The sequence below is a fragment of the Peromyscus leucopus genome, chromosome 4 (assembly GCF_004664715.2).
Source record: "Peromyscus leucopus breed LL Stock chromosome 4, UCI_PerLeu_2.1, whole genome shotgun sequence".
Lineage (NCBI taxonomy): Eukaryota > Metazoa > Chordata > Mammalia > Rodentia > Cricetidae > Peromyscus > Peromyscus leucopus.
The window spans coordinates 65,099,799-65,160,746 of record NC_051066.1 but is presented as its reverse complement, the minus strand read 5'-3'; the positions used below and the strand labels follow the sequence as shown (position 1 = coordinate 65,160,746).

Below are 60,948 nucleotides of genomic sequence, written 5' to 3'. Positions count from 1 at the left end.
GCTGACCAAGGCACTGACCTATAAGTATAGTGCAGAATGTCATTAGAAGTCATTTTATGGCTATGTTATCTTAGTAGAACAGTAGTATCTGGTTTTATACAAATTCCCTGGGCTATAGAGTCTCAGGGTTCTTAGTCACCCAAACCGCATCGAGTATGGGTTTAATCATGTGGAGTGGGCTTTAAATCAAATCAGATATTGGTTGTTACTCTCACAAATTTGTGCCATCATTGAACTAGCATATCATGCACGCAGGACACCATTGTAGATTGGAGGGCTTATGGCTATGCTGGAGAAGACATTCTCATTTTGTGTGTAAGCAATTTTTAAAGAATTATATCTTTGCCAGAGACCACTATAGAAAACCACAACCAATCAGAATACAGAGATGTGGAAACTTGTCCCAGTAGATGAATCTACAAAAACACCTCTACATTGAAAGCTCATGGTACACTGCAGAAGATGGAATAGAAAGACTCTGAGAGTCAGAGGAGTATGCTGTGAAGTGTCTCTCCTATTAATGCTAGAAGCTACACATAGTCTCACCAAAGTGATTGACCAAATGGGAGCTGAACAATGACAACATCAATGCATATGCCAAAATTGACAGGGAAAAATCTATGAGGCCTCACCCCTACACAAAGAACTATAAGGAACAGATGAAAGCTGGTAACTGAAGAGGTTATCTTCCCCAAGGAAGACCACACCAATTGGTTGTCTAGTGCCACATGATCAGCCCTAAAAACATAAATATAAGTCACATTATACAGAGTGAACAGGTTATACTTAGGAATATACATGTATATACATATAAATACATGAATTAAGTAACATTTATGAATTAAGAGGCCATGAATTTGAAGTAGAATTGAGGGGGTTTATTGAAGGATCTGGAGGAAGGAAGAGGAATGAAGAGATATGATTATAATCTCAAAAATGAAATAAAAAAAACACACAAATAGGTACACACAAAGAATCATATCTTTGAATGATAAGCTTAATATACCTTTCCTTCAGTTTCAATTTTGTTAATTTCTGAACAGATATTCATTATATATTGTCATATACTGATTTGAGGTCTGGAAAATACTTATTTTAGTAAGAGGTTAAGATGTTTTATTAGAAGAATTCTTAAGGGAGGTGGAAAACAGAGATTACAATGGACTTTGTGTAATAAAAGCAAAGAGATGAATAATGGGAGAAAAGAAGGGAACCATTTGGAGAAGAATGGCACACAGGAAATGTCAGCGTGAGGAAGGAACAATAAAACAAAATATAAAGGAACATGTATATAAGGATGCACGATCAAAGCCTTTACTCTGATGGTGCCCTAAAGCTTAATTATAAATAACTTTAAAGGAAAATCTCAATGTATCACAGTCACTAATACACTCAAACTTCTTATTTAAAATGTGTTACACTTTAGTACAGTTGTTAAGAATGAAATTCAGTGAAGGGTCTTCTTTTCCAGAAATCTATTCTCTGGAAAGTCAATCAACCCTCCACATGTCAGTTAACAGAGCATCATTCTTGTATTTAAAGTGCTTGTACTTAGAAGGCTTACATTTGAAATATAACCTTAACCTTAAGAGCATCCACCCCATTGTTCTAATATGTACTATTTGATGTGAAATTGCATGCTTCATATGACTTCAGTGTTCATAAGGGTCTCTCAATGACTCTTAAAACTACTGACTTTAGACTGCATTGAGTTACTATAAAGTAGCTAACATGTTTAAATCTATAGCAGTTACTTCATCTGACCCTCACTTTGAGGCTTTTCAACAGCTTTAAATCTGTTCATTACTAGATTCATTATAAATTGGCATTGTGTCTTGATTTTCTAAGGCTTCTGAATTTATGTGTACATATGTGAGCCTGATCAAATATATGTGTGCCATGTGCATTCAAGTGCCCACAGAAGTCAGAGGCATCAGATTCCCGGTACTACATTTAGTCAGTTGTAAGCCACCTGCTGTAGGTGCTAGGAACAAAAACTTGGGTCTTCTGAAAAAGCAATTAGCATACTCTTAACTGATGAGTCCTCCTCCAAAGTCCTATATTTAGCAAATATTAAGCTTAGCAGTCCTAGCATACTCATTCACACAAGTAATTTATCAGAATACATGGTATCATTATCTCTTAGAAAGAAGGAGGTTGTGAAGTATGAGCAAATTGGTACAGAAAATGGCAGTAGAGAACCACTGATCGTGTTGGTAAATATAGTTCTTCCTGGGAAGGAAGGCTACAATACATATTCTGTTCCCTGGTCATCAAGATCAGGATACTAAAGGGAAGAGTCCATATTCAGAATAAAAATGCATGGATCTGGATCACTTTCTAAATAAAATTACAAATATGCCTCACAGTGTACATCAAAAATGTCTGAGTTAAAACCATGTGCTTCCAGAATGTAGTGTAGGGAAACTATAGACACAACCTTCTTGACAACCCTACTTATTTCTGTTTTACTAAAAATCTCTTTTCCCTTTTCTTATTTCTTGAGTCATACAAACATTTTCAGCCTGTTACAGTCTCACATAAGCATCAACTAGCATAAAAAAATTAATGACTACTGTAACCAAATAGTGACTCCAATTTTCCCACTAAATAATAAATGCCTAGAGAGGGTGGAGGACATACTTGGAGAAAGCCTAAGGAACAGTAAATATGTGGACTCTGGAGTCATATTGTTTGTTACAAAATGATTTGTGTGTCATGAATGTATTTTTTATTTAAAAAATTAATAAAGATATCAAAATATACTTAAGGATACACAAATATGATGTTAAAATGATTAAATTTGTTCGGGAAGACACAGGAATGGTATCAGGAAGGCACAAAAAACCACTTTCAGTAATTTTCACAATTGGTAAGATCCTACAACATTTAAAAATAAGGTACACATACTTCAGGACATAGTTAATTAATACAAGTATGAAAGTTGTAAGAACACTTTAATTTGTAGGTCCAGACTTGTTCTTCTTACATATATGAATGTAAAATTTGTATGCTCTAGTGAATGCATATGAAACTGAGTGCTACTGGAAGTCGTGTGAAGTTAGTGAATTTTGACTAGGCTTGCAACGAAGCAAACACTCTGAAAAGCTATATGTGATATGCTGAAAAAAGTTACTATCTTCACTGGAACAATCTCTTTATTATAGATACATTTATCACAGCATCACACTGTAGACTTTGAATATAACAATAATATTTATTTAAAAACAAAGATACATCAAAACCACATCAAAGCATAGATACAACTGTATACAACGTTTCATATTGCAATTTAAAATAATATTATCCTTTTTTTGGTTTGTGATGTCCCAAACGGGGTGAAAACTGAGAACAAACTTAGTAGTGTTTTTTTTTAACAGAAATTACAAAAGAAAATTTTGATTATACCAAAATAAATTGCTTTTAAGCCTAAGTGAAATGTTGAAGTTGAATGTATTTTTTTGTAAATATGGTATTTATACATAAGTTCTTTGATAAATTCTTCACCAACATGAAGACAACATGAGAAACAACTATTGTTTGAAATATAAATGTAATTGTGTTCCTTGGTAATGAATATTATAGAAATATTTCTCCACTAGGGCTTAGAATGGTATGCAAGAATTAGAATCCTGCTGCAGCAGCAGCGGCATTAGCAGCAGAAGATCAGTTGAAATTGTTGTCTGCTGGTGTCATCAGCTAAGTACAGCTTCAGCCTGCTATCTAAGCACTCAAAATAAAACAGCAGAGGCCCTGACATAAGGAAGGGGAACACTCTTGAGGCAATGCATATGACACAGCCACCATCTCCACTATGCTGATGGGTTAGTGAACGATTGCCATCACAAAAACTTCCCTTTAGTCCCTGAAATTTGATATCACTCTTGTTCTTTTTTCATGAATGTGGATGATTTGAAATTCCCCATGTTGATATTTTTCTAGTCTTACTTCAATACTACCTGAGGAAAAAAATGTTCTAGGTGTCTTTGTTTATTGTTACTTGTAATATGAAAGAGTACCATAACCATTTTCACCTTCTAAACATTCTCTTGCCTTCAGCATTAAGGGCTAAGGCTCACACCTACCTTTGTCACAATCTCAGCTGAAAATTTTTTCTTCATTCTTCATTTCAGTGGTTTTTGTATAATTCAAAACATGCCTACATGAGCAGAAGGCAGGATCCCTTGTTAGAATTCATCTCTGGTTTTCAATTTAGTTATAACAAATTAATGAGGAAACAGCCTTATTTTATGTTGTTAGTGTTTTACACCAGAGCTTTTTTATAGAATTTTTCATCTCTGAATTTCTCAAGGTATATATCAATGGATTCAGCATGGGACTCACAACTGTATAAAACACGGCAATATATTTATCAATAGGAAAATTGGATACAGGCCTGGCATATATGAAAATACAGGGAGCAAAAAAGCAGACAACTACCATGATGTGTGAGCTGCAAGTGGACAGGGCTTTGCGTCTCCCTTCCTGACTATGAGTCTGAAGAGAGTTTAGGATGATCCCATAGGAGACTAAGAGAAAGGTGAAAATTCCCACACAGATTACTCCACCATTGGCAATAACAGTAATGCCCAGATAGTAGGTGTCAATGCATGCAAGTTCCAGCAACGGATTCATATCACACATGAAGTGATCAATGACATTGGGACCACAAAAAGGAAGTCTATACACAGACAGAACTTGAATCAGAGAGTGTGTTATGCCTCCAACCCCAGCTACCAGCAACAGGAGGATGCAAGCCTGTCGGTTCATAATCGTCAAATAGTGCAGTGGCTTACAGATGGCCACATAGCGATCATAGGCCATGAATACCAGAAGGAAGACCTCAACGCCACCAAATAAATGCTCTACGAAGAGCTGGACCATGCAAGCTTTGAAGGAGATAGTCTTCTTATTATATAATAAATCTATAATCAAATTTGGAGAGATGGTATTGCAATAAAAAGCATCCAGGAGTGACAGACAGGCAAGAAAGAAGTACATTGGGGAGTCTAAAGAAGGGCTGGCGATCACTGTCACTGCAATGAGCAGGTTTCCCAGCATTGTCACAATGTAAATGAGTGAAAACAAGACAAATAAGGCTTTTTGTCCAGCAGGATCTTGAGTAAGGCCCACGAAAATAAATTCTGTGACATTGTTACTCTGTCCCATTGACCTCTTTATGAGGAGGTTTGTTTCAGAGATGAAAAGTCAAAACAAGACCTGTCCTGAAGTATGTATATGGCCATGAATCTTTTTCAACATGAAATCTTTGTCTCCTTATTTTTTACAATGGTGAACTTGATAGAAATTTGTTAATAAGCAGTCCTGAATTCCTCTTCCAATAATCACAGTGGCCCTCCTGTTGATGATTCTTTTCCTCCTCGGGTATCTTAGTTATTTCTGCAAGTACAAGGGTCTATTTTAAGTCTCAGTATATCTCTATACTACAGTCAATGTACACACACTTATTTTAAAACAATGTTAATTTTGGCAAATATTTTATAAATGTTAGAAAAAGGCACCGGCTTTTCAGAAATCTACATGATGTAAATACCCTTCAATATGGGACTGGAGAGATGGCTCAGTGATTAAGAGTGCAATATTCCCTTACAGAGGACACTAGATCAATTCACAGCAAACACACAGTAGTTCACAATTATCTGGAACTTGTTCTGATTTACATAGGCACCAGGCATATATATGGTGCACATACATCATGTAGGCAGACATATAAAATATATTTGTTCTCTTATACTCTAATATACTTGGTATATGTAACTTTAAATTTTCTTGTATAAATATTACTTAAAAACTACATTTCTTTGTTAACGTGTCATACAAAATGTAACACACATGATTCAATGTAATAAATAAATAAATTGAATTTGTATGGCTACCCATGTAACAGATATGTGCTACCTTCCCGTGTGGAAAACAGTCAGGCTATAAAACTAAAGCAGACTTTAAACACTCTTTGTTCTTATTTATTTATCTGTTCTAACCTTTTTTCCAGTTCAGATAGCTCTGTGAGGACTACCTAATATTCAATATACTAGCTGTACATCAGATATTACAAAAATACTTGCCTTGTGTGTCTACTCTGTTAGCTCAAGAATTCCCATATTGGAGTTCCTTCATGGCGAAAGTAATGGTCGCTTTTACTGAGGATGAATGTAGTAGACAGAGTAGTTAGTATACTTATAAAAACATACATAAGGACATTTAAATATAGTATCAATACTTACTGGACAAAGCTAATTGAATATTCTTACCTGCTCTGAAATATTTTTGTAGAAATATAAAGACCCTATGATTTGTACAACTATGCATGAAATTGACCTAATTTGTGCAAATAAAAGTTTCCAAACCAATTTTTATGACAATAGTAAAGACAAAACAAAAATGCTACCAACACTTCCATGAACTTTTCTCCTTGTATTAAATTAGGGAGAAGCAAAAAAGATATGTGAAGGATTTACAGTAACCTCTACCTGTCTACTGTAGTTCTGTGTAATGAAGGGCTGTCTGAGATTCATCCCGTAGATACAACAGTGATGCACTTTTCTCCTAAGCAGGTGAAGATGTCTTCAGTCCCTCACTCAGTAAAAATGAATCTTTACAATACCTTTCTCACCTTTCTTAAATCACACCCCCATATATATCCATAGCTTCATATTGAAGAAACTGAGATTATCCATGAATGTAGAAGAATATATAAGAGACTCTAAGGTCATTATAAATTATTTTTTTAAAATGTTGGATCAAATTCAAATGAAGAAATCTCTCCTGGAAAGGTTTCTTCCCATGAATACTCTCTAGGGAGAAAAGACTTGGCTGGTACAACAACAAATGTAGTCAATTGCCAAATGCCATGGACTTTACTATGAAAAAACAATTCCAAAGTAAGACAATTACTACTAACAGTTATTGTTTAAAAATACTTAGATAAGGCAAGTCATGTGAACCAGTGTAAAGATGGCAGCATCCCTATTACCTAACCACAGCCCAGCGGAGAACTGCTTTACTCTAACAGTGAAAGAGACACTATCCAAACATTTCTGAGGCTCTAAAGAAATTTTAACCTACAGAATCTGTTGACATCAAAATTCTTTTTTTTTTTTTGGATTTTAAAAAGGAAATGTTTATTGTTATGTTACAAGTTGATTATAAACTCCTCTAAAAAAAGCAAAGATGGATTTAAAATATCAATATACATATTCATCTAAAAAGCAAAAGAGGAAAAAAAACGAAATCTTGCAAAATGCAGGGTCATCGTCATTAAACATCAATACACAGAGCTTGTATACTGCAAGACAGGTCACACACCAAGGAACCTTCAAACATGAACGCTCCTCCCCCTTGTTGGTTGGTTTTAGGGTTTTTTTTTTTTTGTGTGTGTGTGTGTGTGTGTGTGTGTGTGTGTGTGTGTGTGCATTTTTTTTTTTTTTTTTTTTTTTTTTTTTTCTTGATGACCGACATTTTCTAAGAGAATCATGTTCTCAGCTTTCTCTTGTGTAATACAGATCACAATGTAAAAAAAAAAAAAAAAAAGACCATCCATTTTAAGCAAATAATAACAAGATGCTCTTTCCTTCAGAGAACATGCCAGAACATGCCAGTAATGACACCACCACCACCCCTCTACCCTCCCAAAGAACATGGAAAAAGCAGCTTCCTGTGAAGACCCAACTACTGGGAGGTCAGGGTGCCACTACCATGGCTGACAGCATTCCAGCCCTGCTCCTCTGGATGGGGTAATGCTCTAGACAGTCTAAAGAGGCACTGATCCTGGTTCCTTTCTCCAAGATGCAGACACAAGCCAGGAAGGCTCTTTAGAGTAGGCCCTTCACAGCCCACTCAATCCCGAGACCCCTGTCCCCATGGACACTGTAAATACCTCTGTGTGCACATCCTTCCTTCATCAAGTCCAAAACCACACACAAAACAAAACTTAGATACCTCAAGATGGAGAGGGGTGCCCCGGAAAGCAGACATCAAAATTCTTAAAAAAAAAAAAAAAAAAAAAAAAAAAAGCTAAGTATAGTTCTGCACATTTGAATGGAGTTGAGACATTTGAATAATGACAAAAATCTCTGTGGAGCTATAGTGAATGAAATTCATTTATTTGATCCCTTATTCTAATTCATTGTTAGTGAAATAATTGTTTCTGTCTACAAGAAATCAATCATGTTTGTCCTTCTGAGTCCATCTTACTTCAATTAGGATGATATTTTCTAGTTCTATCCATTTGCCTGCAAACCTCATGATGTCATTGTTTTTCTCTGCTGAGTAGTACTCCATTCTGTATATGTACCACATTTTCTTTACCCATTCATTCTTCAGTTGAGGGGCATATAGGTTGTTTCCAGGTTCTGGCTATTACAAATAATGCTGTTATGAACATAGTTTAGCAAGTGCCCTTGTGGTATTATTGAGTATTCCTTGGGTATATGCCGAAGAGTTGTATAGCTGGGTCTTGAGGAAGATTGATTCTCCATTTTCTGAGAAACTGCCACAAGGATGACTCAACCATAGACTACTGGCAATAGTCGAGAGGGTGTCTGAGCTGGCCTACTCTGATGATCAGATGGCTAAATACCCTAACTTTCATCATAGAACCCTCATCCAGTGACTGATGGAAGAAGATACAGAGATCCATGGCCAGGTCCTAGGCCAAGCTCCAGGAGTCCAATCAATGAGAGAGAGGAGGTATTCTATGAGCAAGGGATATCAAGACCATGATTGGAAAAAGTACAGAGACAACTAGCCAAACTAGTTGAAATGCATGAACTGTGGACCAATAGCTGAGGAGCCCCCCATGGAACTGGACCAGGCCCTCTGGATAAGTGAGACAGTTGTTTAGTCTGACCTGTTTAGGTAGCTCCGAGGCAATGGGATCAGGACCTGTTCCTAGTGCATGGGCTGACTTTTTGGAGCCTAGTGCCTATGCTGAGCCACTTTGAGCAACCTTGGTGCAGGGAGGAGGGTCTTAGACCCACCTCAACTGAATGTACAAGGCTCTGTTGACTTCCCATCAGAGACTTTGCCTTGGAGGAGGTGGGAATGAGGGGTGGGCTGGGGGAGAAGACTGGGGGGCAGGAAGAGGGAGGATGGGGAATCTGTGGTTGGTGTGTAAAATGAATAGAAAATCTCTTAAGAAAAAGAAATCAATCACTACAGTGTCTAGAGCTCCATCGTTGCCCCTTTTAATATTCTTGTCATGCACTGCACTGGGTACATTAGTTGCAAATGGATCTTCCATGTCACACAAGCCTCATAGGTTCCACTAAAAATTAACTCTTTCAGCTTAATTAACGTACAGATAAATTTAATAACCTCCAAGATGTATAACTGTGCTTATGACTGTGCCTCTCTCTCTGGTAAGTTTAAAAAGATTCAAACGTGTATATTTAAATTAGGTTAATAATCTAACATGATCAAACTTCTGAGAGCTCAATTATTACTTAAAAATAACAAAATACACATTTCCATGTTATTCTCTTCCTTCTATCTGAAATCAATGAATTACTTACCAAAGGAAAAATCCACTAAGATGAAGTCTGAACTCTGAACAACCATTGCCCCAAATTCAAAGGTACCCCATTTGTAAAAGAAATATTAATAAAGCTTAAATCACACCATGAACCTTGCACATTAATAGTGAGAGATTTCAATACCCCATTCTCACAAATGCAAAAGTCATACAGACAAAAACTAAACACAGAAATAAAATAATGGAACTAACAGATATTATGAATCAAATTAAACTAACAGATATCTACAGAACATTTCATCCAAACACTAAAGAATACAGCTTCTTCTCAGCATTGCATGGAACCTTTTCTAAAATTGACCACATACTTGCTCACAAAGCAAGTCTCAACAGATACAATAAAAATGTAAATAATCCCCTGTATCTTATCAGACCACCACAGATTAAAGCTGTATTTCAACAACAGAAACTACAGAAAGCCTACAAACTCATGGAAAGTGAACAACTCTCTATTGAATTACCACTGGGTCAAGGAAAAAATAAAGACAGAGATTAATGCACAACACATGGAACACAATGAAAGCAGTGCTAAATGAGAAGTTCAAGTCACTCAGTGTCTGCATAAAAAATCTAGAGAAATCTCATATTGTCTAGTTAACAATTCATCTGAAAGAGCCAGGACAAAAGAAGCACACACATCCAAGAAGTGTAGAAAGTAGGAAATAATCAAACTTAGGGCTGAAATCAATAAAATAAAACCAAAAAGAATAATACTAAGAATCAGTGAAACAGAGTTGATTCATTGAGAAAATCAACAAGATAGAGACAAACCCTTATCCAAACTAGCTAAAAGGCAGAGAGAGAATTTCCAAATTAACAAAATCAGAAATGAAAAGGACATAATAACAGACACTGAGGATTGTCAAAGAATTATTAGGTCTTACTTCACAAACCTATACTCTACAAAATCTAAAAGAAATGGACAATTTTCTTGATGGATACCACTTACCAAAGTAAAATCACATTCATATAATTTATATAAGGAAATAGAAACAATAAATAGAAGTCATTAAATTTTTAGAACCAAAAATGCCCTGGGCCAGAGGTGTTTAGCTCAAAATTCTACAAGACTTTAAGAAAGGAGTGAATAACAATACTCAATGTATTCCACAAAATGAAACAGAAGGAACATTGCCAAATTCATTTTATGAGCCTACAGTCATCCCGAAACCCAAACCACACAAAGACTCAAGAAAGAAAGAGAATTACAGATAAATTTCCCTCATGAACATTGATGCAAAAATACTCATTAAAGTACAAACCAAAATAAAGACCATGTCAAAAAGATAATTTAACATGATCAAATAGACTTCATTCCAGATATTCAGTCCTGGTTCAAAATACAAATTTCTTTCAAGGTAATCTACTAGATAAATGAGCTGAAAAAAAGAAAAAACTCTACATGATCATCATTCTAATCATTTTTCCAGTTCAGATAGTCCTGTGAGGACTACCTAATATTCAATATATTAGCTGTATGTCAGGTATTACAAAAATACTTGCCTTGTGTGTCTACTCCATTAGCTCAAGAATTCCAATTTTGGAGTTCCTTGTTGGAGAAAGTAATGGTCGTTTTTACTGAGGATGAATATAGTATTAGAGTTGTTAGTATACTTATAAAAACATATATAAGGACCTTTAAATATAATATCAATACTTACTGGACAAAGCTAATTGAATATTCTTACCTGCTCTGAAATATTTTTGTATAAAAATAAAGATGCTATGATTTGTACAACTATGTATGAAATTGACCTAATTTGTGCAAATAAAAGTTTCCAAGCCAATTTTTATGGCACTAGTAAGTAAAAGACCAAACAAAAATGCTACCAACAGTTCCATGAGGGGGAAGAGGAATAGGAGGAGGAATACATTCTTGAGATCTCAAGAGTGCACACCATAAGAATTAAAAAAAGGAGAAAGAAAACAGTCAGGCAGTTTTTAAACAGAACTTTAAAATTTAGTCATTCTGCCTCTAGTCCTTAACAATCTCACCCTTGGCCAGAAGCCATTAATGTCCAATCATCTAAAGGCAGTTTGGCCCTAGCCAGAAGTGCCAGAAAAGTCTAGAGGCATTAATTAGTGTTCCTCTTTTGCACAACAATGTATATAGTTGCCTGTGAAAGTGTATGTGTGTGAATGTTCCTTAAACCCCAATCTAGACCCCTGGATGGAGAGACACATGAACACTTCATAGTTTAAAAACAACTAAGTTGTCAATGTACTTGCCAGGAGAGGGAAAATTAGTGTCCTCCAATGGAGTGACACTGGATATATGAACAATTCTAGGGAAGACCTCTTGTTTAGGGGTAGTTTATTCATATAGTGAACTCTAAAGTTTTTTAAATGGGCTCTTATTTGGCTATAATTTGGTGTTTGTTTGGGGATGTGGTTTGCTGGTTGGTTGGTTGGTTGGTTGGTTGGATTAGGAAGATTTTGTGGTTGTATTGGATTTTTGTTTGTTTTCCAGAAATAACTTAAAGTAGAGTGGGTAGGCTGGGAGAGAGGATCAGAAAGGACTTGGAGAGGAGAAGAACATGTTCAAAATATATCTAAACTTAAAAATATCTTTAAATAATAAAAAATGTCCTGGAAAGACAAGGGATACAAGGAACATACCTCAGCATAATAAAGCTACAGCAAGCCCAGAGCCAACATCAACCTACATGGGGATAGAAACAAAGTATTTACACTAAAATTTAAAACAAGACAAGTCTAGTCTCTTCATACCTATTCAGCATGGTACTGGAAGTGTCATCTAGAGTAATAGGACAACTGGAGGAGATCAAAGAGATACCAATAGGAAGGGAAGCAGTCAAAATATTGTGCACAAAAGGAACCCTAAAATTCCTACCAAGAACCTCCTACAGCTGATAAATATTTTCAGCAAACTCTATACTAAATTAATACACAAAAATCAGAAGACTTCTTGTATACAAATGACACGTAGACTGAGAAAGAAATCATGGAAACAACACCTTTCACAATAACCTCATAAAACATAAGATATTTTGAGGTAACTCTAACCAAGCAAGTGCAGGACTTGTATATTAAAACTTTAAGACACTGAAGAAAGAAATTGAAGATGATACCAGAAATGGAAGTATATTCCATGCTCATGGATTACTTGGATTGATTTGGTAAAAATTTCATTCTATCAAAAGTAATTTACATATTAAAAGTAAATACCATCAAATACCCCTCACAATTATTCATACAAATTAAAAGGAAAGTTTTCAGCTTCATATGAAAACACACACACATGCTCCATTTAACAAACAAACGAAAACACAGAATACCTAAAATAACCCTTAATAATTAAAGATTTGCTGAATTTATAACCATTACCAACCTCAAATTGTACTCCAAAGCTATAGTAACAGAAACAGCATGGAATTGGCAAAAAGTATGCATGTTTATCAATAGAATTGAAAATTCAGTCATAAATCCACACACATATAAACACTTGGGATTTTTTTTTATAAAGAAGCTAGAAATACACACTGGAAACAGGACAGCATCTTCAACAGCAGTGCTGGTCAGACTGGACCACTACATGTAGAAGAGTCAAAAATCAGCAATCCAGATCCATACTTACAACCTGCACACAACTGACCTCCAAATGGATCAGAAACCTCAACATAAAATCAGATGCCTTAAACCTGATAGAAGAGAAAGGGAGGAATAGACTAGGGCTCATTGGCACAGGAAATGACTTTCTGAACAGAACACTCAGCACAGTTGGGAAGAAAACAATTAATAAATGAGACCTCATGAAATTCAAAAGTTTCTGGACAAACAAAAGGACACCATCATTTAGGCAAAGCAGTGGGTACAGAATGGGAAAGATCTTTACCAACTACACATCCATTTGAGAACTAATTTCTAAAATATTCAAAGAACTCAAAGAACTGGACATCAAGAACAAATGGCCCAATTTAAAAATGGGTTATAGATCTAAAAGGAGAATTTTCAAAAGAGGAAATACAAATGGCTAAGAAACCCTTAAAAATTATTCAAAATCTTTAGTCATCAGGGAAATACAAATCAAAATCACTTTGAGATTTCATCTTACACTAGGCAGAGTTGTCAAGATCAATAAAACAAATGGGAGCTGATGCTGGTTAGGGTATAGAATAATGGGAAAACTCATTCATTGATGGTTGGAGTACAAAATTGTACAACCACTGTGGAAATCACTGTGGTGCTTCCTCAGAGAGCTGGTAATGAATCTAACTCCAGATCCAGCTATAACACTCTTGAGCTTGTATCCAAAGGACTCTGCATCTTACTACAGAGGCACTTGCTCAGTCATGGTCATGATTGCTCATTTCAAAATACCCAGCAATTTAAAACAAATTATATGTCCTTCCACAAATGAATGGGTAAAAATGTTGTACATTTACAAAATGGGATTTTACTCCGTTGCTTTTCTTTTTTTCATTTTTTTATAATTTTATTTTACAATATAATTTAATTCTACATATCAACCACTGTTTCCTTTTTTCTCCCCCCTCCCACCACTCTCCCTTCCCCCCAGCCAATCCCCCATTCCCATCTCCTCCAGGGCAAAGCCTCCCCCAGGATTGAGATCAACCTGGTAGACTCAGTCCAGGCAGGTCCAGTCCCCTTCTCCCAGGCTGAGCCAAGCATCCCTGCATAAGCCCCAGGTTTCAAACAGCCAAACCATGCACTGAGCACAGGACCTGGTCCCACTGCCTAGATGCCTCCCAAACAGATCAAGTCAATCAACTATCTCACCTATTCAGAGGGCCTGATCCAGTTGGGTGCCCCTCAGCCATTGGTTCACTGTTCATGTGTTTCCATTCCTTTGGCTTGTTGTTCCTGTGCTTTATCCAACCTTGGTCTCAACAATTCTCACTCATATAAACCCTCCTCTTTCTTGCCAACTGGACTCCCGGAGCTCCAACTGGTGCCTGGCTGTAGGTCTCTGCATCCAGATCCCTCAGTCATTGGATGGGGTTTCTAGCACGACAATTAGGGTGTTTGGCCATCCTATCACAAGCGTAGGTCAGTTCGGGCTGTCTCTCGACCATTGCCAGAAGTCTATTGTGGGGGCATCATTGTAGATTTCTGTGGGCCTCTCTAGAATTTTGCTTCTTCCTATTCTCATGTGGTCTTCATTTACCATGGTCTCCTATTCCTTGTTCTCCCTCTCTGTTCTTGATCCAGTTGGGATTTTCAGCTACCCCAAGCTCTTTTTCCCTCGACCCTCGCCCTTCATCCACTCATCTCCAGGCTGTTCATGTAGATCTTATAAATTTCTGTGTCATTGGGCGATCCACATGTCTTTCTTGGGGTCCTCATTTGCAGTTAGCCCCCTGGTGATGTGAGTAGCAGTCCAGTCTTCCTTGTTCCACATCTAGTATCCTCCTGTGAGTGAGTACATACCATGTATGTCTTTCTGAGTCTTGGTTACCTCACTCAGGATGATTTTTTCTAGATCAATCCATTTGCCTGCAAAACTCAGTATATCATTGTTTTCTCTGCTGAGTAGTATTCTATATTGTATATATACCGCATTTTATTTATCCATTCTTCAGTTGAAGAGCATATAGGTTGTTTCCAGTTTCTGGCTATTACAAACAATGCTGATATTAACATAGCTGAGCAAGTGCCCTTGTGGTATGATTGAGCATTCCTTGTGTATATGCCCAAGAGTGGTATAGCTGGATCTTGGAAGAGATTATTTCCCAATTTTCTAAGAAAGCACCATATTGATTTCCAAAGTGGTTGTACAAGCTTGCATTCCAACCAGCAGAGGAGGAGAGTTCCCCTAGCTCTACATCCTCCCCAGCATAAGGTGTCTTCAGTGTTTTTGATCTGATCCATTCTGACAGACATAAGGTGGTATCTCAGAGTTGTTTTGATTTGGATTTCCCTGATGATTAGCGAAATTCCTTAAATGTGTCTCAGCCATTTGAGCTTCCTCTGTTGAGAATTCTCTGTTTAGTTCTATAGCCCATTTCTTAGTTGGACTGTTGGGCATTTTGATGTCTAATTTCTTGAGTTCCTTATATATTCTGGATATCAGTCCTCTGTCAGACGTGGGGTTGGGGAAGACCTTTTCCTGTTCTGTAGGAACAATTTAGAGAGTATTGGTATTAACTCTTCTTTGAAGATCTGGTAGAATTCTGCTCTGAAACCATCTGGTCCTGGGCTTTTTTTGCTTGGGAGACTTTCAATGACTGATTCTATTTCCTTAGGGGTTATTGGACTATTTAAATAGTTTATCTGGTCTTGATTTAACTTAGGTATGTGGTACCTATCCAGAAAATTATCCATTTCTTTTAGATTTTCCAGTTTTGTGGAGTAGATGTTTTTGAAGTATGATGTGATGATTCTCTGGATTTCCTCAATGTCTGTTGTTATGTCCCCCTTTTCATTTCTGATTTTGTTAATTTGGATGTTCTCTCTCTGTCTTTTGGTTAGTTTGGATAGGGGCTTTTCTATCTTGTTGATTTCCTCAAAGAACAAAATCTTTGTTTCATTATTTTTTTGTATTGTTCTCTTTGTTTCTATTATATTGATTTCAGCTCTCATTTTGATAATTACCTGGTGTCTATTCTTCCTGGGAGACTTTGCTTCTTCTTGTTCTAGAGCTTTCAGGTCTGCTGTTAAGTCACTAGTGTGAGATTTCTCCAACTTCTTTATATGGGCATTTAGTGCTATGAATTTCCATCTTAGCAATGCTTTCATACTGTCCCATAAGTTTGGGTATGTTTTGTCTTCATTTTCGTTAATCTCTTGGAAGTCTTTAATTTCTTTCTTTATTTCTTCCTTAACTCATTGGTGATTCAGTTGAACATTGTTCAGTTTCCTTGAGATTGTAGGTTTTCTGTAGTTTTTGTTGTTGAAATCTAACTTTAAACGATGGTGGTCTGATAGAACACAAGAGGTTATTCCAATTGTTTTGTCTCTGTTGAGATTTGCTTTGTGGCCAAGTATGTGGTCGATTTTAGAGAAGGTTCCATGGGGTGCTGAGAAGAAGGTATATTCTTTTTTGTTAGGTTGGAATGTTCTGTAGATATCAATTAAGTCCATTTGAGTCATAACATCAGCTAAGTCCTTTATTTCTCTGTTAAGTTTCAATTTGGGAGATTTGTCCAGTGGTGAAAGTGGGTTGTTGAAGTCTCCCACTATTAATGTGTGGGGTTTTATATGTGGCTTAACCTTTCATAATATTTCTTTTACATATGTGGGTGCCCTTGTGTTTAGAGCAAAAATGTTCAGAATTGAAATTTCATCTTGTTGGATTGTTGCTGGAGGGCTTCTCTCCAGGTTCCCCAAGCCCCGCAGTCCCACAATCCACTTATAAAATAATCACTCAGATGCTTATATCACTTATAAACTGTATGGCCGTGACAGGCTTCTTGCTAACTGTTCTTATATCTTAAATTAACCCATTTTTATAAATCTATACCTTGCCACGTGGCTGGTGGTTTACCAGAGTCTTTACATGCTGCTTCTCCTGGCGGTGGCTGCAGTGTCTCCCTCCTCAGCCTTCCACTACCCAGAATTCTCCTCTCTCCTTGTCCCACCTACTTCCTGTCTGGCAACCTACTTCCTGCCTGGTCACTGGCCATCAGTGTTTTATTTATATAGAGCAATATCCACAGCAGTGGATCTTTCCTGTGATGAGTATGTAATGCCCTTCTTGATCTCTTTTGACTGATTTTAGTTTGAAGTCTATTTTGCTGGATATCAGGATGGCTATACCTGCTTGTTTCTTAAGACCATTTGATTGGAAAGTCTATTCCCAGCCTTTTATTCTTAGGTAGTGTTTGTCTTTGAATTTGAGGTGTGTTTCTTGTATGCAGCAGAAAGATGGGTCCTGCTTTTGTATCCATTCTGTTAGCCTGTGTCTTTTTATAGGTGAATTAAGTCAATTGATATTAAGGGATATTAATGACCAGTGATTGTTCATTCCTGTTATTTTTGGTGGTAGTGTGTGTGTACTTCTCTTCTTTGGGGTTTACTGTTGTGGCTTTATCTATTGCCTGTGTTTTGAGGGTGTATCTGACTTCCTTAGGTTCGAATTTTCCTTCTAGTGCTTTCTGTAGGGCTAGGTTTGTGGATAAGTATTGTTTAAATCTAGCTTTGTCTTGGAATGTCTTGTTCACTCCGTTTATGATGATTGAAAATTTTGCTGGGTATATTAGTCTAGGCTGGCATCCATTGTCTCTTAGTGTCTACATTACATCTGTCCAGGTCCTTCTGGCTTTCAAAGTCTCCATTGAGAAATTGGGTGTTATTCTGATGGGTTTGCCTTTATATGTCACCAGGCCTTTTTCCTTAGCTGCTCTTAATATTCTTTCTTTATTCTGTACATTTAGTTGTTTAATTATTATGTGGCAAGGGGACTTTTAGGGGTTCTAGTCTATTTGATGTTCTATAAGCTTCTTGTATCTTCATAGGCATTTCCTTCTTTAAGTTAGGAAAGTTTTCTTTTTTTTTTCTTTTCTTTTATTTAACAGTACCATTCAGTTCAATCACGGATTCCCTTGTTCTACCCTCTCCTGCCCCGCTCCCCTTCCCCACATTCCCACCTCCTCCAAGCAAAGCCTACCCCGAGGACTGAGATCAACCTGGCAGACTCAGTCCAGCCAGGTCCAGTCTCCTCCTCCCAGACATAGCCAAGCATCCCTGCATAAGCCCCAGGGTTCAAAGAGCCAACTCATGCAATGAGCACAGGACCTGGTACCACTGCCTAGATGCCTCCCAAACAGATCAAGCCAATCAACTGTCTCACCTATTCAGAGGGCCTGATCCAGTTGGGGGCCCCTCAGCCATTGGTTCATAATTCATGTGTTTCAATTCATTTGGCTTGTTGTCCCTGTGCTTTATCCAACTTTGGTTTGAATATATTTTCTGTGCCTTTGAGTTGGTATTCTTCTCCTTCTTCTATCCTTATTATTCATAGGTTTGGTCTTTTTATGGTGTCCCAAATTTCTTGGACATTTTGGGTCATGACTATATTGGCTTTAGTGTTTCCTTTGACTGCTGAATCTATTTCTTCTACTGTATCTTCAACACCAGAGATCCTCTCTTCCATCTCTTGCATTCTGTTGGCTATACTTGCATCTGAAGCTCCCATTAATTTACTCAGATTTTCTATTTCCAGCATTCCCTCTGTTTGTGTCTTCTTCATTTTTTCTATTTCCCTTTTCGGGTCTTGGACTATTTCCTTCATCTGTTTCATTGCTTTCTCATGATTTTCTTCCAGGGCTTTATAGTTTTCTTCTGCTTTATTTGTCTTTTCCTCTACTTTTTTTATAGCATTCTTCCCATTTTTTGATTGTCTTTTCTTCTATATAAGCCTCTACCTTCTTCATGATGTTATTCATAGGCTGTTTTCTTCTGCTTTTTCCAATTTTTGATGTTCAAGTCTAGATGTTGGAGGAGGGCTATGTTCTGGTGATGCTGTATTGCTCTTCATTTTGTTGTATGTACTTCTGTCTTGATATCTGCCCATCTCCATGTGGTTCGTTCTTGGTCTTATCAGGGCACTTGGTCCAGACAGAGCTGACAGATTTAGGAATTCTCTCTCTCTTATACAGATGGGAGCTCATTGACCAGATGGCAAGTCTGGGGCAGGATAGAAGCTCTTGTCAAGAAGAGGAGTCTGGGGCAGGATGGGAGCTAGGGGCCAGTCTCTAAGTCTCAGGAAGTGCCTGGGGTCTCGGGCCATGATGGGCATGGGGGCAGGGCATGGAGATTGCTGGGTCTGTCGGGGTCTTGGATAAGGGGAGCCTTCCTGGTGTGGGTGTGGGTGGGGGTAGAAGGGATACTGGCTGATGACCAGAACCTGGGGCGAAGTTGGGCAAGTCTTCCCCAGAGTGGCTGGTGCCCAGGGATGGGATCTAGCCTGAGCCAAGGCACTACATCTTGTCAAGAAGGGAAATCCATACTCAGTTGCTTTTAAAAATGAAATTTGCAGGTAAATCTGGATCTAGAGAAAATATCATCCTTAGTGAGGTAACCCAGACAATAAATGACAATATGGTATGTATTCACTTATATATGGAGGTTAACTTTTAAATTTTCTATAAGCAAGCTACAATCCATATAACCAAATAGGTTAGGAATAGATTAAGGGACTGGAGGGGAGGATTGGATCTTCTTGGGAAGACAATATAGAGTAGATAGTTAAGGACTGATGAGGAGAACACTGGAATGGGAAGAGTCAAGTAAGGAGAGGGAGGGAACAAGGAATTTAGAAAAGGAATATGTGGAGGGACAGCTAAAACTAAGGGCCACATGAGGGAGTTGTATGAAAATCTAATACAGTAAAGACTTCCTCTAATATATACATACAGGAAGGTGAACTAAATGAAATAATCAAGCAGGAGACAGAGCCACATCTAGTCCACTCTTTTCACCAAATGAAGCTTCTAGTTCCAGGAATGGATTGCATCTGTTTTTGTTGGTGGTGAAAGGCGTTCTATGGAAACCCCGAGAACCAGACTATTGACAAGGCTATTAGAAGCTCTCCACAAACTGACAGTAAGGTTCTATTGCTGAAGACAATGCCTACACAACTTCTTGGACACCTAGATGTCAAACTGGTACCTACCTAGAGCCTCACCCTTACCGACTAGTGTTCATGGTTCTCAAAGTACTCTCCATGTTACAAAAAGAGAAAGGTAAATACCAACCAAGATTCAAAACCTTTGATCTACAATGGTGACCTGCATGCAAAATGAGCTAGTGCAATAGTGGCACAAAGCTTGTGGGATTTACCAAGCATTATTTGATTGGATTTAAGCCCCACTCAATGAGATGGAACCCATTACCAACACTGCCCAGATACCCAAGATCCTTAGTCTTGTTGTTCTAGGAACCTAGGGCAAAACCAAATTCTCCTGTTCTATAAAAGGAACTTAGCAACAAAATGACTTCTAAGGACATTCTGCTATACTCATAGATCAGTGCCTTGTTCTTCCATCATCAGAGAAACTTCCTCTGACAGTAGATGGGAATAAATACCAGATGGACAAGGTGTCACTTGTGTGAGAGACCTTGAAACACTCAGGTCTAAATGAGATGTCTCCATCAAATCCTTTACCTGAGGGTTAGGGTACCCCACTGAATAGGAGTGGCAAACATTATAAAAGCCAGAGGAATTAGAACATCAAGTAAACAAGGCCTTCTAAACACAGCAGGACTGATGAACATAGGAACTCACAGAATATGGCAGCATGCAAAAGGGCCTGAGCAGGTTTGTACCAGATAGGGTCACAACACTGAGAATGGAAGTAAACACAAGCCCACATCCCTAAACTGAAACCATCTCCAACTGATAATCAATCATGAAGAAAAATTAATATTCTCCAAGGGAGTCTCACTGGTATACAAACCACTCTCAAGGCCAAACCCCATCACTAGCAGTAGATAGTCAACCTAAAAGTAACTCGTTGGTGTTTTTTGAAGTTTTTTGGTTTGGGTTGCCTTGTTTGTTTTTTGTTTTGGCTTTGTTTGTTGTGTAGTTTTGCTGTTTTGTTTTATTTGTATTTTTGTTTTTGTCTCATAACACTTTGTCCAGGCACATTTTTCTTTATTTCATCCTTTCTTCTTTTCTCTCTTTCTTTTTTCTTTCCCCATAGGCAGTTTACTTAAATTTTATGTTATTCTATTTTGTATTTTTAGGAAATTTCTATGCATGCCAGTGTGTGTGTGTGCGTGTGTGTGTGTGTGTGTGTGTGTGTTTCTTCAGTTTTTTCTTTGGCTCTGTGATTTTCTGTTTGTTCATTTTTTTTTTTTGATTTTCCAGTTTATGGTTTGTATGGCTTTTATAGATATGATAGGATGAAAGGATAGATTATTGAACCTACTTTTAAAAAGCAACAACTTAAAAATTTTTTACATTGCTATAGATTTGTGTTTATTGATACAAAATAAAGTTAATTTTGTTGTACTATATGTATATTTCTACTCTTGCTTAAAGTATTTTGTTTATGTAACTAATGTGAAAAAGTAGTGTATATTAAGAAATACAGACTAATAATTAGTCTTCTATGATAGTCACACTTATAGTCATGTTATTTAAGTTTTCTAGGTATATATAGCTATATTTCAATTAGGTAGGCAATCTCCAAACACTCAAAGATGTACAAAATATGGCATTTAAAATGTTTTTAAAAACTTAAGACTTTCCTGGATGACAAGACACATGTGCTCCTGGCAGCACTGATTTACTTCAAAGAAGAAGATGGGTGTCAAAGACACTCCATATGGAGTTTATGTTCTTCTGGGCAAAAATAGCCATTTGGGCAAGAACCTGCTCATACCTGGACTGTTTGACAATATGTTGTATAAAGTGAACATGCAATACCCTTAGGAAGGTGACCACTGAACTTTGCAAGGCAAGATGGTCTTTCAAGTTCCTGCTTCACAGAAGAAACTGCCAGATATTCTGCAGGACACAGAGAGAAGTGACTGAGAAACTCTAGGCCTATAGGCTGAAGATGGATGCCTCAAAGGTGCAGTGTTGCTGGAGGGCTTCTCTCCAGGTTCCCCAAGCCCCGCAGTCCCACAATCCACTTATAAAATAATCACTCAGACGCTTATATCACTTATAAACTATATGGCCGTGGCAGGCTTCTTGCTAACTGCTCTTTTATCTTAAATTAACCCATTTCTATAAATCTATACCTTGCCACGTGGCTGGTGGCTTACCAGAGTCTCTACATGCTGCTTCTCCTCGCGGTGGCTGCAGTCTCTCTCTCAGCCTTCCGCTTCCCAGAATTCTCCTCTCTCCTTGTCCCACCTACCTCCTGCCTGGTCATTGGCCATTAGTGTTTTATTTACATAGAGTGATATCCACAGCACTTCCCCTTTCTTCGTTTTTTAAAAAGGAAGGTTTTAACTTTAACATGGTAAAATTACATATAACAAAACAATTACCGAGCAAGAATTATAGTTACAATATTAAAGAAGATGTCCTATCTATCTTATATTTGTGAGTTTAAGGTTTTATAGCTAACTTATCTTTTATCATAACTGAGGAAATTACGACTATCTAGCCTTCAACCACATCAAAGACCTGAGAAGGAACATAATGGTACCTGAGAAATGGTAGACGGATGCAAGCAACTTCGGGAATCTTGCGAGAGTAGACCAAGACAGCTGGCAGCCTGGACAGTCACCTAATGTTTTTTAGCATTGTTGGTGCATTCAAATTGGCTACAGGCCTAGAGTATCTGACAGGCCATTTTTAGAAGCAGGAATTTTAAGAGACCATCTTACCCTGTCTTGGCAGAGTACAGTGGTCGCTTTCCTTGTGTCCCGTTTGTCCAGAAAGGACAGCATTGCATTTGTACTGTCAGCCATCAAGGCAAGGGCAGTTCTTTGCCCAGTAGGCCATTTTGTGCCAAAAAGACAAACTTCCAAATGGAAATGTCTTAGAAGCCCAACATTCTCTTGGGATCAATTGGTACAGCCAGGAGCAATTGTGTCTCACGTCAACAGAATTCTAAGTTATTTAAATGCCATATTCTCCAGGTCTATGAAGTGTTTGAAGATTACCTATCTATCTGAAATATATCTATGTATACCTAGAAGACTTAACTAACATGGCTACAGATATGATTATCATAGATGACTAATTATTAATCTATTTTTTAATTATCCATTACAATTTTAAATGAGTTATATAAACATAATACCTCAAACAAGAATAGAAATATATACATATATAGAGAGAGTATAACAAAATTAACTTCAAGTTTGTATCAATGAACCAAAATTTATACCAATGTAAAACATTTTAAACATAAACTAAAATCTATACCAATGTAAAACATTTTAAACAAGTTATTCTTTAAAAGTAGGTTCATTAATCTACCCTTTAATCTTATCATCTCCATATCCTATATATCCATATCATATCCCCTTTTCTTTTTTAGAAAGAGATCACATTTATAATCAACCTGTTTTAAATAAAAATATTGGTTTTTCTCTGTCCCACACCAGAGGGCTCTTCTGATTTGGGACACAAGAATCACTTAACCATTTTTTTTTTTTTTAAAGCAATATGTCTGGGTTTAGAGGTGGAGTGAGCCAATTCCACCTCTAAAGCCAGCTTGGTATATTTGGGAATTTGGGCGTAGCATCTCTTACTACTTCCTGCTGGAGGGGGGCGCTGTATCTTATGGGGATGCAAAGAAAATTTTAGACCTATGGGGTAGTCCGTGAGGCTGTATTGTGTGAACCAGTTGCCTTGAAACCGGTCTGGATGTTGGATCATCTGGGCCATGGTGTCATCGGAGTCCTTTCAGGGGGTCTTGGCTGGTGAAACCTGATGTATCTTAATCTGGAACAAGTCCACAGCCTCTGGCTTTCTGTGGAAACAAAAGCAGAACCTCTTTTCCAAAGTAACATATCCTTATATCCAAATTTTGAAGTCAAGGTACCTTTAAAATATACATTTTGGCATAACTCAACAGGTTTTGTAATCAAATGTTTTTCTTTAGTTATGAATATCAAAGAGAACATAATCCAGATTCTCTGTGTGGTAGCCATCTTTATGTGGCTTATGTTTTATATTACCTTGAGCCTTGAGTCTATTGCTTTAAACTGTACCATTGTAAGCCTGAAACGGCCCTGTGGCTGCTGGCTCCGCCCACTTCAGCGTCCCAACATGGCAGTGGTACGTTTTGCGCCAGCTCTGGGAGTCATCAAGTCTCAGAAATAGTGGGTCTAAGCTTTTATCAAAGCAGCGTGTAGCCCAGAAACCTCTTTTTTTTTTTTTTTTTAAATACTAGTAAAGACTAAATCTACCACACAGCTTAATTTGCCGCTGGCAGATGCCTCATTTCCGCCATACTGCCGGTCAAACGCACCCGCCAGGAACCCGCCAGTGTTCAAACCTGCGTTTTGCCGCATCTAGCTGCCGTATAAGACAAGAAGCAGGAACCTGGTTTTGGCTCTGTTTAGAATTGGTTATTAAATATTCTCAGGTTTAAGGTGGAAACTCGAGCCGTTGGGCGCCATTTGTTGCTGGAGGGCTTCTCTCCAGGTTCCCCAAGCCCCGCAGTCCCACAATCCACTTATAAAATAATCACTCAGACGCTTATATCACTTATAAACTATATGGCCGTGGCAGGCTTCTTGCTAACTGCTCTTTTATCTTAAATTAACCCATTTCTATAAATCTATACCTTGCCACGTGGCTGGTGGCTTACCAGAGTCTCTACATGCTGCTTCTCCTCGCGGTGGCTGCAGTCTCTCTCTCAGCCTTCCGCTTCCCAGAATTCTCCTCTCTCCTTGTCCCACCTACCTCCTGCCTGGTCATTGGCCATTAGTGTTTTATTTACATAGAGTGATATCCACAGCAGTGCAGAGGAACTTTGGATGACTTTCCAGGCAGGCAGCTATCTCTGTCATTTCTGGAATTTTGGAAGTTGCTTACAATGCACTTCCTGTTTATTTAGGTAATACTATGTCATTCTGAGGTCTTTGATGTAGTTGAAGACTAGACAGTTATAATTTTCCTTGGTTATGATAAATGATAAATTATATATGAAACTTTAGACTCGCAAATATAGGGTAGATAGAATATTTTCTTTAATTCTGCCAAATACAAATAGACTAGAATTGTAACTATACTTCTTGCTTGATAACTTTTCTATTATATGTAATTTTACTATGTTAAAGTTAAAACCTTCCTTTTTGTTTAGATTGAAAAGAGGAAGTGCTCCGGAATGTTGTTCTATATGTTGTGAATATGTGTTGCTCTGATTGGTTGATAAATAAAATGCTGATTTGTCAGTAGCCAGGCAGGAAATATAGGCTGTATACAGAAGTGTCTGCAAGCTGCACAGTATGGTGTGTGGTAGATATAGTTTTTGTAGTACGGACAAATAAAAGGTTTTTGGGATACACGCTGCTTTAGTGGAGGCATAGACCCACTGCTTCTGAGACTTGGATATGGACACTAAACCAGCCATCTTTTCTAACTAGGCAAAGCTTCCAATGGTGGAACTGGGACAAAACCCAGCCACAAAACCTGCAACCTCCAATGTGTCCGTTCTCCAATATGTACTGATGGAATAGTGGCATAGAATATTGGGAGTAGCCAACCAATGACTGGTCTAAATTGAGGCCCACTCATTGAGAGAGAGCCCATGCCTACGACCAATTGGATGGCCAGAAACCAGAGGCTGGATAGCCCAGAGACCTAAGATAGAACTAAATAGGACTGGCAAAAAAATCAATGAAATTATTTCTAATGATATTCCACTCTACTTATAGACTGATGCATAGCAAAATCATCATCAGAGAAGCTTCATTCAGCAACTGACAGGAGCTGATGTAGAGACTCACAGCCACTTAGGTAGAGCTCAGGGAACCCCATGGAAGGGGAGAGGAGGAAGTGTAGGAACTGGGGGTAGCAAGATACCAGAAGACATGGTCCACATAATCAACTAAGCAGGGCTCATAGAAGTTCACTGAGACTAAATCAACAATCACAGAGTCTGTATGGGTATGAGCTAGATTCTCTGCATGTATGCTATGGTTGTGTATTTTAGTGTTCTTGTGAAACTCCTAACAGTAGGTATGGGGGTTATCTCTGACTCTTTTGCCTGTTTGGGGGAACCTTTTCCTCCTACTGGATTGCCTTGTCCAGCTTGATATGAGAGTTTGTGCCTAATTTATTGTAACTTGTTATGCCATCTTCAGTTGATATCTCCAGTAATATCCCTTAGTCTTTTCTGAAGGGAAATGAAGGAAGAGTGGATCTAGGGGAGAGGGGAGGTGGGAAGGAACAGGGAGGAGAGAAGGGAAGGAAAACTGCAGTTGGGATTGTATGAGAGAAGAATAAATAAAATATTATAACTTTTTAAAATAGTAAAAGTTCTAAGATACACTATAATTAAGGAATTAAGTGTATTATTATACATTAGGCTTCTTCATCCTATATTTCTGTACTTGTTACTTCATGTCATCTGACTAAGAGTTATGGGTGTCTAGGTAATATGTGTGTGTGTGTGTGTGTGTATATATATATATATATATATATATATATATATATATATATATGTGTGTGTGTGTGTATGTATTTGTGATATATCTAAGTATAATATATGTGTATATTATGATGTGTAATACACACACACACACACACACACACACACACACACATATATATATATATATATATATATATATATATATATATATATATAAAACCTATCTGTGAGACTGATGCTGAGGTTTAAGATGCTGTTATACAACAGCAGAAGATATGGGTAACTACATGAGATGGTGAGAATTAATTCATTCAAGGATCCTAATTACATTTATTTATCCATCAAGATATATATTTATGCTACTTTTTATTTCAAAATAAGATCCAATACAGGTAAAACTCCTGCGAAGCATAAGTAAAGCTTCTATAGCATTATGAAAGAGAATTAGTATGTGGCTTTTTTTCTGATTCTCCAAGATGACTTCAGACTGAGAAACTTGTTTTTATATAAATTGAAAACCAAAATATTGATATACCGAAATAAATTATTTCAAAATCTGTTAGAAATTTATTACAACTTTTAGAAAATATTATGTTAATGGAAATCATTTCTTTACTATTTCTTCAGTATCATGCCTAAAACAATGAACAATACTTGTTCCTTACATGGAAAGATTAAATGCATTAGCTACTAAGAATAACTAAAAATATATTTACGATTTGGCTTTGCATATTTTTCTGTAGTTAGGATATGTTGTTATGAACAATAGACCAGCAAACAACACTGTCCATTGGTTGTGATATTAAACCAATTACATCTGTTAACAAAGTACCATAAACTAGAAAGACAAAGATACTGATGTAAGCAGCAATAGTAGCCTAAAACAATTTCTTAATGATTTCTTTAAAGAAAATAATCTATATAGATACATTGAATTAGTTCCATCATCCATGTTTAAGACTTATTATTGCCTGTTAATTACTTTACAATTACTAGCACATTCAGTTACTGGAAATTCTTATTCTATCTGTAGATAAAACTTTACAGAATAGGTTTTCCATAGACTTTTTAATCTCTGAATTTCTCAAGGTTTATATCAAAGGATTCAAAATGGGAGTAATAATTATATAAAAAACAGTAATGGATTTATCCATAGAGAAGTTGTAAACAGGTCTAACATACATGAAAATACAAGGAACAAAAAAGAGGACAACCACCATGATGTGGGAACTGCAGGTAGATAGGGCTTTGTGCCTCCCTTTCTGACTGTGAGTCTTAAGAGATCTTAGGATGATTCCATAGGAGATTATGAGAATGATAAAGACTAAAATACATATTGCTCCACCATTAGCAACTACAGTGAGGCCAATAAAGTATGTGTCAGTGCATGCAAGTCCTAATAAGGGGTACATGTCACAGATAAAATGATCAATGACATTAGGACCACAGAAGGGAAGGTTGTATACAAAGAGAAGTTGAGCCACAGAATGTGCAAGGCCTCCAGCCCAGGACACCACTGATAAGAGGAAGCAAGCCCGCCGACTCATGATGATCAAATAATGCAGTGGTTTGCAGATTGCCACATAACGATCATAGGCCATCACCACCAAAAGGAAGACCTCAGCACCACCAAGTAGGTGCTCTAAAAAGAGTTGAGTCATACAAGCAGGAAAGGAAATGGTCTTTCTATCACACAGCAAGTCTACCATCAACTTGGGTGAAATAGTAGTGGAATAAACAACATCCAGGAGTGACAGATAGGCAAGGAAGAAGTACATTGGGATTCCTTAAGAGGGGCTGACAATGATTGTCCCCACAATGAGCAAGTTACCCACTATGGTCACAATGTAGATGAGTAAAAATATAACAAATAATGCTCTTTGCCCAGCAGGGTCCTGAGTGAGGCCCAGGAGAACAAACTCTGTGACATTGGTTCTCTGTCCCATTGACTCTTTTTTAAAAGTCTTGTTTTGCTGATTACAGGTCTTGAACAGATCCTGCTGTGAGGTTTTGACCAATGGCCATCAGTTCACTATGACATAAACCACATCATCATTATCTGTTCCACAGGTGAACCGGCTGTTTTTATTTAATAATCATTTCTAGTTCCTCTTCCAATGAGCCCAACAAGATAATTTAAGGACAAACGTCACAAACACATCCACCCCAAGGAAACTATGTTAATCAATGCATTGATGGCCTATTCATATTCTAGAGGGAAGAATTCTCAAAATCAGGAGCCTTGTCATTGCTTTTTCCTGCGGACAACTGTGCTAAAAAGTAACATTTTAAACAAGAAGAATGTGGTAACTCCTTCCCCTAAGAGGATGTGGTTGAGCCTACAAATACAATGTCATATGTCAAGATACAGTGGGCCATTTAGCTAGGGTTTTATCCATCTTGTCCTTATTTTTCCTGCAACCACCTGTTTGATCAACTCTATGTATTGTTCTCTCCATTTCATTCATTCCTGACATTTACTCATTATTTTTTTTTGTCCTCTACTGCTTTGAGGTTGAATTGTTCTTATTTTACTAGATCATAAGATGCATTATTAAGAGAGATCTTATGTAAAGTGACTAATATAGAGATTACTGGACTGTTTATGATAAGGAAACAGAACATGTGGGAACAAATGGGAGAAACAAAAGAAGCAGTTGAAGTGGGAAAGGGCAAAAAAGGATAGCAATGTTGAATAGAAACAAATGCAAGCAAATTATAGAGGTTCCTGTGTCTGAAGATGACATGATGAAATCTATCACTTTGGCTTTTAATCTAAATTTTAATTATAAGGAAACTTTAAAGAAAAATATCAGTGAAGTTCTATACCACATTCTTCTTGTTTAAAATATTACTTTAGCACAGTTGTCCGCAGGAAAAAGCAATGACAAGGCTCCTGATTTTGAGAATTCTTCCCTCTAGAATATGAATAGGCCATCAATGTATTGATTAACATAGTTTTTTTGGGGTGGATGTGTTTGTGACATTTATCCTTAAATTATCTTGATCTCTGCAACCAACCATCTAGCCAATCGCTATTAGACTGTGGTACTAGATATTGACCATCACATCTTAAAGGATTTCCAGTCTTCAAAGATCTTTCATTGAATTATATGAGGACTGAATTCAAATATCCCCTATAGCTAATAAATTACTTAACCCATTTATATTTTCAGCAGTTCCTTCATCTGGCTCTTTGGGGCTTCCAAATAGCCAAAATTCTCTTTGTGGCACCATTGCCTTCACTGAGGATTCATGACTCATTATATTCACTGTCCCAGTTTTGATCATGTATGGTTAAACTGAGTAGTTTAAACTAGTGAATGCAAGCCAGTACTACATCAGTGAGATTTCTATGTTTTAACACCTCTTGGAATGAGCTGTTGAATGAAACATGAGACAATAGAAACTGCAATCCGATGTAGAGGCAACTCATCTTGCTGATCCTGAGTAAGGAATGTTCAAGTGAAAATTCTGTGTATATTTCCAAGATGAGCATATTAAAGAGAATGGCCCACACAAAGTATGAGAAGGCAAGTGTCTGAGTCTTTTTCTAAATGTAATTATAAATTAAGTTTTAAATTTCATGCAGAATTTGTGAGAAATTAAATACAAGGATTCCAGAATCCTTCCCAGTCAGCTATCCACAACACTATTAGTGCAGATGCCAAATGATGGCCAGTACACAAGAGCACTTGTTATTCCTATAGAAGGCACAGTTCAGGTGCCCATATGGTGATTTATAACATCTGTAACTCCAGTTCCATGGTATTTGATGCTTTCTTCTGACTTCCATGGGCACTAGACATGCACATGGCACACATACCTACATGCGGGCAAAACATTCACACACATAAAATAAAAGCAAATCTAATTTTCTAATTTAAAGAGTAGTAGTGCAGGTCTAGTTCTTTCTGTTCTGCTGACAATGTCTTTCATTTTTTCATGTTTACTGAGTCATGCAAATTTCCCAGGCTTATTACTTTTTGCAGGGGAGGTTAAGTGTCAACCAGGAGAAAATGGGATGGACTAACTTAGGTGACTAAATAGTGACTTCCAATTTCCCTCAGAATAGAGTCTAGAAAACTCAGACAGATGCATAGAGGCAGAGAATAGGGAAATGGGAAATTAAGCGAACTCTGTAGCCATATGACAAGTGTTGCAAACTCAGGGTTCATTCACTTGTAAGAATAACTTTGAACTCTATAATAAGCATCCCTATGCCTCTGACCCATTGCTCTGCAGAGACACAGTTAACATTGACTCCCTCTGGTAATTTCATTGTTTTTACTGATGCTGCTGTGTCATAGAAAGTTCCTGAAGCCCTGCTTAGCACCTGCTAAAATCTAAACAAATGATACCTGTTATTGGTGCTGTTAGTTTGACAATATGAGGAAAGAGAAAATCCATCACAGGATCTATTAGTACATTACTGGCAAGAATATAAGTAATAGAAAACCATAAATCTGTTGAACACACTTTAAGATAGAATGTTCACTTATATTCTTAAGAATTATATATTTATCATAGGTAAGTACTGGCAATATTTACCTCTGGAGTAATGTATTTCATCTAGAAACAGGAGGATTCCATTCATGTGCATTTAATAATAAAAAGAACATGTGAAGAAAGTCTGTACTTGATTTCAAAATTTTATTTTTTATAATTAATTCTTTTTAAAATTTTTTATAAGAGATTATTCTAGTCATTTTACATATCAGCCACAGATTCCCCTGTCCTCCCTCCTCCCACCCTCAGCCTTCCCCCTCAACTCACCCCCGAGTCCCACCTTCTCCAAGGCAAGGTCTCCCAAGGGGAGTCAGCTCAGCCTGGTAGATTCAGCTGAGGCAGGTCCAGTTCCCTCCTCCCTGCACCAGGGCTGAGCAAAGAGTTTCATCATAGGCCCTAGGTTCCTGTGATGTACCCTCTTTGTGCTTCCTAATTATTATGGCCATTATCTGACTCAGAAGATAAACAATGCTCAATGTGTGTATTTGTTGAATGTCATAAGTATGAAAGTACTCCATGTCTAACAATTTATTTCACATCATTCTGAAATAATTAGCTGTTAGTGCCACACTTCACTAAGAAAAGTCTCTATTGATTAGTCTAATTACTACCATAAAAGACTGAAATTAGAGGCCCTGAAATGTGTAGTATACTATGTAGTTCACGTTTTCAAAGACTTGATAAAACTACCCCATATTATGACTATGATTTTAATTTAAACTGTCCATTACATGCATTTCTAGAAAAAAAAAGCTTACTACAATTTTTATAAACACAGTATTATATTAACAATTTTTGAATATGTGTGACAATAGATAGTATGCTCTCCAATCATGGTTTTCTCTCCATATAGCTACTACCATGTTTGTTGAGTCATTTTAAGAATTATTAATAAAAGCCTTATTGTGCAAATAAAACATTTTTCTTTGTACTTTATCACATTTGATGTATGTTTTTAAATAATCCAATATTAATATTTAATATAGCACATTTATTTAACATATTATGAGAAGTACAATACCAGTAAAACAAAGTCATAGATAAATTAGATTATCAGTATTACATATCTAAGTTTGAGCATATATTGAGTAAAGTGGAAAATAAACACCAATCCGGCTTAAATAGCATGCTGTTCATATTCCAATAAACTTTGTGTTTTTCAACCTTAATTTTCCCAATCCAGACACCACCATAATGTTTTTAAGGTACTTGAAGCATTTTAGCATGTCACAATAATACTCACCTATTATTGCCAGATAGTTGGGCTTCAATAACTCACATTTGGATTTGCCTTTAGTAGGGAAACCATGGCCTCTTTTACTGAGTGAGTATTAGATACTAGATATAAATATACTTCTGAATAAAGTTAAAAAATCCTTAAATGTTTTGCAATTGCTTACTGTACAGAGGTAATTGACCATCTTTATCTACCAAAAATACTTTCATAAGAAAATAAAGATGCCATATTTGTACAAAATTGACCTAATTCATGGAAATTAACTTGTTCATGCCCATTTTTGATGCTATAAATACAGTAAATATAAACCAAAAAATTAGTCACGCAAAGTGTTTCCTTTTCAACAATTATAGTGAAACAACAACAACAAAAATGCTTTGTTTTAAAAACTGACAATAGTATCTGTCTGCCTAGGTACTAAAGTTTTCATATAACAACAGAAAAGCCTGAAGTCTTAAAAGTTAGTAATAGTGTTTCTCTTATACCAGACATATTCTATAGCTTTTCATCCATTCACAGTATTCCTTTTTTTAACTTTAGTTGATCTATAATCTTGGTTTTCCTAAAAGTAAAGCTGAAATCGTAAGTGTGATTAAATTTGTGCACAAACCTTATGAGGATGTATACAGATATAGAGAATTCTTTTACAGAAATTTTTTGGTTAACACTCTTTTTGGTTAAGAGATTCACATTAAAGACTGTATTCTACTCTGAAAATCATTCACAATATATCTAAGGTCATTCTTTCTGTCTTAAAATGGTGCCCCTATATCTCATCATCCTCACATAAGTTAGAGATATCTTCCAGGACTGAGAAAACAGTAAAGGATACAAGAGGACATGACATCTCAAAGACTAAATGCTAACTAAGACATTCTCCAGCATGGATATAACAGTTTTCAGAAATCCCATGGGTCATTTCCTGTCAGAAAAGGAAAACAATTCTCCATTTGTGTAGATAATTTTACATGAATAATCAACCCTTCACATCATTTTTATTTCCAATGGACTGGAGTGTTGCATAATTATAAGTGATGTTGTTAGACTGCTTGGAATACATTCAAGTCAAGAAAACTTTCCCAGATAGATTTCTTTTCCTAAATAATACTTACAAAAAATATAGTTGGACATTACAAAGAAAGAGTAGATAACTGACAGGTAATGTGAAAATTCTATAATGTGAAAAGGGAAATTTCAAAAAATGAAATAATTAATAATCTAACAGCTATACATTATGATAGCATGTAACACAAGCCAAAGAATGAAACACTCCTAGTCTTTTCCTGGAACCACAAATCACTGCATATATCACTCTCTGACACGGATAGACACTCATCCCAACTATTTGAGTCTTTGAAGAAAATTTGCTTAAAAAAAATCAGTGTAGTCAATGTTGCAAGAGGTAACTAAGGAAAGGTAACAGTAGGAGAAACTCTTACCCAGGAAAAAGCACACCAATTCGTTATCCAATACTAAATGATCAACCCTGAAAATACATACAAGTAACATTATACAGACTAAAAAGGTTGTACTTAAAGTATTTAGGAATATAGAAATATAGAGGTAGAGATATGTAGTTATGTAACAGCAATTAATTATTTTAAAGACCATGAATTTCAAAAGAAAAAGGGAAGAATTATGTAAGAATACTACAGTCTCAAAAAATACACTAAATAATGAAAAAAGAAGTGGAAAAAATCAGTCAGGTTATTTAAAGATATACTTTAAACTAAATTGTAAAAAGTTAAAATTAAGGACTTAATTTTATCTTTCCTTTTTAATTTTTTTTTATTCTCTGTGTGGATTTCACATCATGCCTCTCAATCTCACTCATCTCCCATCCCTTCATGTCCACCCTCTGCCCTTGCAACTCTACCCCTAAATAAAGCAAAAGAAAATTTAAGAGAAAAGAAAAAGAATGATCTCGCAGTGGAAGCTGTAATGGGACACAGTGAGTCATGCAGTTTACCCTTTAGTTCATACATATTTACTTAGATGTGCTCATTGCAGTCATTGGTCTGGTTCAAGGCCTCTGGTTTCTGATATGCTATTTTTTATCTTTACTTGTAATAGAACAAACCCCTGAGCTGTTTAATCATCTTCCTGATATTTTCTATTAAATTGATTCTATTCTCAAATGATGTTTTATGCTACTTTGATTTTTTGATAGATTTGTATCAAGAAACCCATCCATACAGATGCATTGACATACATTCTTCATCAGAACTTCATGGCCTATTACTTTATGAGCAGCAGCTTCTTCAGCAAGAAGATATTATTTCTTTTTTTTTCTTTTATTTAAAATGGATTTTGTTTATATAATATGTCTGATTACAATTTTCTTTCCTTCTACTCCTCCTAGTTCCTCACCATCTCTGTTCCCATCCAAATCCACCCCCTTTCTATCTCTCATTAGGAAGCAAACGGTCATCCAAAGCATAATAATAAAATAAAATATAAGATAAAACAAAAACAAGCAAATCAGAATAAGACAAACAGAAAAGCAGAAGGAAAATAGCCAAAAAGGAGGCACAATAATCTAAGGACCACTCATTCACACACTCAGGAGTCCCATAAAAACACAAAATTGGAAGCCGTAATATGTATATATATACACATAACCTGTATGGTAATAAATACAGTAAATGTAAAACCCAAAATTAAAAGAAAAAAATTCTGATATGATTTTATGAGACAAGAAACCTTCAAAGATGCCATTGAGTTTGTTTTCTGTCTATTGCTGGGCATGGGGACCTCTAGGCTTACCTTCTTGTAGGAGGGAATCGGGGTATGTTGGGGGAGGGAATGCTGGAGGGTCAGGAGGAGGGAGGAGTGGGATCTGTGATTAGTATGTAAAATGAATAAAAAAAATTATAAATAAAGAGAGAGTAGTTTGTTTCCCCAGTGAGACTACCTTGGAGAACATTTATGTCTCTTTTTGCCATTGGTTATCAATTGGAGATTGCTTCTGTGTTAGGGATGGGAGCATGTGTCTCCTTCACCTTTCACCCTGGACACTATCTGGTGCAGACCTATGCACGTCATATACACACTCATTGTCTGTGAGTTCATATGTGTATCAGTCCAGCTGTGTTCAGAAGGCCTTGCTTCCTTGGTGTTCTATGCCCTCTTAGTTCTTAAACTCTTTCTGCTACCTCTTCCACAGTGTTCCCTGAGCCTTGTTGAGAAGGTACTATTTGATGGAGACACTCCATCTAGGGCTGAGTGCTCCACGGTTTCTCAATCTCCACACATTTTCTGGCTGCAGATTTCCATATTTGTTCCCATCTGGGTAGAAGGAAGCTTCTCTGATGACAGCTGACCAAGGCACTGACCTATAAGTATAGTGCAGAATGTCATTAGAAGTCATTTTATGGCTTTGTTATTTTAGTAGAACAGTAGTATCTGGTATTATACACATTCCCTGGGCTATAGAGTCTCAGGGTTCTTAGTCAGCCAAACCACATCAAGTATGGGTTCCATCATGTGGAGTGGGCTTTAAATCAAATGAGATATTGGTTGTTACTCTCACAGATTTGTGCCATTAATGAAATAGCCTATCATGCATGCAGGACACCATTGTAGATTGGAGGGCTTATGACTACGCTGGAAAAGACATTCTCATTTTGTGTGTAAGCAATTTTTAAAAGAATTATATCTTTGTCAGAGACCACTATAGAAAACCACAACCAATCAGAATGCAGAGATGTGGAACCCTGTCCCAGTAGATGCATTTACAAAAACACCTCTAGAGGCAGGCACAGCAGCAGAGCGGAGACAAGCAGATGCAGGTAAGCCTGTGGAGGTGGCCTGCAGAGGTAGACGGCCCGGCGGCGGAAGCCAGCAGAGACATACAGGCCCAGCGGCGGAGACAAGCAGATGCAGGTAGGCCTTAAGCAGCGACCCGCAGAGGTAGATGGGCCCAGCGGCAGTTCGCTGAGGTAGATGGACCCAGCGGCAGCCCACTGAGGTAGACAGGCCCAGCGGCGGTCCGCTGAGGTAGACAGGCCCGGCGGCTGCAGCCGACAGGGACCTTCAGGCCCGGCAGCAGCCAGCAGAGACATTCAGGCCCAGCGGCGGTCCACAGAGGTAGACAGGCCTGGCAGCAGCAGCCTACAGGGACATTCAGTCCCGGCGGCGACAGCCAGCAGAGACATTCAGGCCCAGCGGTGGCCCACAGAGGTAGACAGGAACTGCCGCGGAGACAAGCAGACACAGGTAGGCCCGCAGAAGCGGCTGCAGAGGTAGATGGGCCTGGCAGCCGCAGCCGGCAGAGACATACAGGCCCGGTGGTGGCCCCCAGAGGCAGACAGACCCAGCAGCAGCTGACAGGGACATACAGGCCCGGCGACTGACCGCGGAGGTAGACAGGCCCAGGGACGGAGACAAGCAGACACAGCTTGGAACAGGGACGCCCGTAACCCCAACACCTGGGGAAGAAGCTATCTCCGTGGGTGGGAACCAGAACGAATCTGAACACTCCGTCTGAGGACAACCCAGGGCCCAGCTGCTGATCCTGTGAAACCCAACAACTTGAAGGTGTTGGTGAGACTACCCTGCTCAGCTGAAACCCATTTGGGAGAGGATTCAGATGCCTACAGTTTAAAGTCTGAAGAAACAAGATCAGCTGAGGAGTTGACAAATGAACAAAACGTGACCTGGATACACAGAAGAAGGCGCTACCCAGCCACCAAACCAGATCACCAGAATCATAAGTATATAATTCACCGATTGAAATCAGCTGCCCATGAAGAAATAGCCCAATAGCACCAATTTAACCAAGAACCCCTACTAAACCAAGACTAAAAATTAGAACAAGAGAGGCACTCTCAGACACAGACACCACCTGCACTGCACAGAGGAAGAGATGAGTAGACGCCAGTGCAAAAATACAGGCAACAACATAAAGACCTATATGGCAACATCAGAACCTAGTGATCTACACTTGCAAGACCTAAACATACCATGACAGAAGAAACAGAAGAAATCAACCCTAAAAATGACTTTAAGAAGATGATAGAGGCCCTTAAAGAAGAAATAAAACATTCCCTCAAAGAGGAAATAAAAACTTTCCTTAAAGAGGAAATAAAAAACTCCCTTAAAGAGGAAATAAAAACTTCCCTTAAAGAGGAAATGAAAAACTCCATTAAAGAGGAAATAAAAAACTCCCTTAAAGAAATGGAAGAAAAAACGAACAAAAAAATGGGAAGAAATCAAATCAAGCCAAGAAAAAGCAATTAAACAGATGAAAGAAACATTCCAAGATCTGAAAAATGAATTTGAGACAATAAAGAAAACACATGCTGAGGGAATGCTGGAAATAGAAATCCTGACAAAACAAACAGGAACTACAGAAACAAGCATAACCAACCGATTGCAAGAGATGGAACAGAGAATCTCTGACACTGAAGACACGATAGAGAAAATAGATTCGTCAGTCAAAGAAAACACTAAAGACAAAAAAGCCGTAACACAAAACGTCCAGGAAATTTGGGACACCATGAAAAGACCAAACCTAAGAATAATAGGGATAGAAGAAGGAGAAGAATACCAACTTAAAGGCACAGAAAATATATTCAACAAAATCATAGAAGAAAACTTTCCTAACCTAAAGAAAGAAATACCTATGAAAATACAAGAAGCTTACAGAACACCGAATAGGCTGGATCCAAAAAAAAAGTCCCCTCGCCCCATAATAATCAAAACACTAAACACACAGAACAAAGAAAAAATATTAAGAGTCGCAAAGGAAAAAGACCAAGTAACATATAAAGGCAAACCCATCAGAATAACACCAGACTTCTCAATAGAGACTATGAAAGCTAGAAGATCATGGACAAACCTCATGCAGACACTAAGAGACCACGAATGCCAACCCAGACTATTATACCTAGCAAAACTCTCAATCACCATAGGCGGAGTAAACAAAATATTCCAGGATAAAACCAGATTTAATCAATACCTGTCCACAAAACCAGCCCTACAGAAAGCACTAGAAGGGAAAATTCAACCCAAAGAAGCTAAACACATCCATGAAAAATCAAGCAATAGATAATCCCACACCAACATACACCACAGAAGGACAACACAACACAACCAAAAAAAAAAAATAACAGGAATTAACAATCACTGGTCATTAATATCCATCAATATCAATGGTCTCAACTCACCTATAAAAAGACACAGGCTAACAGAATGGATAAGAAAACAGGACCCATCCATTTGCTGCATACAAGAAACACACCTTAACTCCAAAGACAAGACACTACCTCTGAGTAAAGGGCTGGGAAAAGGCTTTCCAAGCAAATGGACCTAAGAAACAAGCTGGTGTAGCTATCCTAATATCTAATAAAATAGACTTCAAACTAAAATCAATCAAAAGAGATCAGGATGGACATTACATATTCATCACGGGAAAAATCCACCAAGATGAAGTCTCGATTCTAAACATTTATGCTCCAAATACAAAAGCACCCACATTCATAAAAGAAACAGTACTAAAGTTTAAAAAGCACATCAAACCCCACACATTAGTAGTGGGAGATTTTAACACACCACTCTCACCAAAAGATAGATCTACCAGACTGAAACTTAACAAAGAAATAAAGGACCTAACAGATGTTATGACTCAAATGGACCTAATAAATATCTACAGAATATTCCATCCTAACACAAAAGAATATACCTTCTTCTCAGCACCCCATGGAACCTTCTCAAAAATTGACCACATGCTTGGACACAAAACAAATCTCAACAGATACAAAAAAATTGGAATAACCTCCTGTATCTTATCAGACCACCATGCCTTAAAGTTAGACTTCAATAACAACAAAAACTATAGAAAACCCACAAACTCATGGAAACTGAATAATGCCCACCTGAAACATCAATGGGTCAAGGAAGAAATAAAGACAGAAATTAAAGAGTTCCTAGAATTCAATGAAAATGAAAGTACAACATACCCAAACTTATGGGACACTATGAAAGCAGTGCTAAGAGGAAAATTCATAGCTCTAAATGCACACATAAAGAAGATGGAGCAATCCCATACCAATGAATTAACAGCAAAACTGAAAGCTCTAGAACAAAAAGAAACAAACTCACCCAGGAGAAATAGACGCCAGGAAATAATTAAATTGAAGGCTGAAATCAACGAAATAGAAAACAAGAGAACAATACAAAAAAATCAATGAAACAAAGAGTTGGTTCTCTGAAAAATATCAACAAGATAGACAAACCCCTAGCCAAATTAACCAAAAGGCAAAGAGAGAGCACCCAAATTCACAAAATCAGAAATGAAAAAGGAGACATAACAACAGACAACGAGGAAATCCAGAGAATCATCATATCATACTTCAAAAACCTGTACTCCACAAAAATGGAAAACCAGGAAGAAATGGACAATTTTCTGGATAAATACCACATACCAAAATTAAATCAAGACCAGATAAACCATTTAAATAGACCAATAACCCCTAAAGAAATAGAAACAGTCATCAAAAGTCTCCCAACCAAAAAAAGCCCAGGACCAGATGGTTTCAGTGCAAAATTCTACCAGACTTTCAAAGAAGAACTAATACCAATCCTCTTCAAAGTGTTCCACACAATAGAAACAGAAGGAACACTACCAAACTCTTTTTATGAGGCTACAATTACCCTGATACCCAAACCACACAAAGATGCAACAAAGAAAGAGAACTACAGACCAATCTCCCTCATGAACATTGATGCAAAAATATTCAACAAAATATTGGCAAACCGAATCCAAGAATACATCAAAACAATCAATCATCCATTACGACCAAGTAGGATTCATCCCAGGGATGCAAGGATGGTTCAACATATGAAAATCAGTCAATGTAATACACCATATAAACAAACTGAAAGAAAAAAACCACATTATCCTTATCCTTAGATGCTGAAAAAGCCTTTGACAAAATCCAACACCCCTTCATGATAAAGGTCTTAGAAAGATTAGGATTACAAGGAACATTTCTAAACATAATAAAAGCAATTTATAGCAAGCCAACAGCAAACATCAAATTAAATGGAGAGAAACTCAAAGTGATACCACTAAATTCAGGAACAAGACAAGGCTGTCCACTCTCCCCATATTTATTCAATATAGTACTAGAAGTTCTAGCTAGAGCAATAAGACAACAAAAGGAGATCAAAGGAATACAAATTGGCAAGGAAGAAGTCAAACTTTCACTATTTGCAGATGATATGATAGTATACATAAGTGACCCCAAAAACTCTACCAGGGAACTCCTATAGCTGATAAACTCCTTCAGTAAAGTGGCAGGATACAAGATCAACTCAAAAAAATCAGTAGCCCTCCTATACACAAATGATAAAAGGGCTGAGAAAGAAGTCAGAGAAACATCACCCTTTACAATAGCCACAAATAATATAAAATACCTTGGATAACACTAACTAAACAAGTGAAAGACCTTTTTGATAAGAACTTTAAATCTCTAAAGAAAGAAATTGAAGAAGATATCAGAAAATGGAAGGATCTCCCATGCTCATGGATAGGTAGGATTAACATAGTAAAAATGGCAAACTTACCAAAAGCAATCTACAGATTCAATGCAATCCCATCAAAATCCCAACACAATTCTTCACAGACTTGGAAAGAAAAATACTCAACTTTATATGGAAAAACAAAAGACCCAGGATAGCTAAAAGAATCCTATACTGATAAAGCAACCCTTGGAGGCATCACCATCCCTGACCTCAAACTCTACTATAGAGCTATAGTAATAAAAACAGCTTGGTACTGGTATAAAAACCAACATACGGACCAATGGAATCGAATTGAAGACCCTGACATTAATCCATGCACATATGAACACCTGGTTTTTGACAAAGGAGCCAAAACTATACAATGGAACAAAGAAAGTATCTTCAACAAATGGTGCTGGCATAACTGGATGTCAATATGTAAAAGATTACAAATAGATCCATATCTGTCACCATGCACAAAACTCAAGTCCAAGTGGATCAAAGACCTAAACATAAATCCAGTTACACTAAACTTAATAGAAAAGAAAATAGGAAGCACTCTTGAACGCATTGGCACCGGAGACCATTTCCTAAATAAAACACCAACAGCACAGACCCTGAGCACAACAATTAATAATGGGACCTCTCAAAACTGAGAAGCTTTTGCAGGGCAAAAGACACAGTCAATAAGACAAAAAGACAACCAACAGATTGGGAAAAGATCTTCACCAACCCCACATCTGACAGAGGATTGATCTCCACAATATATAAAGAACTCAAGAAACTAGACATCAAAGTACTGAACAGTCCAATTAAAAAATGGGCTAAAGAGCTAAACAGAGAATTCACAAAACAAGGACTACAAATGGCTGAAAGACATTTAAAGAAATGCTCAACATCCTTAATCATCAGAGAAATGCAAATCAAAACGACTCTGAGATACCACCTTACACCTGTTAGAATGGCTACCATCAAAAACACCAATGACAACCAATTTTGGAGAGGATGTGGAGCAAAGGGAACACTCCTCCACTATTGGTGGGAATGTAAACTTGTACAACCACTGTGGAAATCAGTATGGCGTTTCTCAGAAAATTAGGAATCAAACTACCTCAAGACCCAGCCATCCCACTCTTGGGCATATACCCAAGGAATGCTGATTCATACCATAAAGATACATGCTCAGCTATGTTCATAGCAGCACTATTTGTAATAGCTAGAATCTGGAAACAACCTAGATGCCCATCAATGGAAGAATGGATGAAAAAAATGTGGTACATATAAACAATGGAGTACTACTCAGCAGAGAAAAACAATGAAAGCATGAAATTTGCAGGCAAATGGATGGCACTAGAAAAAATCATCCTGAGTGAGGTAACCCAAACCCAGAAAGACAGTTATGGTATGTACTCACTCATAGGTGGATTCTAGATATAAAATAAAGAACAATCAGACCACAACCCATAGAACCATAGAGGCTATATATATAGCATGGAGGTCCATAGGACGACTGTGGCATATAATTAATTTCAGTTTTACTCAATTATTGAAAAAAATAGCCAAATGAATGGAAACACATGAACTATGAACCAAAGGCTGAGGGCCCCCAGCTGGATCAGGCCCTCTGAATAGGTGAGACAGTTGATTGGTTTGATCAGTTTGGGAGGCAACTAGGCAGTGGGACCAAGTCCTGTACACATTGCATGAGTTGGCTGTTTGAAACCTGGAACTTATGCAGGGACACTTGGCTCAGTCTGGGAGGAAGGGACTGGACCTCCCTGGACTGAGTCTACCAGGTTGATCGCAGTCCTCGGAGGAGGACTTGTCCTGGAGGAGGTGGGAATGGAGGGTGGGCTGGGGGTAAGGGAGGGGGTGAGAGGGGGAGAATAGGGAAACCCATGGCTGATATGTAGAACTGAATGGTATTGTAAAATAATATGTATATATATATATATATATATATATATATATATATTTAAAAAAACACCTATACATTGAAAGCTCATGGTAACACTGCAGAAGATGGAATAGAAAGACTCTGAGAGTCAGAGGAGTGTGCTGTGAAGTGTCTCTCCTATTAATGCTAGAAGCTACACATAGTCTCACCAACGTGACTGACCAAATGGAAGCTGAACAAGAACAACATCAATGCATATGCCAAAGTTGACAGGGAAAAATCTATGAGGCCTCACCCCTACACAAAGAACTATAAGCAACAGATGAAAGCTGGTACCTGAATAGGTTGTCTTCCCCAAGGAAGACACACCAATTGGTTGTCTAGTGCCACATGATCAGCCCTAAAAGCATATATATAAGTCACATTATACAGAGTGAACAGGTTATACTTAGGAATATACATGTATATACATATAAATACATGAATTAAGTAACATTTATGAATTAACAGGCCATGAATTTGAAGTAGAATTGAGGGGATTTACTGAAGGATTTGGAAGAAGGAAGAGGAATGAAGAGATATGATTATAATCTCACAAATGAAATAAAAAAAACACACAAATAGGTACACACAAAGAATCATATCTTAAAATGATAAGCTTAATATATCTTTCCTTCAGTTTCAATTTTGTTAATTTCTGAACAGATATTCATTATATATTGTCATATTCTGATTTGAGGTCTAGAGAGTACTTATTTTACTAAGAGGTTAAGATGTTTTATTAGAAGAATTCTTAAGGGAGGTGGTAAACAGAGATTACAATGGACTTTGTGTAATAAAAGAAAAGAGATGAATAATGGGAGAAAAGAAGGGAACCATTTGGAGAAGAATGGCACACAGGAAAAGTCAGTGTGAGGAAGGAACAATAAAACAAAATATAAAGGAACATGTATATAAGGATGCACGATCAAAGCCTTTACTCTGATGGCGCCCTAAAGCTTAATTATAAATAACTTTAAAGGAAAATCTCAATGTATCACAGTCACTAATACACTCAAACTTCTTATTTAAAATGTGTTACACTTTAGTACAATTGTTTAAGAATGAAATTCAGTGAAGGGTCTTCTTTTCCAGAAATCTATTCTCTGGAAAGTCAATCAACCCTCCACATGTCAGTTAACAGAGCATCATTCTTGTATTTAAAGTGCTTGTACTTAGAAGGCTTACATTTGAAAATATAACCTTAACCTTTAGGAACATCCACCCCATTGTTCTAATATGTACTATTTGATGTGAAATTGCATGCTTCATATGACTTCAGTGGTCATAAGAGTCTCTCAATGACTCTTAAAACTACTGACTTTAGACTGCATTGAGTTACTATAAAGTAGCTAACATGTTTAAATCTATAGCAGTTACTTCATCTGACCCTCACTTTGAGGCTTTTCAACAGATGCAAATCTGTTCATTACTAGATTCATTATAAATTGGCATTGTGTCTTGATTTTCTAAGGCTTCTGAATTTATGTGTACATATGTAAGCCTGCCCAAATATATGTGTGCCATGTGCATTCAAGTGCCCACAGAAGTCAGAGGTATCAGTTCCCTGGTACTACATTTGGACAGTTGTAAGTCATCTGCTGTAGGTGCTAGGAACAAAAACTTGGGTCTTCTGAAAAAGCAATTAGCATACGCTTAATTGATGAGCCCTCCTTCAAAGTCCTATATTTAGCAAATATTAAGCTTAGCAGTCCTAGCATACTCATTCAAACAAGTAATTTATCAGAATACATGGTATCATTATCTCTTACAAAGAAGGAGGTTGTGAAATTAAAAAACATGGGACAAAGAACAAAAGCACAACAGTAATATGGGATCCACAGGTGGAGAGAGCTTTAAGTCGCCCCTCAGAGCTGTGGGATCTCAGAGAGTACAATATGACACCATAGGAGACAAGCAATATAGAGAAGATAATGATGCTGATTGACCCACTGTTAGCAAACACCAAGATAACAAATATGTGTGTGTCAGTGCAGGCAAGCTTCAGTAATGGGAACAAGTCACACATGTAATGATCAATGACATTGGGTCCACATAAAGGCAGTTGCAAAGTGAAGATAATTTGTACAGTAGAATGTAAAAACCCTCCTGCACAGGATACCACCACCAAAATGCCACAGAGCCTCCGGGTCATAATGGAAGAGTAATGTAAGGGCTTGCAAATGGCCACATAGCGGTCATAGGCCATGGCTGACAGGACAATCACCTCTATCCCAGTGAAGAAGTGGACAGCAAACAGTTGTGTCATGCAACATTCAAAGGAGATGGTCTTCCTCTCATAGAAGAAGTCTACAATCATCTTGGGTGTGACAGTAGAAGAAGTGCATGCATCCAGTAAGGACAGGAATATCAAGAAGAAGTACATGGGGGAGGCAAGCAGCGTGGGACTAGAGATGATGGTCACCACAATCATCATGTTTCCCCAAATAGTCGCAAGGTAGATCAACAAAAACACAACAAACAATGTTTTCTCAACTTTTGCGTTCTGTGAAAGCCCAAGAAGTATAAACTCAGTGACAAAGCTCTGGTTTTGCATTATTCTCAAGAAGATGCTGAAGTAAAATCTGTTCACTTAAATCTGAAATTATGAGAACAGAATACATCATTCAAGTTTATATAATCACCATGTACAAGTTGCTGCTTCTTTGATTGTTTTGCTAATAAGAAAAGAATGTCACTTTTCTTAAATGTGTAGTTGCATACCATGTAGTATTAAAGTTGAGTTGAATTTTTGAGTACCTAAAATATTTACATCTAAAATATTGGAGATAAAAATATCTGCTTGGGTGAGATGAGAGCAATAGCCTATCTCTGAAGGGTCAGCTTTCATCAGCCCTTATGGGATTCTGCAAGTGAAACAGTAAAATGCACTTTAAACTATTCTACATGTAAATGAAGCCCAGAATGTTAGTCTCCATTGACTGATCAGAGCATTCCCTGCCTCATCTATCAATAAAAGAGGCAAAATGTATTTTAGGGAACACTTTAAAGTCATAGGTTCAGCTTAAACATGGGTAAAAGTATGAATTATTATAACTTTCAGTAACTCAGTCTATTTTTTATAAAACAGAAAATTATTTGGGAAAGTACGCAACACTCCTCTTTTTGCATATGTTGAAAGGTTGGAAATTTCACTAAATTCATCATTTTACAACCTAACAAGAACTTTACAAAATTTACCCTGTTTTCATAATGGATAAGTGAAATACTATTTAAAAAAAAGCAATTGTTCCAGACTTAAAGTACTAGTCATATTCAGCAGTATGTTACTGTGGTTTGTGTATTTTAATTTTGGAAAAGATATAATTAAAGCTCTTCTGATCAAGCCAAGAAAAGATGCTCAACCTGGAACTTTAAAGACACAAAATCTATCATACATGTTGTCTCCACTGAATCAACAGGGTGAAGAGTGAGATATTTCCATTTGTAGGAACTTCAGGAAAAGGATGCTCCTTCTAATTTCTTTCACTCTCTAAATGTTAAATCATAGTCTTTCTTTGTCCTTAAGCAAATGAGATATCTTAATAAAGGCAACAGAGTCAATGATGAAGAATCAGAAGGCCAAGGACCAATCAGCCATGAATGAAAAATGATGACAACATACAGCTAAAAAATAGCAACTCACCCTCAAATGCAATTCATAGTCTTCCAACTTAATCACTTTCCAAAATTGATTCTTTGAGAATCAAAATACATTCTTGAGATTCATAAGAATTCACTGTGAAACATACCCATACCATCTTACCTGCTCATCTCTAGGTATTATATGGTCAAATTAAAAAATGTCAAAATGTCACTCATGGTAGCATTTCTTTACAGTGCTAGGTGTAATAAATTCACAAAAAAATTCAACTGTCACCCACAAAAAGTAATTCCACAAATCATCTTTGTAAATATTCCAATATCTGATTCATTTTCCTTAGGTAGTCAGAACCCAAAATGTGTCTATATCTTTTCCTGTAAAATATTCTCATGTGTGAATATATAGAGAGAGACATATTCATGAGTATGTATTTGAATACATGCATGTCTACAGTTACAAATATAAGTATGTATAAGAAAAATGTGTTTGTTCTGAGAAGAAAAATGTAATATTTCAATGACTGACATCTAAAGAAAGTAGATCATTCTTCACATGTTTATAAATCTATCATGTGACTATTTATTTATTTTACAACAATCATTTACATGATGTCCTAAGGTCAGTTCTTCACTAGCATGTGTAATGTAACTCCATCCACTCACATGATATAGCCAAGGAAGCAGTGCCCTGAAACAAACCCTTTAAAGTCACTGGATCAGGCAGTAATCATTTACAGTTCATTAGTATGATCAATACTTAGTTTACCAGTTGTCTTTCAGAGCTAAGGTAAGATGGACAAAATAATTCAATAAGAAGTCAGGAAGTCATGGTGCTATGCATGAAATGTCAGAGTGAAACAGCATTTCACACTATGAAAATCCAAAGGGAAATATATTTACTAACACCTGTCTCTCTGCCGCTTTCCCAAAATGCCTCAGCTTTGCTTATCTTATTGTTTCTGGCATAAAGGAAAGGACTTTACTGTTCCCTCTCAATGCCTTGCTAATGGACTTCTAAAATTTTCTTTTGTTGTCTGCATGATTCTGCTCATTTTAAGAGAGACCAAGCCACAACTATGAGCACTGAAGAGGTTCAGACCTTCAACTAATTGAATTTTCTAAACAGTACAGAGGCACTCTCTACTACCTGCAGAAAGTTAAGGGGACATTCTTAAACCAGCAGACTTCACAGTGATTTAAGACACTCTTCCTGATTCTATGTTCTCAGTACCATACCTAGTTTCCAGTTATGGAAAGAATACATTTTACATTCTCTATCAATAGCTATGTAGTATAGACAGCACCCCAACTAACCCGGCTTCTGTGCTATCATTCTTTACTTCAAACATATTACTTTCTAATCAGTGATATCAGAACAGTAAGAACACTTGTGTTACTGATTTTTTTTTCAAAGTTAAATAAACTGCTAGTGGAGAGATAATAGAAAAACAGCACTTGTGACATTTCTCTGTTACTTGCTTTCAACTTCAAGATGACAAGTTGAAAATGTGTTTAATCTCATTAGACTTAAAGAAGCAGATGTTCAAAGAGAGGGAAGGAAGGAAGGAAGGAAGGAAGAAGGAAGGAAGGAAGGAAGGAAGGAAGGAAGGAAGGGAGAGAGACAGAATGAAGAAAGAAATGAAGGAAAAAGTTCTCACTCTGACAACTGAGTTTTGGGAACCTGAGCAATTATTAGTTGACAAACACTGGCCTATGAGCTCTGAATATACCATTTTAATCACTGATGTATAGATTACCCATAATTATATTATCAACACTAATAATGAGGAGTCTGAACATTAGAGTGTTTGAAATGTTCCCTGTTTGACTTAAACAGTGTCTTAACATAGAGCACCCACACTTAAAGCACTCCATCATAATTTATAGTCAAATATGAAAATGCTGTAATGTACCTTAAATAGATCACCACTATGTATCATTTCTGTGAAAAGTCTGAAGTTAGGTATCACCTCTTCTTTACGGAGAAGTCCGTTAAGGGGTGAACAAAATTCTGTTTGTATCCAACTCCCCTGTACATCTGAGAAAGAAAGCAAAGATTTTGGAAGTTGATGCAAAGCATGTGAACATTGCTTCTCGGGTCCTGCCATCAGCATGGTCTGAGAATGCAAGAAAAACAAAGAAGCCAAAGCTGTGTTGTCACTGGCTTTATAGAGGTGTCGCTGAGATGTCACCAGTCTTGGAGACTGATTCTTATTCCACTGGGTTTTTAAGATTTCTTTCTGCATAAGTTTATGATGCAATTTTTGTGCTTGAACATGTGATTCAGTGTTTAGATCACTTTTTATTAATGTGGTTAGAAAGAGTTTAATTTTTCCACAAGGAGGTTCTTTTAAATTTTCCCTAAATGTTGAATTCTGCCACTAGTGAGCCTTTTGTACTTTTTTATCTTTCATATTCAATATTTTTAAATAAGAATTTATATGTGCATGGATGCTATTTTTCTTTTGAGTGATCAGGTTCTTGTCTGATAATGATTTCATGTAACACTGTATTTAGAAGGAGAACAGTGCTGTACAATGATGGAATACAATATTTCTCTCCTGAGTTTAAGCAAAATTCATGGGTACTCACCAAACATAATAGCTAGTTCTTACATAAGGAATTCTCACACTAATCCCTATGAGAAATGTGTATTGCCTGAGAAATAAAGTAGCAAAGACTGTTTCTCAAAGAAAATCATTTTATGAAAAACTATATTTGAAGGTATATGTTAATTTGAATCTTACCTACCCTAAGAATCTTGAGCTTGTGTGTCTATAGCACTTGGATGGTGGTGCACAAATGTTGTCTGTTTCCTTTCATAACCCTGGGAGAACTTGAAATTACAGTTATTTTTCTGTTTTCCAAATCCATGGCTTGTATCACAGGTGAAAAACCAAAAATAGAGTGTCTAGAGGTCAAAAGGCATTGTGTGTTCTCAAAATGTATAAAAATGTCTTGAAGATCACTTTAACATAGTGGATACAGCCTTGACATTGCTGCTTGAGGGAAAAGTTAAAAGTTGTCTCATAGATCATTCCAGAGGTGGAATAAGCCAAATATTCTGTCAAATTGTGCAGTTCTTAAGCATTGATTCCTGCCCTTTTTCAAAGAATATATTTACACTTAATGTTAAAAAGGAGAATTTATGTGACTCATGAAAAAATTGTGAATAATGGTACTCAAGCAGCACCAGTATGACAATCTATGTGTCTAAGAGGGATTGGGTATTCCCATGGGACCCCCTTGACCAACAATTCAGTTAGATGTATCCCAGTCCTGGTTCTGGAAGTTTCATTTGATGACAAGAAATGTAAAGTTGGGACTGTGTCTTCCCCATTATTTGGCAATTTCATTTAGATTGCCTTTATATATGGATATATTTTAGGAAGCTTCTACTGTAATAAGTTTCCAGGCTAACCCTCATATGGTCCTTAATTTTAGCTGTCTCTCCCCATGATCCTTCCCCTTCCATACTTGATACTCCTATTCCAGTTATCTCTATCTATCCATAATTATCTATTCTATTTACTTTTCCTAATGAGATCTATATCTGTTCTATATATTCCCTTACTCTAGGCCTACCCTCATTGGTTCTACAGACTATAGCTTGGTTATCATTGACTTAATAGCTAATAAACACATACAGGAGAATAAATAAATATAATGTTTTTTTTTTTTCTGGATCTGGGATGCCTAACTCAGAATGACTTTTTTAGAACCATCCCTTTGCCTGCAGATTTCATGATGTCACTATTTTTAATGCCTGAGTAATATTTCATTGGGTAAATGTACCATATTTTCTTTATCCATTTATCTATTGATGGATATCTAGTCTGTTTCAAATTTCTCACTATTATGAATAGAACAGTAATGAACATGGGTAAGCAAGTGTCTTTATGATAGGATGAAGCATCCTTTGGTATATGCCTAGGAGTGGTGCAGCTGGATCGTGAGGCAGATGGATTCTCATATTCCTGTGGAACTACCACACTGATTTCCATAGTGGCTATACGATTTGCATTCCCACCAAAATAGTTGTTAATGCACATCCTTGGTAGCATGAGATGTCATATGTTTTATTGATCTTCTCCATTCTGACAGATAGAAGAAGGAAATATCAAAGTAGGTTGATTTGCTTTTCTGGCTAGATAGATGTTAAACATTTCTTTAAGGGTTCCACAGCCCTCTGACTTTCCTCTATTTTTAATTTTCTGTTTAGATCTGTATCCCATTTTTAAATTGGGTTTTTGTTTTCTTGATATCTACTTTCTTGCATTCTTTATATGTTTTGGATATTAGCCTTCTGGATGTATAGTTGGTAAAAAAATATTTTCCTATACTATATATACTGCAGCTTTGAGCAAATGACAGTGTCCATTGCCGTGCAGAAGCTTCTCAGTTTCATGAAGTCCCATTTATTACTTGTTAATATTAATTCCTGTGTTAACGGGGTTCTGTTTAGAAATTATATTTTTCTGTGACATTGAACTCAAGGTCATTATTCCCTTTCTCTTCTGTCAGGTTCAGTATGACTGGTTTTATGTTTAAGTCTTTGATTCATTTGGATTTGAGTATTCTGCAAGGTGATAAGTATGGATCTATTTGCATTCTTATATGTGCAGAAGTCAAGTTTGACTGGCACCATTTGTTGAAGATGCTGTCTTTTTTTCCAGTGTATATTTCTGGCCTCTTATACAAAAACAAGTATCTATAGGAGTGTGCATTTACGTCTGGGTCTTCAATGTGATTCCACTAACTTCCAATATAAATACCTTCTCTGTAGAACAATGTGCTCTCTTTCTAAATAGTCAGTAAAGCATAAAGCACTTATCAAAGTAGATATTGACTTTTATTCTTGACAGTAAGTTTTCAAAGTGTGATTTTCCTTGTTTGTGTGTATGTGTTTGCATTTGGGAATTAGCTCTCATACAAATGCACAAGTCAGCAAGGCCCAGATAAGGGCACTGACTGTGGCCATCTATTCACCTGGACCTCATTTTCTTGAGACAAGGTGTCTGAATGAATTTTGACCTTGCTGATTTGTGCACTCCTGGGGACTTCCCATATTTCAGCAGAGCTGGGTTAAAGGTATGCTGCCATGCCTGTCACTGACCTTGATTCTGGCTCCCCAAACTAAATCCTCATACTTGCACATCCCTGATACTTGTGCTCTTACCCAGTGAGACATCTCACTAGTTCTGTAAGTGTAGCACTTTGATATATATCATGATCAATATCTTCCCTATTTTCCTAATGGCATTCTTCATTTCCTTATTCCCAAAAGTGTAAACAATAGGATTGAGAAATGATTTCAGGACAATAGCATATATAAGCATGCTTTCTCAAAGGTTAATGAGGATATAGGTAGTCCATAAATTACAGAAGGAACAAAGAACAAAAGTACAACAGTACTGAAAGAACCATAAGTAGAGATAACGTTGTATTGCCCTTCAGAACTGTGGGCTCTTGGAGAGAACAGGATGACATTATGGGAGACTAGCAACAAGTAGAAGGTTAGAATTCAGATAAAGGCACTATTGTCATTGACAAAAATATGTGTGTCAGTGTAAGCAAGCTTCAGTAATGGGAACAAGTCAAACATGTAACAATAGCTGGCATTGGGTCAACAGAAGGGTAGTTGCAATTTAATCTGTATGACAGAATACAAGAAACCTCCTGCTCAAGTCACTCCTACCAGGAAGCCACAGAGCCTTTGGTTCATGATGGAAGAGTAGTGTAAGGGTTCTCAAATGGCCACAGAGTAGTCTTATGCCATGGTTGTTGGGACACTCTTCTCTAACACAGTAAAGAGATGTGCAGCAAATAATTACATTGTACAATACTCAAATGAGATGGTCTTACATTTACACAAGAATTCTACCAGCATCTTGGGTGTGAAAACAGGAGATGCATTCATCCTGGAGGAAAAAAGAAGTACTTAGGACAGCCCAGCAGTACAAGACTATAAATGATTGTGTGTGTGTGTGTGTTTTCTCCCTAATAGTTGTATTGTAAACCAATAAAAATGTCAAAACTTGAAAACAAGTTTTTCTTTAGGTTTCTAGCTCATAAAAAATGTCATGGAAACTTATTATTAATTATGAAAGCTCAGTCTATAGATTAGGTTTGTCCTACTAGCTCTTATAACAACCCATTTACATTTATCTGTGTGCTGCTAAGTGACTTGTGCCTTTTACCTCTCCTCCTGCATGTCTTGCTCCCCCTACATCCAGCTAACAACTCTGCCTTTCTTCTTCCCAGCATTCTCTCTGCCCAAAAAATACTGCCTAGCATTGTCAATATAATTTCATGAGTAGTCCACTTTACTGTACCTCCAGCTGCCTTCCCCACAGAATTTCAATTAATCTGCATATTTATTCAGTTCCTGAATTCATTTTCACTAGGTAGTCACAGCTTTAATATTTGTATCTCCTGTATGTATCTACATAAGTAAGATGTATCAGCAAAAATATACTTTTCTTTTCTTTCCTTTTTTTTCAAGACAGGATTTCTCTGTGTAGTTTTGGTGGCTGTCCTGGATCTCATTCTGTAAACCAGGCTGGCATTGAACTCACAGAGATACACCTGGCTCTGATTCCCGAGTGTTGAGATTAAAGGCATGTGCCACCAACACCATGGCCAATAAAATGTACTTTTATGTGTGAATTTCTGCCCATATATGCACAAGCAAATACACACAAGTGTGCACACATATACTGATTGTTACAAATCTGTGAGTAAAACTGTAATTTACTTTAACTGTGGAAAAAATAATGTGTTGATTTTAATGGCTGATATTCACATCAGGCAGACACATTTTACATATAAGTATGCCTAGTCAATGAAGTTGCTTAAATTTATTTTTAAACAACCATTTCTATTGTGTCCTAAAGTCTGTTGCTCAGTAGTACTCATAATATAATCTTTGTATTCACTCACAAGCTACAGTCAAGGAAACAGCAGTAAAAACTAAAACCCACACAGTCATTGAATGGGCTAGCAATCATTTATGAGACCAAGATTATTCTATAATTTACTAGTTGTCATTTAGGGTCAAGGCAGGATAGAAGAAACTGCAGCAAGATCACAGGGTATAAGATACATATATGAAAATGATACAATAAAACTCATCATTTTGTATAATGACTGTGAGGGAGGCAAGACTACTTTATACTCTTAAAACTTGCACTCAGATCCAAACTTTCCCCTTAAGATTAGATTATTCAAGTTCCAAAAACTCTAGGAACCTAGGGCTTTTGCTATGTAAATGAATGTAATAAGAAAGCATATCCAAGATATCAGAAAATGGAAGGATCTCCCATGCTCATGGATAGGTAGGATTAACATAGTAAAAATGGCAATCTTACCAAAAGCAATCTACAGATTTAATGCAATCCCCATCAAAATCCCAACACAATTCTTCACAGACTTGGGAAGAAAAATATTCAACTTCATATGGAAAAATAAAGACCCAGGATAGCTAAAAGAATCCTATACGATAAAGCAACCTTTAGAGGCATCACCATCCCTGACCTCAAACTCTACTATAGAGCTATAGTAATAAAAACAGCTTGGTACTGGTATAAAAACCAACATACAGACCAATGGAATCAAATTGAAGACCCTGACATTAATCCATGCACATATGAACACCTGGTTTTTGACAAAGGAGCCAAAACTATACAATGGAAAAAAGAAAGTATGTGCAGCAAATGGTGCTGGCATAACTGGATGTCAATATGTAAAAGATTACAAATAGATCCATATCTGTCACCATGCACAAAACTCAAGTCCAAGTAGATCAAAGACCTGAACATAAATCCAGTTACACTAAACTTAATAGAAAAGAAAGTAGGAAGCACTCTTGAATGCATTGGCAATGGAGACCATTTCCTAAATAAAACACCAACAGCACAGACACTGAGCACAACAATTAATAAATGGGACCTTTCAAAATTGAGAAGCTTTTACAAGGCAAAAGACACAGTTAATAAGACAAAAAGACAGCCAACAGAATCGGAAAAGATCTTCACCAACCCCACATCTGACAGAGGATTGATCTCCACAGTATATAAAGAACTCAAAAAAACTACACATCAAAATACTGAACAGTCCAATTAAAAAATGGGTGAAAGAGCTAAACAGAGAATTCATAAAACAAGAATCACAAATGGCTGAAAGACATTTAAAGAAATGCTCAACATCCTTAATCATCAGAGAAATGCAAATCAAAACGACTCTGAGATACCACCTTACACCTGTCAGAATGGCTATGATTGAAATCACCAATGACAGTCAATGTTGGAGAGTATGTGGAGCAAAGGGAACACTCCTCCACTGTTGGTGGAAAATGTAAACTTGTACAACCACTGTGGAAATCAGTATGGCAGTTTCTCAGAAAATTAGGAATTGAACTACCTCAAGACCCAGCCATCCCACTCTTGGGCATATACCCAAGGAATGCTGATTCATACCATAAAGATACATGCTCAGCTATGTTCATAGCAGCACTATTTGTAATAGCCAGAACCTGGAAACAACCTAGATGCCCATCAACGGAAGAATGGATGAAAAAAAATGTGGTACATATACACAATGGAGTACTTACTCAGCAGAGAAAAACAATGAAAGCATGAAATTTGCAGGCAAATGGATGGAACTAGAAAAAATCATCCTGAGTGAGGTAACCCAAACCCAGAAAGACAGTCATGCTATGTACTCACTCATAAGTGGATTCTAGATATAAAATAAAGAACAATCAGACCACACCCCATAAAATCATGGAGGCTATATATATAGCATGGAGGTCCCTAGGACGACTGTGGCTTATAATAAATTTAGGTTTTACTCAATTATTGAAAAAAAAAAAAAAGCCAAACGAATGGAAGCACATGAACTATGAACCAAAGGCTGAGGGGCCCCCAGCTGGATCAGGCCCTCTGAATAGGTGAGACATTTGATTGGCTTGATCTGTTTGGGAAGCAACTAGGCAGTGGGACCGAGTCCTGTGCTCATTGCATGAGTTGGCTGTTTGAAACCTGGAGCTTATGCAGGGACACTTGGCTCAGTCTGGGAGGAGAGGACTGGACCTGCCTGGACTGAGTCTACCAGGTCGCAGTCCTCGGGGGAGGCTTTGCCCTGGAGGAGTTGGGAATGGGGGGTTGGCTGGGGGGAAGGGAAGGGGGTGGGAGGGGGGAGAACAGGGCTGGCTGATATGTAGAACTGAATGGTATTGTAAAATAAAATAAAAAGAAAAAAAAAGAAAGCATATCCCAAGTTCTTCTCTAAAAATTACATAAAATTAAAAATGGAAGCAGAGACAGGAATAGATGATGTTTTTTATTAAGAAATTCACCGCTGGGCTGTGGTGGCGCATGCCATTAATCCCAGCACTCAGGAGGCAGAGCCAGATGTATCTCTGTGAGTTCAATGCCAGCCTGGGCTACAGAGTGGGTTCCAGGAAAGGCGCAACACTACACAGAGAAACCCTGTCTCGAGAAAAAAAATTCAACTACTCAATGACACAGAGCAGGGAATATAATTTTAGTTGTGATGACATATTATGCACTCCAATAAAGCTTACCTGGGATCAGAGGACAGAGACAGCTACTAAATTAGACATAGAGATCAGGCAGTGGTGGCATATACCTTTAATCCTATCATTTGGGGGCAGAGATCCATCTGGATCTTTGTGAGTTCAATACCATACTTGGCTACATGAGAGAAACAGGACCAGGCAGTAGTGACACACGCCTTTGATCCCAGGAAATAATATGGTAGGAAACAGAACGGTATGTGAGGCATGAGGAAACAGGAACTCATTCTCTCGATGATGAGGATTTCATAGAGGTAAGCTAGTAGCTGGCTGTTATGCTTCTCTGATCTTTCAGCTTTCACCCCAATATATGACTCTGAGTTTTTATTAAAAGACCATCTAACATTTGAACAACATTTAGTTGTTCAGCACATGTTCATAAGTAATTTTTTTCTTCATATTTATTTATAGGGTAAAATATTGTATCTTCAGTTGCAGTGGGATGTATCTGTTTCAAGGAACAATATTTTCTAAAGTTCTTAGTATTCAATGGCAGTTGTTATGGTTCATACTTACAGTTTTTCTTGTTCCAGATAGCTTTCTTTCATAAAGAAAACAAAACTGACTGGGAGATACTAAGAAATGAAGGCCCTATATGAAATAAAAAAATAAAGTGTTGTCTTTATTTTTCATGCTCTAATTAGGTTCTCATTAATTATACTTACAAGTAAAGTGACACCATATTTTCAGTAAAATGATTTCCAAAACTCTGATTAAAATACCCACAGTGGTAAGTATAGGGTAGCCAAGGTTTATGATTACAAGAATGACTATTTTAACACATTTAGAAGACCATTGACCTAAACACAATGAGTAGTCTAGATAGAGTCCAGCAATAAAAAAAATGTAACAGTTGAAAAATTAAGCTACATATGAATAAAATGTGTTTTGTAGCTAAGAATAATATATCCACATTCATTTCCTAATCCTAACAGTTTCACTCTAGCAAAGCAATGTGGTTATCAAGAGAATCTACATATACTATCTTATTTGCTTTAATCTAAAATTAATTCAAATAAAATATTAAATAGAAAAAAATATGTTCATTTTCTGCTGTCAAAAAAGGTAGTAAAGCCATTTTGATTTGCATTTACCTGATAATTAGGTATGTTGAGCAATTCCTTATATGTCTTTTAGCCATTTGAGTTATGCCTGTCAGAATGGCTAAGATCAAAAACACTGAAGACACCTTATGCTGGAGAGGATGTGGAGCTATGGGAACTCTCCTCCACTGCTGGTAAGAATGCAAGCTTGTACAACCACTTTGGAAGTCAATATGGCGCTTTCTTAGAAAATTGGGAATCAATCTCCCCCAAGATCCAGCTATACCACTCTTGGGCATATACCCAAGGAATGTTCAATCATACCACAAGAGCACTTGCTCAGCTATGTTCATATCAGCGTTGTTTGTAATAGCCAGAACCTGGAAACAACATAGATGCCCTTCAACTGGAGAATGAATAAATAAAGTGTGGTACATATACACAATAGAATACTACTCATCAGAGAAAAACAATGACATCGTGAGGTTTGTAGGCAAATGGATAAATCTAGAAAAAAATCATCCTGAGTGAGGTAACCCAGACTCAGAAAGACAAACATGGTATGTACTCACTCATTGGAGGATACTAGATGTAAAACAAAGATGACTACTGCTACTCACAACTCCAGGGAGGCTACCTAGAAAACAGGACCCCAAGAAAGACACAGGGATCGCCCAATGACAGAGAAATGGGTGAGATCTACATAAACAACCTGGACGTGAATGGGGGTAATGAAGGGCAAGGTTCGAGGGAAAGAGAGCTTAGGGGAGCAGGAGATCCCAGCTGGATCAAGAACAGAGAGGGAGAAGAAGGAATAAAAGACCATGATAAATGAAGACCACATGAGAATAGGAAGAAGCAAAGTGCTAGAAAGGCCCACAGAAATCCACAAAGATGCCCCCACAATAAACTGCTGGCAATGGTCGAGAGACAGCCCGAACTGACCTACACTGGTGATGGGATGGCCAAACACCCTAATTGTCATGCTAGAAACCCCACCCAACAACTGAGGGAGCTGGATGCAGAGATCCACGGCTAGGCCCCAGGTGGAGCTCCAGGAGTCTAATTAGCGAGAAAGAGGAGGGTTTATATGAGTGAGAATTGTTGAAACCAAGATTGGATAAAGCACAGGGACAAATAGCCAAACGAATGGAAACACATGAACTATGAACTAATAACTCAAGAGCCCCCAACTGGATCAGGCCCTCTGCATAAGTGAGACAGTCGATTAGCTTGATCTGTTTGGGAGGCATCCAGGCAGTGAGACCGAGTCCTGTACTCAGTGCATGAGTTGGCAGTTTGAAACCTGGGGCTTATACAGGGACACTTGGCTCTGCCTGGGAGGAGGGGATTGGACCTGTCTGCACTGAATCTACCAGGTTGAACTCAATCCTCAGGGGAGTCTTTGCCCTGGAGGAAATATGAATGCGGGGTGGGCTGGGGAGAAGGCCGGGAGGGGGAGTGCGGGAGGGGGGAGAACAAGGCAATTCATGGCTGATATATAAAATTAAATTACATTATAAAATAAAAAAGGTAGCAAAGCAACTTTATATCTAATAATCAAGTGTCACTGAATGAACTATAACACCTAAAGCTTTTAGGTTCAATAAACAAAATCAGCATTATTTTGTCAGAGGTTGACAAAGCTCAGGCTGGCTTCAAACTCACCATGCAATCTAGCATAATTTTTAAATAATTAATTAATTAATTAATTTTTTTCCAGCCCAATAATAGTTTCCTCTCTCTCTTCTCCTCTCAGTTCCTTCCTCCCCCACCCCAGTCTCCCTGCTTCCCTCCCCCCAATTCCACTCCTCCTTTAGCTTCAGAAAAGGACAGGCTTCTCATGTATATCAGCCAGCCATGGTGAATCAAGCTGTAGTAAGACTAGGCACCTCCTCTCCTATTAAGGCTGGATGAGGGAACCCATTAGGAGGAAAGGGTCCCAAAGCAGGTAGCAAAGTCTGGGACAGCCTCTGCTCCCAATGTTGGGAATCCCACAAGAAGACCAAGCTATACAACTGTAACATATGTCTCATGCAAGTTCTCTGGTTGTTTGTGAGCCCCTATGAACTCAGGTTAGTTGAGTCTATAGTTTTCTTGTGGTGTCCTTGACTCTTCTGGCTCCCATAATCCTTCCTCGCCCTCTTCCACAGGGGGAGGATTGCCCGATCTTGGCCTAAAGTTTGGCTGTGGTTCTCTGCTTCTGCTCCTATCAGTTGCTGGATGAAGCTTCTCTGATGACAAATGGACTAGACACCACTCTATGAGTATAGCAGAATATCTTTAGGAACCATTTTATTTACTTTTAAAAATTGTTAACACTCATGTTTGGTTCTATCCTAGGTCTCTGTGCTGTCCAGCCTCTGGATCCTGGCCCTCCAGGCTGTGTTAGGTGTAAACTCCCTCTCATTGTACGGGTCTCAAACTGGACCAGTAATTGGTTGGCTACTCCTATAATTTTTGTCTTCTTTACCATAGCACATCTTGTAGGCTGGGCAAATTGTAGGTCAAAGGTTATATAACTAGGTTGAGGTCCCAACCCCTCCACTGGAAGTCTTGTCTACTTATAGGAGATAGGCAGTTCAGGCTCCATATTCCCCATTTCTAGGAGTCTTATCTAGGGTCACCCTCATAGATTCCTGAGAGTTTCCAATGCACTAGGTTTCTAGCTTGTCCCAGAGAAACTCCCCTGATTCCAGTTGTCTCTCCTAGTACTCTCTTCCTGTTTACCCACGCCTATATGCCTTGCTGTTCTGCCATCTGATTTGCTCTCTCCATTCAGCTACAGTACTTCCTCTTCCTAAGCAGCTCTGTCACTTCTGTCTGTCTGTACAGACCTACAGACTTCCATGGTTAACTAGTTTTGGAATTTAAGGCGTGTGCCACCACACCTAGCTCTGTTTCCAGAGTGGCCTTGAACACACAGAGATCCTGCCTACCAAGTGATAGGATTAAGGGTGTGTGCTACCTTTGCCTGAATTCTTTGTTTACTTAAAATGGCTTTCTATTTCCTCTGATCTCCAGACAAGCTGTATTTATTAAAGCACAAATAAAATATCACCACATAACGTGTCCCACCTTGAGCCCTGCCTTGTTACTTAGCGTCTTTGGATCTGTGGAATTTTGCACATTTCCTCCTGCCTCTACCTCCAAGTGACAGGAGTTACTTTTGCTCCTGCTCAGAGATGCCTGATAGCAAGAACTCTGTTCCCTGAGCCATCTCCTAAAGCAGGGACCTTGGGAAGTGTGTCTGTCTTTCTGTGTCCTAGAGTCCATCTTGACCACTGTTTTCTTCATATTTTTCTCAAAATGTTGAATTCTTCTACTAAGAAGGCTTTGATATCTTTTATGTGCAACATTCTTTTCTCTTCAAAAAAAAGTATAATTTGTTTAAGATCACCAAATATTAGCTCTTTTCTTTTGAAGTGTTCTTGGGTTTCTGTTAGAAAATGCTTTAACATAGCATCATGTTTAGGGATAGAACTCTGTTATACAATGGATAGCAAACAGCTTCTCTGCAGAATTTGAACAAAATGCTTTGTACCTATAAAACATAAGAGCTGAATTCAGTCATAATGAATACTTCTGTCAATCTATAAGGAAAGTATATGTCTTGTTGTGAAAATACTATATCAATAACTGTTTGTTATTGAAAGATATATGAAAAGCAATATAGTATTATATAACATAATGGTTCTTATGGTTTATAAGCGCTATTAAGCAGAGGTAGGTGGATCTCTGAGTTCAAGGACTGTCTGGTCTATAGAGCAAGTTACAGAACAACCAGAGCTATTACACAGAAAAGCCCTATCTCAAGAAAAAATATTTTATGAAGAATATATGAAAAGCAATATAGTATTATATGATATACAGGGTTCTTATAATCTGTCTTCTCTTCTGCATATCCCTAAATCTTGAGGGGCAAGGACTAATAAAGACAGCCCATTTAAGGCTGAGTGTGCCAAAG

At 37.5% G+C, this 60,948-nt stretch overlaps 2 protein-coding genes and 1 pseudogene across 2 annotated transcripts; all 3 read right to left on the bottom strand.

Annotated features, from left to right (window-relative positions):
* Positions 1 to 4,248: 4,248 nt before the first annotated feature.
* Positions 4,249 to 5,169, bottom strand: LOC114693898 (olfactory receptor 4A5-like). Its single transcript, XM_028870444.1, has one exon. It carries the CDS (start codon positions 5,167 to 5,169, stop codon positions 4,249 to 4,251), a length of 921 nt encoding a protein of 306 aa, XP_028726277.1.
* Positions 5,170 to 27,548: 22,379 nt separating this feature from the next.
* On the bottom strand, positions 27,549 to 28,493 carry LOC114693897 (annotated as a pseudogene).
* A 16,012-nt stretch (positions 28,494 to 44,505) lies between these two features.
* On the bottom strand, positions 44,506 to 45,349 carry LOC114693880 (olfactory receptor 4C15-like). The gene has a single exon (XM_028870434.1). It carries the CDS (start codon positions 45,292 to 45,294, stop codon positions 44,506 to 44,508), a length of 789 nt encoding a protein of 262 aa, XP_028726267.1. The 5' UTR covers positions 45,295 to 45,349.
* Between the last annotated feature and the right edge of the window lie 15,599 nt (positions 45,350 to 60,948).

What these genes read in the sequence shown, in the direction of transcription:
- LOC114693880 (XM_028870434.1), bottom strand. Translation starts at nt 45,294, where the DNA reads ATGCAAAACCAGAGCTTTGTCACTGAGTTTATACTTCTTGGGCTTTCA.
- LOC114693898 (XM_028870444.1), bottom strand. Translation starts at nt 5,169, where the DNA reads ATGGGACAGAGTAACAATGTCACAGAATTTATTTTCGTGGGCCTTACT.